Consider the following 57976-nt stretch of genomic DNA (forward strand, 5'->3'; position numbering starts at 1 on the left):
TATTTATCAATATTATTTTATTTTTTAAAGATCCCCATGTTTTTAATATTAAAATACCAAATATTTTAATATAAGTATAATAATTCAATCGTTACAAAAATAAAATAAAATAAAATTAGAATCCCAGGATTGACATTTCTTGGATCGTTATAAATGTTTAAATATTTTAAAATTGTCATAATTTGTTAAATTAAACTTAAATATTTTTTAATATTATTTAATTTTTTTTAAAAAAAAACCGAAAATTCAACCAAAAGAAATTCTAGAATGTAGACTTGCAAATGTTCACATTGACTTTTCCAAGTTATCATCGATAATTTCTTCCTCTTCCTCTGCAAGGAAGAACCTCTTGCCCCCTTCTCTCCCATCTGATAATGTCTGCTCCCAGCCTCAACCTCTGCATCGTATTATCCGATGCAAAGCGCATAATCAGGGCCAACCGCGGCCATTTCTTTGCCCTCGGGCTTCTCTTTGTCCTCCCTCTGTCCTTCTCCGCCATCGTGTACCCTTCTTTTTCGCAGCCCACCTCGATTATCTCCATCTATAATCGACTTTGGTCCTCCTCCTCCACGCCTGAACCTGAAGACGAAATCCCCCCTGTTGACAAATCCGATGTTGTTTTCACAGGTCTTTACTCCCTTTTTGTACTGATGTTCTCCCTTTTCACCACCGCATCGATCACCCACAGCACCTGGAATGGGTTCTTCGGTCGCCCCCTGAAGATTACTTCCTCGCTTAAGTCCATCCTGGTTTCGTTTTTCCCTCTTACTGCGACGTATATTGTGTCCCAGCTGATTCTGGGGTTGATTATATTTGCTGGTGGGGGTCTCGCCGCGTTGACGTATGGTGGTATCTTGTTCTTGGGAGCTCAAACCGATTATGGCAACGTATATTTTCTGGTTCTCGTTGTTTTGACCACGGTTTTGCTTGTGGGGGTGATGATTTACATTCAAGTTGAGTGGTTTTTGGCCTCTGTTGTCGCTGTTCTTGAATCAAAGTGGGGATTTGAGCCGCTTAAAAGGAGTTCTTATTTGGTTAAGGGGGTGAAGTGGATCGCATTCTCGATTCTCATCTATTTTGCATTGTCGATTGGCGTTTTGTCCGCTTTCTATTCAAGTTCAGTGCCTAGTTTGATTAGCAATGGATGGATAAGTTGGCAGTTCGGTCTTCTAACTGTTCTTTTCACAGTATTTGCGACTGCCTTGATGCTTTACAGTGTTGCTGCAACTGCTGTGTTGTTTATATACTGCAAAGCATTACGTGGGGAGTTGGCGTTAGAGCTGGTGGATGAGTTTGCTCCTCTGTATGTCCATTTGCCATTCGATGCTGATGAGAAGGTTCCTAAAGTTGTTTATGTTGTCTAGAGCCGAGTCGAGGTTGACGAGGTTAGCAGCTCTGCCTTGTGATATTACCGTTTGCTGCTTGTTCTGTTTGTTACTTTTATATTACATCCGGTATAGTCAGTAATGTCTGTATATTAAACTAAAGTTGTCTGGACCATGTAACCCATGTAACCTTTTTAATATTTATGTATGGATGCATAAACTTTGCCATGTTAATAAACGGATGATTTTATTGTAATTTGGCTTCGATTGTTTTTCATTTCAAAAGTGATGCTGATGAATTAGTCTAGTATATGGCGAATATTATACAGGTTGCGGTAATTTCACATCTTGTTGCTAACAACCTCGTGCTGTAAAAGAAAATTTGTCCTAGTTTTAGTGAAATATAAACCAACCTAAATTCTACTTTTCACGCATATCTTCTCATGTCATTCACCAAGGGAGATCAAGGAAATGAGCAGTTCTTGAAACAGTTGAGGTTTATTCTCATGGGAAGAACTCGGAAACGTCAACCCTCATATTCAACCTCTCGTTAATTCTGAAAGAGTATTTCAGTAAATTCATGGGATCTAGTTAGGAATCTATCAATCACAAATCAATTCCTTGTCATCGTCTATATTACGATATTAAACAAGGGTATGGTAAATAATGAAAGCAATAAAACATGATAAACAGGACAATTTACAGTCCAATTATACAAACCTCCATGTAGCTATACAAACAATTTACTCATTAAGTTAAGAAAACAAGTATAAATACCTAATGAAACTGGAATGGAGAGGTAAATCTGTTAACTTTTTAATTGTCTCATGGTAAGTAAAAAGCTCACAGACTCACAGTTGTATGACAGAGAAGCAACACACTTGGGATACTTGGGTAACTGAAAATCAGGTGGTCTCTTGAGCACGTAATAAAAATATGCTAAACTAGAACAAATAACAAGTCTTATATGATGGTGAAATGGACATAATTGGTGGATGACAAGTCTTATATGATGGTGAAATTAACATAATTGGTGGATGAAACAGATAAAATTTAACCTACATTAGCAGTTTCTTCTCAAAACATCCCACACTATAGCACGACCTTCATTTTCACCAGTTAGGAAAGCACCATATATGATTATATTTTGAAATGGAAAACAGTTGTTCCTGTGATATTTTGAAGTTTTATGACAAGAAACTGTAAATGCAAGAGAAACATATGATGGATTAGACTAGGGGTGTAACCGAATCGAATCAAGCTGAATATTAATACAAATTTAAGCATCGAATTCGGCTCGATTTAAGTATATTCGAGCTCGATTCGAAACTCGAAAATTTTAAATTTTCCAGCTCGATTTCGACTTGAAATGAAGTTTGAGTTCATATTCAATTCGAAATGTTCGAACCTATTCGCGATCTATTTGAACTATTACTCAGGATAATAAGGTTCGAGAATGATGGTTCGAAAGCTAGAAATGTCCGAAAGACTCGAAATGTGTATATATTTTATATTTAATAATATTATTTTAATAAAAAATTCAAGTTTGCGAGCGGTTTGCGAACAAAATAATCTTCGATCGAGTTCGGATTGAAAAAAGTTTGAATATGTTCGAGTTCGATAACTTCAAATATGAATCAAATAATTATCGAGCTCGCTCGATTCGTTTATAGCCCTATATTAGACGCTTTATCATTTATTGCTTCGGGACAATGTGATCTTTTTTTTGTCATTTGAATGACATCTAAAAGTACATGTACAGATGCGCAAGAAACATGTGAAATGTATCTCAAAACAGACCAAGGAGTGCAAGGCAAAATTTTGATTCTGACTAGCGGCAAAACTGAGGAAGACAAACTTAAGACCAATGAACCACAAAGCTCAGACACAATCTTTACAAACCGTCAATGCCAAATCTTTTGCAAATCTTCTAGTGTTCACATCGACGACGAAACCAATATTATCTGGTGCAAGAAATCAGCTGAAAAATTGAAGAAGAATCCTCACTTTCATGCCCACTCCTCAGAGACTGCAATCTTGTCAACCCACAACGGTGACCTCTGCATAGTATTATCCGATACAAAGCGCATAATCTATTCCAGCTGCCACCACTTCTTAGCCCTCTCACTTCTCTTTGTTCTCCCTTTATCCTTCTCCGTCATCGTGTACATGCCTTCCTCACAGCCCATGTCAATTATTTTCAGCCATCGGTTTTTGTCCTCCTGTATCACGCTTGTGCCCGAAGGCGATAGTCCCCGTTTTGACAAATCTAATATTAGTTTCACATTTATACACTCCCTTGTTGTACTGCTGTTCTCCCTTTTCACCACAGCATCCATCACCCATAGCACCTGGAATGGATTCTTCGGTAGGCCCCTGAAGTTTACTTCCTCGCTTAAATCCATCATGGCTTCGTTTTTCCCTCTTACTGAGACATATATTATGTCACGGCTGATTCTGGGATTGATTTTCTTTGCTGTTGAAACCAATTATCGCAATGTATGTGTTATGGGTCTTTCTTTTCTTGTACATGGTTGAGCTTGTGGGACGAATGACCTACCTTCAACTTGAGTGGTATTTGGCCTATGTGCTCATTGTAGTAGAATCAATGTAATTCTTCTCGGCGGTTAGGGTTAGTTCTGATCTAGTTAAAGGGATGAGATGTGTTGCCTTCCCGATCATCGCTTGGTCTGCATTGTTGCTTGGCAATATATCCACTTTGTTTCCAAGTTCAGCGCCTGGTCCAATTGATAGTGGATCGGTTAGTTGGATGTTCGTTCTTCAAACTGTTGTTCTCACAGGGCTTGCAACTGTCTTGATACTTTACAGTCTTGCTGCAAATGCCGTGTTGTGCATTACATTGCAAGGCGTTACACAGGGAGTTGGAGTCGGAGATGGTGTACAAGCTTGGTTGGTTGGATGTTCGATTGCCATTTGATGGCGATGACAAGGTTCTTAAAGTTGTCGATGTTGCCTAGTGCTGCTGATTAGGCAGTTCAGAGATGTTGCCCAGTGGATAATCCATATGCTTACCAATAAATACATACAGTTCAGCGATTAGGCCGTTCAGATAAATTAACATTGTATTGCATTATACTCGTACTCATTGTTGCATTTAAATGGTGTATGGAATCAATGAATTGTTCCTCCAAATCATCTTCCCTGAAATTATTTCCCCTGTTTCTCCTTGCAACATGCTTTCTTTCTCAAACAAATTCTAGATTTCTGCAAGTCAAACACTAAACACTTCCACCATTTTAATCATCAAGGACGATTGCACCATTACATGCATGCACACGCATCTCAGTTTAAGCAATTATCAGTACAAAAGTACTCACTGGACAACGAAAAATCATTATGCTGGGAAATTAAGAAAAAAAGAGTAGCACTGCCACGCCATCATGATAATCAATGTAATTCCGCAAAATACTATAAGTACAAAGCATTTATTCACTTTGTGATTCATGAGAATCATTACATATAAATAGACTTAAATCACCGTTTCTACACGATGAGATCATGAGAACTCCTAAATTCTACTTTTCACTCAACCATTGTCATGTCATTTCAAAAAGGGAGATCAAGAAAACAACGGGTTAAGGTTGTCGTGAGAAAGAGAGAATGCACTTGGACTTGAAAACTAGAGTTTGAATCAATGATCGAACACAAGGGATGCTACTAATACACATTGTCTTGTCTGCTGTCATCTCTTTGAGTGGGTACCATCCGTTTGATGCACAAATATTTGAGGTGGCTCCTCTCTGTAACGACGAAACAAGGTTTCATGAAAATAAGTTGCAGTTTGATTGTCCGGCAACGTATGAAAAACAAGAATTTTAATCCTCATATGAAGAACTTCAAAACTACCCCTCAAATTATAAAGATAATTCAGTAAGAGATTTTCAGTAAATTCTTGTCAATCACTAATCAATTCTCATTATCGTCTATATTACCATATTAAGCAATGGTATGCTAGATACTGATGCGATAGAGACGATGAGATTTCAAGGGTGCATTTGTAAAAGTCACTCAATGTAACCCTAAATCATGATTAACAATACTGACAGTTGCGAATAATCAGGAATCCAAATGTATAAGGAATATAGTTTTAATAATGTAATCTGATAAAAGATGACAGCATTCTTTAAATGTTCCACGAATATAGCATAGCCGTACAAACAATTTACAAAAATAACTCCTGCTAACCTTTCATTAGCCTCATGGTAAGTAAAACTTGATGCAATGGCTAAAATTTGTCCATCACGGTTGTATGCCAGAGAAGCAACACCGTTGGGATATCTGGGCAACTGAAAATCAGGTACTCATTAAGAGAATATAATTAAAATCTGCTGAATTAAAGAACAATAAAAAACTATTATGATGCTGAAATGAAAATAATTGATGAATGATACGGATGAAATTTACCTCCATTAGCAGTTTCTTGCTCAAAACATCCCATACTATAGCATGACCGTCACTGTCACCAGTTATGAATGCACCATATATGCTGAAACAGGGAAAGGTTGTTCTTGTGAGAATCGAGATTCCGAAGGTTTATGACACAGAAAACTGTAAATGAAAGAGAAACATACGCTGGATTAAATGCGATATCATTTACCGATACATGATGACGTGATCCCTTTTTGTCCTTTGGATGACATCGGAAAGTATATCTGCAGACGGCCAGATGCTCAAATAGAATTGAAAATTTGAAATGAATATTAAAACACACCAAGCAGGACAGTGAATGGTCAAAAAGCGCAAGGCATGACAACTACATGTACTTTCGTTGATTCCAGGAAAAATAGTTAGGAGACAAAAACTTTCTAGTTTTGGAGAAGAAGGTGAGTTCAAAATTTTTTAAAATAAGATATATATTAGGCATACGGAATATAGTTAGCACATTGGCTCAGCCGCTCATGTGGCATCAACTTGCTGGAGACGCTAGACTAATCTTATCATTCCATCTCTTTCTCAAGAAGACGTATTGAGAATATTTAAATACCACCATAAATGGTTTCCTATATTATATTTATAGTCCAAGACTCCAAATGATGCTAGCTTAGGCTAAACTGTTGAGAACTCAAGAATAATTTCACTGTATATCACTATATCCTTGGAACTTACGAAGAAAGAAACAAATGTAGCAGAATAGCAGGTTAGAGATACCAAACATTGAAAGATCTAGCGATAAGAGCATACGTAAAACTTTTGCAATCTAGAATTCTGATGGTAGTGGTTGTGACTTTCACCAGTTTAACTATATGATATCCAATATACACAGTAAATAGATCATTAGTACACCATAAACTTATACTGACCCCTCATTCTTTGAGTTGGATTTACACAGATATTCCAAATCAACCCGTCCATCAATTGACCCAACAGCAAATCCTGCAGGAATAATCATGAAAATATATGTTGATTCAGAGGCTCGGTTACAAGAACATCGAGACGAGAATTGATTTAATAATGAATTTAAATATTAGGAATATGGAAGAGCTTACCTCCTAAAAAGCGAGAGCAAAATTTTAAAATCTTAAGCGTGTTGACTTTTGAGTTCTTGGAGAGCTAAAGGTAATTGCATGCATTTCAAACAAGGAATCAACACAACTAATATTCAATACCTTCCAGATCTGTATTTGAGCGGACACATTTTACATTAATGTCCCAGGATAACTCCTTTGCTTGGAGTGATCGATCAAAGCAGCGCAAGTCGTACTTATGAACTGACGATTTGAGAGCAACGACAAGATGAAAGCCACAGAGTGATATAGACTCGACTTCCGCATGTAGATTTCTCAGGAGGCCAACAGAACATGAAGAGCGTACATCCCAAAACTTAACTTTTTTATCTAAACCACCGGTAATAATCTGACCTACACACACATCCAAATGAGTTCATGACGATACTTTCAGGATTGAATAAAGATAAGTACTTTGGAATTTTGGTTGGCTTCACAGTAAATATAATGTAAGGCATTTGAAAAATAAATTTGCCTTTTATTTATATTCAATTGCCATCCCTAGCTTGCGAGAATAAAAAACATTTCCATAAACCATTACAGAAAATTCATTACCACTCTTTATAGTAAATGACACTTCACATACTTCTCGCTTCAAAAATAAGTTTATCGATCAAAGAACTGCCACAAAGTAATTGCAAAGTGCAGAAGATATACAAAAATTCATGTTACAATCTCTTACATATTTCCTCAGAATATTCAACACAAGTTGCTATATCATCGTGATGTCCTAATCTCCGGCTGGTTCCTGAATGCATGTCATACCTAAGAAATTTTTAATTCAAAAGCTTCACGATACAGAGGATACTCAACTTAAGATGCAGAAAAATTGTCCTGAATAAATAAGCACGAGAGATTGCTGTGCAGGAAAAAGAATGTAATGAAATGATTGAGGATCTAACTGCTGCTTTACCAAGTTACAATCTTTTAAGTATTATCCTTAAATGGCATTGAAGTTGACATGTAAAATCCTTATCAAAAGCATGGAACAGGGAGGAGACAAAGTACCACTTTATATGACAGAATCCAAAAAGGTCAACAAAGGGCAGGCAGCCACCAGTTAGGCAAAAAATAAATTTAACATAGCAGGTATTCAGAAAATATTCTAATAATTCCCACCTTGTTTTAGTGTTACAATCATGCAGTCTTATTTAATTTCGTGTGAAACAATGGTTCAAAAAATAAAACACTACAACCAAACAACTTTATCTAATGGTAGTCAAAAATTAGTATTTTCTCTGACAACAAAAATCACGGCTTTGTGCATAACTAGCATTGGTGCAAATACAATGCCACGAAGGTAACTATAATTTATCGAAATGCACAAACCTGAGAACAGAACCATCAGAATTAGCAGAGACAGCCATCGCCTCACTCTCAAAACAACAATCAAGAAGAGCTTCCCCATCCGTCTGAGCTTCTAATCTGAGCTCACGTTTATCCACATCGTAAAGACGAAGATTCTGTTCAAACACATGATGCATTCCACTCTTAAACAAATACGGAATATTTCAGAACCCACATTAACATAGGAATAACTATTGGTAAAATTACTAACAGAATCCCACGAAGAAACAAGAAGATTGTTCGAGAATGGCGAAAATCGAATCCTGGAAATGGCGTCTTGGATCTGGTTCTTGGGATTCAAACAACACCCATTCATGCCGCGGAAATGCGAGATAAGCTATCGAACAAGACAGACGAACCGTATCAAAAAGTTGAGCTGAAATTTGGGGGAAATTTCGAGTGTCGTGAAGAACTAAACTGGAATTTATTCCCAAAAAAAAAAAAAAAGAACAAAAAATTGCATGCGAAGCAAAGTTCCCGCTTAAATTGAAACCTGGATGGTTCATTGCTAAATCTGAACTTCAATTGAATAGATTTTCTCAATTATCCAACAGATGGCCCAATTTTAACATGGGCCTTATTTGTTTTTAAAATTATTATTTATTATACCATTTTTCACTAATTATCGATTAATTCTTCAGACTAATTATTTTTCTCAACCTCTTTTAAACAAGATGAATATCTTCCTTAGCCAATTTATATTATTATTTATATAATTATTAAAGTTACATATCACAATATACACATATAATAAATATAATGGTAAAATTAACTTGCTTTTATCACAAAATATTAAATACGTTGTTATAAAACCAAGTCGTGCATGTATAATAAGCTTTAATATTTTTAACATAATATATTTTGTTATAGAAGTTTTTATAATATATTAGCAAATCAATTGAGATTATTACAAAAGTAAATGAAATTAGGTTAAATAAATCTTTTATATATATATATACGATTTTGTTACCTGCACACATGGTGCACAGCCTACGTGACAGTGCATGATTGGTCAGCCATTTTTTAAAAAAACAAAAAATTTTGTGTGGTTGTGGACGTGCCACGTAGACAGACGCCCACAGGTGTGCAGGAGAAAGGTGTTCAGGATATCATTGCTATATATATATATATATATATATATATATATATATATATATAGTTTTGATATGTTGCAGAATTAACGTACACACTTGAACACCGAGAATGTGTCACTCATTTATTAGATTGTGACGAGGCATAATAGAAAAATCGATCATCCAAAAATTTAATGCGACAGTGATGTTGAGATCATATTTAAAACAATAAATGGTTCATTAAAACTCAGGCATTAGGGGAATAATTCTCAAAAGTAGCACTTTCATTTGGATCATGAAACATGTATTTTTCAACTACATATACAGAATATACCATATTTCCCAAACAAAAGAGAGAAGATTCAATAGCAAGAAGAAAAAACCTAGAAAACAGATAACTATTCATATTGCTCTTCATTAAAGTGTCACCTACAAGGCTGGCTAAGGTATCACATGTTTTCACCCACTCAATCTTTGAACTTGTCACCAGGCACATAGAAATCGAACGTGACATCAACAGAACCAGAACTTGAACCAGTGTCTCTGTATTCAATGTTTGTTATCGAACCTGTTTCGTCATCGATTTGATATTCTGATCTCACCCTCCGAACAGGCACGGTGACAGAATAAATGGTACCAACATCAGCATCTGTCGAGACGCTAAGTTGAACACTGTCCTGAGATTCAATCTCAACAAAATCAGATAGCACGGTTACGATGCTGCTCACAATCTTCTGTTTAGCCTCATCACTGACTGCACATCTGTCGGAAAAAAGAATCATCTTCAAGCGTTGCTTGGCAATTCTTGCGTTGGAATTATTTCTTGATCGAGGTGATGGAAAAATTATCTTCCAGGCCAAGTTTAATCGCTCGAAAAAGTTCATCTTAATGGCATTGAGGAGGAAGCTCTCCACCTCTGGGTTGATGGGGTTTTGGGAGAGTTTGTAATCTCCAAAAAGTCCAAGTTGTCGTTTAGAGTTGCAACAAATGGTAGTATGGCCATCTAGTGCTGATGAACAAGAAATGCCAGGTGTCCCACTAATGAAAGGTGCCCCACTAATGAAAGCATTGAGATCCACCTGTCATGCAGTATGGTTAAGAAATATGGGATCAATATGAGTATTCGGTACAGTGTTCACTGTGCTAATTTGAATTCATAATGTCATGTCAAAACAGCACAATTCCGAGTCAAAACGGCTAAATGCACCTTTGAAGCAAGGTTTAGAAAACAATTCACAAGATAGAGAGTCGCAGAAGGAAGTTATCATGAGGCTCCAGTTAATTTAGCCAAGAACTCGTGCCTTTCATTGTTGATAAACATGAGGTCCTGACCTCAGAACAATAGAACTGTCTGTTTTAACCAGTATGAATGGACAGAAATCTTTGACGATTATAGATATATTTATATTAAACATAGGGTACAGGCGCAAGAACACAAACAGAAGATGCAACAGAGTATGAAAGTCTTTTTTTCTGGAAAGGTCAGTTGGGTGAGTCAGTCAAGTAGGGGCTTTAGGAAAGGAGTTTCATTCAGCAGGAACCATTCATTGTAACTATTTTAGTTGCCTGAACTGACATTATGTAATGCTCCCATAACTTGTTAAAGTAGATTATTCCCCACACAACATTTCAAAAACAGCAGAATTCAGGACCAACAAAGTAACCACAGAGAATAAATAATAGTCACGCAGACATGCGAAAGCAAGATGAACCAGGATACAGCCAACTAGGCAAGGACACATAAATCTCGAAAGAAAAATGCAATATATCAACAACAGATAAGCTGATTTCATCAGGTCAATCTCAAAGACGCCTCATCAATAACTTTCAAGTATCAACAGATAATCTATTCAAGTAGAGTTGAAATCGCTGTAAAATGTAAGATTCCAGCACTGGCACTCATGAGAATCATGGGAAAAGGAGAATGAAACACAATATACGATAAAATTTCAGGGAATACAAACAACTACAGCTGCAAAAAGCTATCAATCCTCCACGGGTGCACATGTCAAATCACCAATCTTATCACAGCAATAGTATAAGTTTATATAAATAAAACTAAAAATTAACATTACTTTCATGGCGGACTAAGCTATGCGGTCTCCCTCAAATAAAAATTTTCCAATTCTATGCAGATTATTTCTTAAAATACAAGTCTTGCTCCAAAATACATATTAAACTAGCTTCATTCTACATTGTCGATGCGCCCCTGATTACAATGTTTCTAAAAATGGTACCATAAAGCAACAAAATAAAACCCTAAAATTACAGCGAAAATATCCCTCTAATCTCTACCCAAAAAGCCGAAAATTTTATTCGATTAAAGATCACGCATTGCACGAAAAATAGGAAAGTGGTGAAACAAACCTTGTTAGGGGGAAATTGTGTTGAGGTTCGAAGGGGGTTAAATTTGTAGGGATTCAGAGCTGCGGAAACCCTAAAATCTCCTGAAATCGCCATTGGCAAGTCAATTTTTTACTTCAATTTCTCCCCATAGCAAGGAAGTTGCGTCGAAATAGGTCACCGATAAATTATATACAAATGATAAATTATGTGGTTAAATACAAGCCAAAAATTAGTACGAGAGTTTTTTATTGCATTCTATTAGGAAAATGATTGAAAGATGTAGGTGTCTTGTCTAACGAATCTTTATCTATAATCCAAATAAGAGATCTTCTCACAAAATACGACTCGTGAGACCTAAACATCGAAAATTAACTAATTGTTTTTTTGAGATTTTTTTTTTTGAAAAGACTTTCAAAAGTCCAATTTAAAAATGAAAAACAATTTTTTTTTATAAGATGTAAACCAAAGTACACCAACAAAAAACATCATTTGTTGCTTCTCCTAACACACCAGACTTTATCTTTTATGTTGATACCGTGGAATCAGCCTAACGTCTAGCGAATTTTATAACATTGCATTTACGTAAAATCTTTCCTTTCCTGAAGAAATTCTCTTCTTATTGATAGAAGCCTTGAAACAACAACTACGTCATACTACTGAAGTTTCCGATTGATCAGTTGTCACTCAACAACAATGGTGCTTGGAGACAAGAAGCCGATGATAGCCTAACTTTTTCTGTCTCTACTAAATGTTTTCCGATAACAAAGTCTTTGCATTGAGCCAGAGCATTTCATGGAAGAAATACTTTGAGATTTTTTGGATAAAGTCTTAGTCATTTATTTCAGGGATGCGCTTTCGAAGAGAAAAGATAGTGCGTTTCTTCTTCTTCTTCTTCACTCGACGTTTTGGGGTTGTCATGTTTGTATTTTTCGTGATCATTATTATGGTTCTATTGTTATCCCAGATGACTACCTCTGCACCCGCTGCAAGATTTTGTAGTAGACGAACATCATTAACTACTGCACATGAATCTTTAGGCCTATTCACTCTTCTCATAGCTTTCTTGTTCGTCAGATTATGCTATAAAAGAGAGGCCTTTGTTGGTCGATCGAGGATATGCAAGGGGCTCCAGATTACATTGTTTTGAAAAATCTTGACATGGATATAGCATCCGCATAATTGGTAGCGTGCAGCTTGGACAAAGCATCGCTCTTGATTATTTTGTATCACAGGTAAATAATAGTCAAATAATATTTAGTTCCTTCTTTGCACAAGACTAGAGGTAACTCGTATCCCAATTTTTAGCCATTTTGCAAATTTTCTGACAAGATGAACTAGAAATTTGTAACGTCTCTCTTAAGTTGACGGTGTGGTTGAAGAGTTTGCAAAAATAAATCGTGGGATGGAGAATTCTGACTGGCACTTTTACAATGCACCGGAAGAAGCTTTTCCAACTTGTTGGGGAAGGCTAATTCAAATTTAGCTGATGTAATTCTTAAAGTCTGGTCTTTCTGAGAGGTAACTCGGTGGACAACATTTCTATGGTTAAGCATCATTTCTATTGCCATGCAGTAGCTGTATAATTTGTTTTTATAAATACTATTATATATTTTTTTAAACGTATAATTTTATTTATACGTAATTTTTAAGAGTTTCGAATGGAATTCATAAATTCATGTCATATTTTATTACAAACATTTTAAAAAAATATTTGTATTTTTTTTAATTTTCATTTCCAGTCATTTTTTTACATATCTTATTTATTTGTACAAATTTTGTTATTTGTTTTTTTTTTATCAAATTTTCAAGCGTTCATATTATAACAAGATAAATTAATTTTAATACAAAATATTTGAATATATTGATGATGATGTCCGCACTCAAATTTAGATAATTGAAAGAGATAAATATTATATATGTTAAAGATATTATTGTCATTTTACTAAAAAAAATAAAATTAGAATCATTTTTTCTCTAAATTTTAGCTTGCATTAGTTTTGAACTTTTATTTCCTACTATTCTCTACTTTTTACTTTGCTTTTCTCACACATTCTTTTATAATCTTCAAAAGAACTACTTCAAAATAAATTGAAATGGTTCTACACACGTCTTAAGTATAACGTAACATAGACGAGCCGGGATGAACCCCGAACTCACCAACTCATCTTGAATCAACAAAATACTCCTAATACGAGCAAAAATAAGTACTCTTTCCTTTTAAGATTATATTAAAATTGCACTAAAGAGACAACTATAAGTTTTAGAGTAAACTTGAGTTTTTATTGATTGTTTAATGTACCAAACAAAAGTAGTGGAAATAATATAATCAAGGAAGATCATAAAAGTTGGCACCGAAAAGATCAACATAAAAAAAAGATGCAAACACCCAACCTTTTCCAAAAGAATATTTGCACTTTAACAATTCTTTAGTTTTAGCCATCAAAAGAAATTTGTCAAATGTTCGTAGGCAAACCCAACCAAACTTTTTTAAAATTAAAGCCACTTTAGATAACAACCTACAAAAACAGTGTAGTTTCCTCACTTTCTCATTATCAATAAATTTAATCACTTCAACAAAAAACATGATCAAAACCAATGCTTTATATTTTCATGACATATATGAAAAAAAAAACGTTTTATTTGAACCACGCACACCTTTAGACTACAGGTGCAACCGATCCGAGTCGCGCTTCAGCAGCTCCTACTCGCAAAAAATTTCAACTACTCGAACTCGACTCAAGTAAAAACTCGATTGCAATTTGTTTTAAAAATTTAAATATAATTAATAAATATATAAATAAATTTATAAATAAATATAAAAATAATCATATATAATTATATATATAATTAAATGTGTATATATATATAATATATATATATATATATGTATGTATGTATGTGGCTCGATTATGAGCTCGAGCTACTCGAACTCGACTCGAGCTCAACAAATAGCTCAACTCATTTTCACCCCTACTTTAGGCACCACATTTATATCATCTGCGTGTCGTTTGTCACTAGTAAACGTTAGATAAATGTCCATCCATCATTTAAAGCTTGTGGGGAACATTAAGACAATATGACATAAAAAGGCAACATAAATTCTATTAGAAAATTTGGCCTGGCATGTTTATCACATTTCCATCCCCCAACTTGCCACAAAATAAACTACAACGCCAATAACATTTTATTTCCCATGCTTCCTGTACTAAGAGAATATGTCTCTGGTGAGATAGTCTCACGGATCTTTATATGTTAGACGAATCAACTCTATATATATTCACAATAAAAAGTAATACTTTTAGAATAAAAAGTAATATTTTTTCATGGATGACCTAAATAAGAGATTTGTCTCACAAAATACGACCTGTGAGACGGTCTCACACAAGTTTTTGCTATACTAAGATACATCAAATACATTTAACAAAATTATGTTTAAATTTTGAAAAATTAGAACTTTTTGACAAATTAAAATGCTAGAAAGGCTTGTTCAAAAAAGGAAAAAAAAATGCTAGAAAGGCAATTTGAATATTTATGGATATTTTCTAAAATAGACGGTTTGTCATTTTATCAAAAGTTATATTTGATGATAATGATCTAACTCGAATATTTCAAACAATAACTCAAATGCTAGATTGCTGCGAGCAATTATCGAACCCTCAAAAACTCATTTTTAAATAAATTATATGTATATAAGAAGCAATCATGATTGAGTGTCTATATAATTGAAGCAATTCAAATTTTAGAGCCACTCAATCATGATTGCTTCTATGCGTCTCCTTGTTTGGCAAAAGCGCTGAACGAATTCGTAAGATCATTATGGTGTATGGTTTTATAAAGAACATGCAAATTTGGTGGCCCTCACGATTTTGAGAGAAAAGTGACTTATTGCAAATTTCCAATAGAAAATATTCATATGATATTATGAAGAAAAAACAAAACAATAGAAATTAAAAGCTCTTAATATACGAAATATTTCATTCATATCATCGATAGAAATATCTAAGTATACCGTTCTACCAGCAAGCCGATCAATTATTAGTCTCAACAATTTCCTTCAATAACTGCACCGAATTTGTGATTCACCAAACTGAAAAATGTGATGATCATTGTTAGGATCAATTTGGAGGAAAATCGTTGAGCTACAATAGCTCGGTTCTTGAAATATTGAACACCGATGAATTAAACCGAGTTTGATTTTCAAACAAAGCGGAAGATACTCAAAATAATTATTCGTAAAAATTTATTAAACATTTTATAAATCATTTAAAATATATGCAAGTTGAACGAGTAAAAATATTTTATTGAAGTATTTTATCAAACACTTGGTATGCAATATTTTGGTGTATGAAGAGCACATAAAATGCTTCAAAAATGCATCTTTATAACAATAGAAATGATAAGTAAATGCGATAAATAAATAGACACAAATTTTTTTATGGATGTTCGGAGACTTCAAATATCCCATACGTCATCCCTTCTTCCCCTTGAGAATGATTCACTAGAAGACTTTGATTTATACAACTCTTTGTACAAACTTAATCTAGAAAGGCAACACCCAACTAGAACTCCTAGCACTCAAGATTGTAGGCAGCACCTCACAATCAACATATTGTTTTAATGTCTCATATGCAAAGACTACACACATTGTTTTACGTATTTGTGTTAAGACTCACTCATCTAATTTTTGAAGTTCAACTCTCATGTATATATGTGAGCGATTGTGTGTGAAAAATTTATTCTTTACAATATACATCTCAAATGTATTCTCACATAAGGACTGGTGTTCTCAACTAGCTGATAGCTAACTGCCTATATTTTGAATCCCCTTCAAAAGCTCTTGTTTGATCTTCAAGTTGTTGTATTATAGGCCCCAACAATTTTATATACATTAGATGCAAGAATAAGACCGTTTGCAAAGTTTCTGTACGGTTTCTAAAATTGCAACAGTCAAATTCGCATTGCTGAACATTTTCCCGAGCCTAAACTGGTCAACTGGTTTAGTTCAACTGGTCAGCTGCTCCACCGGTTCAGTTTCAACTGGTCAGCTTCTCAACTTGTTCAGTTCAACTGGTCAGCTGCTCAACTGGTTCAGTTTCAGCTGGTGTTTGCTGATTTCAGTTTGTGCATAACCAGTAGCTTCATTGTCATTTATCAGCATCTTAAGCTTCGATTCAGACTTTGACTTCTGAAGATGATTTGTAGATCATTGTCTTATATCTTCAACGTATTCTGAATCGCTTCATTCCAATAATCGAGCTTAGAGAAATGGCTAAAATACTGTAACTGCTCATATCAAACTGATTGTTATTTTCGTGCAATCATTTTGGTCATTCGGCGATCAGTTTGACTTAGATAACATCCGATTTTGTCCAATTGATGTGAAATATGACTTGTTTCGAATCGAGTTTTCTGATCATTCAAGTTGACTGATTGTCATTTGAAACATACAGCCGAGAGATATCATCAAAACACCGAAGCTTGCCAAAAAATCAGTTTGGCTAAATTCAGTTTCAGTTTCCTTATTGTGTTTGCAACTTCACACGTGAGTAAATATGTTAGAAATACAACAAATTTTGTTAATATCAAAATCAAGATTGTGAACGTGAAATGTTCCAATATCATAACTTTGTATAAATTATAATATCGAGCATTTGTCTTCTATATGACTGTAATGATGTAAGTAAGAGCAACTATACTAAAATCGTTTATGAGGATGAGACTGAAAGATCGTAATACATTAATACAAAGTGTTTAATTTATGATCAGATGGTTTTGAGTGAAGAAATTCACTATCTGCGGTTGCTTTCGATTATAATTACATATGGTAGGGCTTTTGACCACTTTGATACGGCACCTCATCTTTGGTCCAAAATAAAGAGAAATTAAAGGCAAAAACTCGTGTGAGACGGTATCACGGGACGTGTTTTGTGAGACAGATATCTTATTTGGATCATCCATGAAAAAGTATTACTTTTTAAGTTAATAATATTACTTTTTATCGTGAATATCGGTAGGTTTGACCCGTCTTAAAATAAAGATTCGCGAGACCGTCTCACAAGAGACCTACTCAAAATTAAAATAGAAAAACAAGAAATAGGGGGAAAAGAGAAGGGGTCAACAATCAAATTATCCTTAAACTGATTTTTTATCATACGGTAGAAACTACAAAATTAAAAACTTGTCAATTTTTTCGATTATGGTAGTTTTGTACTGAAGTTGTAGATAAAAAAAAACACTCAAGTAAATCCAGTTTTTTTTTAAAAAAAGTGTTTTTACTGTAAAAAAGAAAAAGAAACAATATGTTTTTTTTAAGAAAATAATTTTTTAATATAAAAATAATTACTTTTAGTATGTTGACTTATCCAAAACACACTCTTAATTTGCCTAATTAAATACCCCTAATTAAAGTACCATTATTTAAGAAAAATTTGCCAGTCTAGCTAGATGGATTTTGATTCGGCAAGAGATTTTGGATTAAAAGATTTGAACTTTAATGGATTTCCAGTAATATTTTTATCATATATATTTCAAATGAGTTCAAAAATAGCCTAAATCTAGAAACTATTTTTAACATGTTAATGAACTTTTTTTATAATTCCAAAAATTCATTTTAATCACCCAACTTCATAATTCCAAAAATGACTGGAGATTGTGGGGACTAATCAAATAAGAATTAAAAAAAAAAATTCTCTAGAACGATTAGTACACAATTAATTGACTATCAAACCCTTTTCATCTGCCATCCAATTCAGCTCTAAGATTTGTGGTTAATTAGTTGATAATGACATGCAAACGCCATTATTTAGCAAAGAATCAAGCTTTGTCATAAATAGTTAATTAGTATTATGCCATGTTTGTGACTTCCAAGCAAAAGTTTAAGGACTAATTTCTTTTTTGATTTTTCCTTAATGGAAACATACTTAGGTATTCTTTGCGAATTGTTAAAAAAATTAATTATGGACTTTAATTTTCAGTACAAAGTTTTGCAAATTTGTAAAGATAATCATATTTTTAAGGCATATGAAAACATTGCCTTGGTGTTCCGTGAAACACATATTAAATTTTTTTGATACTAAGTTATATTTGAGTAAAAGAAAAGTAGAAATTATATTAAAATTTTATAACTTAGGAATGATTTTTTTAAACGCAATTAGAGTGATAATTTGAATATGATGTGTTTACTGCAATAATTATTTTTATTGGGTAGAACAATCGAAACATGATATTTGAGTTGTTGTACGATTTAAAAGATTTGAGTTCCACCGTTACATCGGCTATAGTTTTTTTTTTTTTTTTTTTTAAAACAGTAAGCGCTATGTCTTACATGATGTTTTATTTTGTAATAATCTTTATGTTAATAGTTAAATTATATTATAAATTTAATGCATATATATAAAGAAAAAAATAAATAAATATTTTAGTGGTTTTAAATTTTGATAGGTTGGACTGTAGTTATATATGAGCTACCATTTTCCTAAAATAGGTTTCAGTGATATTTTTACTAACGAAAATGAAATAATTTTTAAATTTTATAAAGATATTTTTGGTATTTTAAAAATTACATTAACACCAAAAATATTTACTCTAAATCCCTTAGAATTATAGTTCTAAAAATAATCACAAACTATTATGAGATCATACATGAGTTAATTTTACGAGACAAATATTCGATCTGATTCAACTCATGAAAAAATATTACTTTTCACTTTAATCATGGATCGACTCACTACGTTCATGAGAACCGTGTTATATAAGACTTACTCAAAAATAACATAGCTAATTTTTTACTCCAATAACTTTAAAACATGACTAAAACATAAGACAATGCAATGATATATTAGGTAACAACTTGTGTGAGACGGTCGCACGAGTCGTATTTAGTGAGAAATATCTCTTATTTGGGTCATCCATGAAAAAATATTATTTTTTATGGTAAGAGTATTACTTGTTATTGTGAATATCGATATGATTGACTCGTCTAACAGATAAAGATTCCTGAGGCCTACTCAAGATCTTATCAATTACATCAAAAGCGTGTAATTGACTAGAATATCCCTACACCCAATTTTTCCTAGTTTGATCATTAACAAAGTAATGTGTTGAAAAGCCAAATAACTCAACTGTTAAAAGGGGATGGATGATATAGGCCCTTGCTAAAATAAGAAATTATCAAAGAATTTGGTATGTATCAATAAACAAAGACCGCAAATCTTTTTTTTTTCTTTTTCCATATTTTTATTTTAAAGTCAATACGAATTTTAATTTACATGGGACAGATACAAGAAGTCATGTACTAAAATCCATTATACAATTTTATTGTAAAACTACTTCAACAAATATTTGAATAATATATTATTTAAATAAATCAAAATATATTTTACTTGTTTTTAAACTACAATCTCTCTTTAATTTTGTGAAGAATAATTTAATATTGAATAAATAATATATATAGAGAATTAATTATTATATATCTTTATGATTAGCCAATAATCAATTGCCACTGTCTGGTTTAGAGGGCATGGGGATCAGCTGCTGGGCCTATCAAAGGCAGCAGTCCCTTTCCTGTAATTTACTAAAAGTCAGTGGTCAGTTAAAGAAATCTATCGAACCCTAAAATACTAAAAGTAAAAACCTTATCAGAACTACATCATCCTACCCGTTGGGACCCACAAAATGTCTTATGCGTCACATTATTATCATCTATATATATGTATGTATATGTATGTGTATAATTTTGAGACGATATCCATCAATCGTGTCTATCTTTGTCTTCACTTTGATGTACATATCCATTAATCGTGTCTATCTTTGTCTTCACTCTGATGTACATATCCATTAATCACTCTGATGTACAATTGATATGTTTTATTACTTTCGATAGGTGATTGTTATATCAATTATATATATATATATATATATATATATATATATATATATATATATATTTCAAAAATGGCAATGAATTCCTCTGCTTATCATTAAATATCAAACACCTTGAAAATTAAGAACTTGCTATAGAACACAAAAGATGCAATAATCCAAAGTAGGAAATAAAAAGTAAATAATTGATTATTATTTTTTCAATCTAAAATTTTAGATGTGTAAATTGGTCTATTCCATATATGCATATGCTCCCTTTCTTTCTTAGTTGAATCAATTATTGCTCTTTTTGAGATTCTGTAATTTTGTTTTTGAAAAATGTCATTTTCTTATCGGAAATATATTTCCCATAATTTATGATGCCCAACAATGTTAAGCACAAAGTCACTAATGTAAAATTAATTAACTATGGATGTTATCTGAGTGTCTGTATATGAGACGATGTAATCATACTAATTACCAACCGAATTAAAATGGTTCGGGGTCGTGAACCCAAAAAAATTAAATCTTTAAAGGTAAAAACTTGTGTGAGACGGTCTCACGAGTCGTATTTGTGAGACGGATATTTTATTTGGGTCACCCATGAAAAAAGTATTACTTTTTATGCTAAGAGTATTACTTTTTATTGTGAATATGGTTAGGGTTGACCCGTCTCACAAATTACGATCCATAAGACGATCTCACTTAAGACTCACTCATCTTTGAATTATCTCAAGTCTGAACTAAAATTGTACAATTAGTGGTGAAAACAATAAATGGGTCAAGGTAAGTAAGTATTCAATTGAAATTCTAACATCGTGTAATATTTTCTATCAAACAAAATTTTCTTCTGCCATGTATAAAATTTATAAAAAAAATTGAGTAATTAATTCGAACGAAAAAATAAATTTAGTATTCAAACTTATAAGATGAAATCCATATGTTAATTCAAACAAAAACAAAAATAAAAACAAAAAATCGTACTGTTCACAGAAAAATACGTACTGGATAGGTGGGGTGTATATTAACCTTATATAGCTGACAGTTTTATATTGTGAAATTAATTCTCATTTATATTTGCTGTACCAAAAGCTAGAAAGGTGGAGAGAAATTGGAGAATATACAAATCCCTCATTTATTTTTTTTGTTTGATTTTCGTTTATAACTCCAAAAACCCAGAAATGGTTTCAGTGCATCAATGGCCAGAACAAAGTAATCTTTTTTAAAACCTTCACGGTGTGTGTCTGTGCGTGAAAATAGCAGAGAATAAAAAGAGACCGGATGTTGACAAATTTCATGTCATTGTTCTTGGAAGGTCGTTGGTTTGGGTGAAGATTTCTTATATTAAATAATAATTATTGATACTGCTAATAAATATATATATACAGTTGCTAAAAAATCTTTCTTTATATGTATGTATAGTTTTTTTCTATCATTCTCTCTCTCTAGAGTTGCTATCTTGTTTTATTGAGAGAGAGAGAGAAGAGTGGCCCAGCAGATCGAACTCTTCAATCTTTAGCTGAGTTTGATGAGGATCTGAACTTCTTCAATGGAGTTACCAAACCACTCACTTTGTTTTTTATTTGTTTCATTTGACAATTATTAGTATCCTTTTTTTTGGTTTTGTTTTGGTTCCTTCTGGTTCTGTATCTTTTTTTTTACTATTTTTGTTGCCTTTCTTTAAAGTCACAGCGTAAAAGAGCATCTGAATTTCTAATGATTTTTGAGGTCTTGTTTCCTTGGAAATATTTTGGATGATTCAATTCATAAGGGGTTCTTGAACAGAAGTGGTTCCATGATGTGGGTCTGAGGTAATTATACTTTTTTAAACTTTTGTTTAATGTTTTAATCTTTTTTAAGATTTACCCAGTTTTTGACTGTGGTTCATAAGAAGAAAATATTTTATTTTGCCTTTTAAATTGGGATTTCGATAAATAATCCGGTAATTGAGTTATGATTGCTTTGTAAATGTAGGTTTTGAGTTTGATGTATCATTGGTTTCATTAAAATTACTTATTGAAGTAGGTGCTCATCCATTTGGGCAGTTCATTGGAGTTAAATTGATTTTATCTTTTGATTTTGATCTGTGATAATTCATTTGGGTTATTCTTTCTGTATGTTCTTGTTAGCAGGGATGATATGTGCAATTTTGTTTTGTGTTGGCTACCAAATATCTTTGCGTTTATTTATATTTGTTGGTCACTTGATCTCCATATTGTGCATGCCGAATAAAATGTTGCTGAGTGTAATCGTATTGGTTTGAAGGGTGTATATTTTGATTGTTTGTTTAAATTGCTTTGGTTTCTTAAGTACATTATGAAGTTCTTTTATAAAAGCATGCTATGTTGTGACCCGCTCGACGTTCTATTGCTTTAATTTATGCGCGAGGCACATGGGTGTTTTCTAGGTGAAAGAACAACCTTTTACCAAATAGTTTTTTATGCCTCGTTATGCTGCTCTTTTTGGCGCATTACTAGTCGTAAAAATCTTGTTTGTCATGACTTTAGCTGTTACTAAACTAGAGAAAAATCACTAATGTGTTATATCCCTCTTCTGGTATACTTATGGATATCTTTGAAACTCTGATGTGATTTAGAAGTACTTTGGTGGTAATCAAATATCGCAATTGTGGGGCTGTTGGATTTTCATAGCTTAAGTTTTGAGTTCAGGCCACATAGAGCATGTGAGTATGAATTCTTTTTGACAAAACAACTTAGAAGATTCTTTGAAATTCTCCGGAAACGGATGTTTTCGCCTCATATATCCTGATATCCTCTAACACGTGTGATGTGACTGTCCATGACATTTTATAACCGTAATCTGTACATAATCTAATGTCCAGCTACGCATTTTGCGATACTATTTAATGTTTTCTTGACTACACATGAATAGTTTTCTCCATAGTTGTTTTCACAGAGAATACGATGAAAATTTTGTCATCCAATCCTAAGAGACTGAGAAGTTAGTATATGCATAATGGACGCATTGGGTGTACAACTGACTGATTTTGGCATTTACTTACCTATAATTTGCTGGTACTGTATTAATTCATTGGAAAAAAGGTTCTCCCGCATTTACTGTTTCAAGAATCTGCCAGCGGTGATTGGAAAATAAGTCTCCTATAACTTTCACTTTTCTTGGGAGAGAAAAAAATGCCTCTTTCAAAGAAAAACAGTACCCTCTTTCAGGGATAAATCAATTCTTTGTCTTAGTTCCCTGCTATTGTTTGTAGAAGCACTTAAATTTTATTTATATTCATCTCCACATTTTTTTCCTGTACAAATGTGTTATAGATCTCGAATTCTTACTGAAGAACTTGAATTGTCGGGTGCAGTCCCGTGATTCTGTGCTTATTCTTTCTGTAATTGTTATTTTCTATCTGTGTACTGTTTTCCCATGCATTGATTTATTTCTTAATAAATAATGCTAAAGCCCTTTGCTTAATTTCGGTAACAAAAGATGAGATTTGTATCGTCTTAACTTTTTATTGTATGTCGAATGATATATTGGTTCAGCGCACATCAACGTCTGATTTCAAAATGTTGTACTTTTTCATTGGATGGTCATTTTTTATCTTGTTTGCGTTGAGAGAGCCTGTAACGTTTTCAGATCTTATTCAAGATGAATTTTAGTTAAAAAAATCCCATCCCTGTCACCCCACTTGTTTCATTTCATTGCTTTGTCATTTTTGAGAGTCAAGAACATGATAGGCTACTTATATGCCTGGATATCTTTTTTATGTTCAACAATTGCGAACATGAAATTGATGACGAGTTATTAAATTGAACAAATAATGTCACACGGCTTTGTGGAATTCTGATTTACATTGAATACTGATTACAGGAATGGGGACCAAAGTACATTGCAAAAGCTACTTGCCAGGATATTATTCCATGAGAGATCTGAACGAAGATTCAATCAGTAGTAGCTGGCCCCTATTTAACGGAGACAAAACTGTAGCAAATGGGCAGTATTTCAATGGGTTCATGCCAAAAACTGCAATAAATGGTTATCCTGAGAATGACAAGGATGCATTAAAGCAAAAAATGATCGAACATGAGACTGTTTTCAGAAATCAGGTAATCCAGATTCATTTCTTGATTATATCCTTTTCATTAAAAATATCGAATTCAAAAAATTGAGTAATATAGCGTGGTAGCTAGAGTTCACATGTCCTAACTTAATAGCCGTGTAAAAAAAATAAAATAAATAGGCTGATATTTTATTAATCCAGTTCTGGATGACCTTTATCGCCTAAAGTCTGAATATACATCTGTATGCTTGATTTCATTTGGGCTAATATTTTCGGTCTTCCACATAGAGGTGTCCATATTGAAGCAAAAATAACATTATTGGTCTTCCTACAAGTGGCTTCTGACAAATACGCAAGAAAAACTAATTTCTTGATGTTTTTTTGAATCTAGGTATATGAACTCCACCGTCTTTACAGAATTCAAACGGATATGATGGAAGAGGTAAAAAGGAAAGAGTTACATAAACAAGGAGCATCAATAGAACCGTCATCATCATCAAGTCTTCAAGGATTTCAAATGCCATCCAATGATACTCGTAAATGGCATATGGCTGGATTTCCTTTGTCAAATTCTGATCATGGTAGAACATCAATTTTGGGAGTTGAGGTTGTCACTTCTCCCATGAGTTGCACCAAAGGAAAAGAAAATCAGACGAGTCAGTTTCTGTTCCACAACAGATCTACTTCGAAGGACTGCGAAGCATTGAATTCTAGGCCTTTGAAGGTGAGGAGGAAGTTGTTTGATCTTCAACTTCCTGCTGAAGAGTATGTTGATTCTGAAGAAGGGGAAAACTTACAGGAGGACAAAGTAAATGCAAGTTTCCTTAAAAGTCATGATGGTGTGAAGGCTAATTGTCCAATAGATACTTTTACTTCTGATTCTTGTTTCAGAAGTTCGGTTGGGTTAGCCGATTTAAACAAACCCGTTCAGATTGAAGAATCAATGTCTCCGTTACTGGTTGATTTCCACGGCAATACTTCCTCCAACGGGGAGACAAAAGGGATGAATCAGCCAGCTAAGTCAAATGCAAGAGTTTTAGGTGTAACCCATGGTTTTTTGAAGAACTCATCTGTTGAAAGTGAATTCAACAAGAGGGGGCGGTTCTCCTACATGCATGAAGCTGGTAAAATTTTCATATTTTTTCTTTAATTTTGTTATGTTCGTCACTATGATACGCCATCCCACGTCGGATCACGAGGAGTATTTAAATTGGTTAATTAATAGTCATAATGTACTCCTATAACAACTTGAGTTTTGTAAAGCGATGACAAATATGAAATAGTTGTTATAAGAGTTCATTATGCAATCGCGATTGCGGGGGAGGTCTCGGGACGTGACAATCACTTTCCTCATATATGTTTCGTTTGATGCCATACTTGCATGAATTCAGCATTTAATTGAATATCTTTCCTTTTTCATTGTTAAAGTAATTAGCTTAAATTTGCTATGTTTTTGCTCTCAGGGTCTAGTAATAACCTTGGCACCCAGAGTCAATGTCTTCCGCAAGATAAGTTGCCTGTGGCTTACAACCCGGTCCAAGCTACACTGAACCAGCTTCATCATGCTTCTGGATATGCTCCAGGATATCCTACTGTTTATTGCATGGAAAATCTGTGGAGAGATGGATCCCACTGTGGTGAGTTTAATACCCAGTTGGAACCACTTGTAGCTTCTCAGAGTTCACACCCATTCTTTAGTTCTCGTTGTTTTCCCGGCTCACAGGCTCACTCCATCTCACCATTGGCTAAGCCAAAAAGTAGGTTTACTGAACAGATAACCACATCTGGATCGCCTTCAATCCAGGAACACTTTGGAGGAAAGTGGCAAGCAAATGATAGTTATAGATTTAATGCAGGTTTGAGAAACGAACAAACAACGAGAAATGGGTTTTCACATGGGTCTGCCTCGGGAAACAAAGAACTACAGGCTCACTTGCCATCGGCTGGCTTTGGTTATCTGAACTGCAGTCAGGGTGATAAAGTAGTATTTGATCGCTCAATTAATCACGGATTTGGGATTTTTGCGAAGGGATCCTGTCATGTGGATTCAAAGCCTGTACTGGATATTAACTTGAACGAGGTATTTTCGAACTCGTCGAATGAGCCCTGGGCCCGGCAAGATTTCAATACAGTAGATCGAAAAGGTAAGCATGAAGATCATGTCTCAGCACTGCCTTGGCTTAGACCTAAGCCAACTAATGGCAATGAAGGGAACTCAAGTGTCCCTAGTGCTTCTTTGTGTGGTAATCGAGAGCCAATTAGGGATCTTAATCAGCCGTACACCCCATTGGTTATCTTGGCTTCAAATGATTGTGTAATTGTGGAGAAAAAGGAGATTGCTGAGACTCGAAATGTTCAGAAAATTCTTGGGTTTCCAGTAGTTGACACAATTGCCCGAGAACACGAGCCATTCTCACTTCTTTCCTCCTCGACCATTGTTAATTCCTCTCCCGACAAAAATAACAAAAGGAAGAACAGAATTGACATAAATCTAGCGTATGAGCCAGAGGAGCTGGAAGCTAATGAAGAGCAACACATGGAAAAGGCGACGCAAGGCGCCTGCTACATTGATTTAAACTCTTGTGTAAGTGATTGTGAAGATCCTCCAGTACGGTCATATGAAAGTCAGAGCAACAGCCATAAGGTAACAAAGGAGATAGATTTGGAAGCTCCTGTCTTCCTGGAGAGTGACGATCACGATACACCATCCATGGAAAATCTTCCCGATATTGTTTCGTTACACTCGATAGAAAAGAAAGTGGAACAAACACCGGACGAGGTTCTTCGAAATGCAGCAGATGCGCTAATCGCCATCTCATCATCTTGTCCAAATATCGATGTGTCTGAAGTTTCCTTGGCGGATTCACTCCTCTGGTTTGTCAATACCATGTCCGTGTGCGCTATTGAACTGGAGTGTGTATCCCGTAAAGAATCAAGAACCAGAGATGGTTCCCCACTGCAAGGTTTGTACGAGGAGATTGATGAATTTGAGGCCATGACATTGCAACTTGTTGAAACTAAAGAAGATGACAACATGCCTATAACCTTTGTTCCCGAAGCCCAGATAGAGGACACGGGAGCCAATATGTTAGTCACTAGAACTCGTAGGGGTCAGTCAAGGAGAGGAAGACAGCGAAGGGACTTTCAAAGGGACATCCTACCCGGTCTAACATCGTTGTCAAGGCATGAAGTTGCCGAGGATCTTCAGACATTTGGAGGGCTGATGAGAGCTACTGGCCATCACTGGAATTCGGGATTGACCAGAAGAAACGGCGGTAGAAACAGAGGTGCTAGGGGTAGGAGACGATCAGTCATTGAAACAGTCCCTAATATCATTCCAACCACAGTCTGCACTTCATTGGTGCAGCAACTAAACAACATTGAGTCTGGTTTGGAGGACAGAAGTCTAACAGGGTGGGGAAAGACAACTAGGCGCCCCCGTCGACAACGATGCCCTGCAGGTATTCCTCCTACAATCACATTAAGATGAGAGTAATCAAAACAAGGCAATACTTTCTTTAATTCTGAGTTTACAGAGGGAAACATGAGCTTGTTTGAGTGATTACGGGTTTGAAGTAGTCGACTGTCTTTGTAAATGTCGTTTTAGCGATCTTTCTTGATTCTTGACTTTGATTTACCAATTTGCATCTGTTTACAAATAATGTCACCCGATTTCATCTTGATATATAAAATAGCATTTTTTCAAATGCAAGTGTATGTTTGATCTAATGACAAATATTCAGCAATTCTAGCTTCAAATTAATGAATGTAAGAAGAATTTGAAATGTTATTTAACCCATGTAAAATATATATGTTGTAGAGACTCCTTATGAAAACTAGTTAAAAACTTGTGTGAGACGATCTCACGAGTCGTATTTTGTGAGACGGATATCTTATTTGGGCCATCCATGAAAAAATAATATTTTTTATGCTAAAAATATTATTTTTTATTGTGAATATCGGTAAAAATGTGCTAAAAAATATTATTTTGAATATGCTAAAAAATATGCTAAAAATTTTTGATGCTACCTATCGGCTATGGGTGGTTCCACAACTCTCATCCAAGGGCTAGGCTACAATGGAGTCACATGTAATCTTTTCAGATTTGTAACATCACCACCATCTTACTTCGTATTTATTTGAATTTGAAATTCGAGACCCAAATATATTCATACCATAGTTTTTCATTCAACATATATTTTATTTTCAAACTCAACTCTCATAAATGTATTTATTGCGAGCTTATTTATATAAATATAATATAACAAATAAAACTTAAACTTCCAACTAGAGTTTGATAAAAAAAAATCAATTGAAATAAAAAGTTTCGACCACAACTGATATATTAAAACTTATGAAAAAACTCATAATCTATATCATATAAATTTAAATTCAAAATTCATATTAGAACTATTACTAAATAATGTTCCCAAATTGTTGAGCGGGTCTCATGTGAGACCAATACGTGAGATGAGTCAATAATATTCATATTCACAATAAAAAATAATATTTTTTCATGGTTGACCCAAATAAGAGATCCGTCTCACAAATACCACTTATGAGATCGTCCCGTACAAGTTTTTGCCCAAATTGTTTTGCAATATTTTCGAAATCTTGGGCAACTTGATCCATCACAGGTGAATTTTCATTCTCAAAGTCAAGCTTAGAATCGTGTCTTCTTTCCTTCCACTTCTTCCCACGAAAAAATCTCCACCACCAAACTCTCTATTTACCTTTCATCTTCCCTCCATTTTCTCTCATTACTTCGCCAATTTTCCTTGCAATGGATTTCTTGTCCGATATCACGAAACATGATCACGATTCCAAGCCGAAGCCAACTTCCGATCACTCCACGAACCCCGATCACGGGCACCACAAGAGACCATCAAACTCCGACCTTCTCAACAGCGCCAAGGTGGTAGCTGACGCGGCGAAATCCCATCTCCGCCATGAGCCACAGAAGCATGAAAATGGGATGGTCGCTAATGCGGCCGCGGATCTACTATGCGGCGCTTCAGAGTACGGAAATCTAGATGATAGTAAAGGAATGGGAAAGTACGTTGACAAGGCGGAGGATTATCTCCGCCAGTACCACACGACTCACTCCACCACCACCGTTGTTGATTCCCACGGTAACAAAACCACCACCACCACTACCTCCACCACCGTCACCACCGACCCTGAAAAAGATCCCGCCACTGGCGGCGTTGGGGACTATGTCAAAATGGCTGAAGGTTTCTTGCACAAGCCGTCTGGAGGCGGTGGAGGAGCCGGCGCTGGGGATTTCATGAAGATGGCCGGGGATTTCTTGAAGAACTAGGCGACTTTTGTACTTTGGGACTTGATTTTTTTTCCACACTGGTGGAACTCACCTTAGTTTGTTTGTTATAAAAATGCTATATTTTGTAATCTTTCCCTCTGGTTTTTTGCTTTGTCTTTTGAAGTTGTAATAATTGATTATATGATTTGCGATGAGATGTATGTAAAGAACACCATCTGTCCAATTAATTTATAAATTTATTATTGAGTCTCCAAATTTAAGTTTTTCTTGTTTATTCTAATAATTAGCATGTCTAATGGATTCAAGAACTTTTCTTATGATGCATATTGAAGATTTTTTTGTATTCATTTACTGATGATCTGTTTGAGGTATTCTAAACTTCACGAATTTTCGCAGCATGACATTTTATACAGTTTCACTTGAAAACTACACAATATTTACAAGTTCTTACAATTTTCTCTGTCTTTATCGTTGATGGTATTCAAAAGCACAGACATGTTGCTGGAATTTTTCCAGTTAATCTGATTTTATTCACTTTCTCTTTCATTTTGATCTCCTCATTTCTGCGGTTCTTCTCTGCCTTGCCCTGGCTGCTTCTGCAACTTCTTGGATTCTTGTGATGTTGATTCGATAGCTCTCTTATCCATTTCAGCCTGAAAGTTGTTCTGTCTTGATTGTTAGATCTCAATAACCTTAACTTCTAATGTTGATCGAAGGGGGTTGGTGATGAGAATGAGTACCTCTCTTCTTTTGACTTTGCGTGTCGCATTTGTCATCTTCTTAGTCTCCCACTTTTCGATGGTGTCCATCATCTTTTCGTGTCTGAAACTTCTTTCATTATATGCAAGAATTACCTAAAAACGAAGGGTCTTTGGAATCAATTAAGTTTCTAAAAAAGATGTTTTTGTTTTTGAAAGCTGTCTCTAAAACCACTATTACCGCTCCCCAACTCTTGTCATCGCTTCTTTCTCCCAAGCATCCGCCATAGATTCTCTAGGTCCAAGTTTTGCTGCAGGCGTTGGTGCTGGAATCTCAGCCTTTTCGCTTCCAGTGGTGATATTCAAATTCTTAAATGCGAAAGTTGGAGGCGTTTCAGCTACTGGATTTTTGGATTTGTTACTGGTTCTTTCATCTTTCAGGCCTATATCAGCATAACTAGCTTTCTTCTTCATAGATGGAGTGACATTACTTCCGGTATTGGGCTTCGTTTTGCCTGTTGAAGTGCTTTTTGGCACCTTGATATCTTGATCTTTGAAACTCGCCTTTGAAAATTCATCTGATGCATTCGTAACTACTTTTTGTGAACTTTTAGACATGATTTGCTCTTACCTGTAATCTTGGCTGAAGTTTTAGGCCGTTCGGGTGGGATTCCAGGAACTTCTACTTTGCTTTTCATCTTGTTTAAAGATTTATCAGAAGCATATGTTTCCACTTTTCAATCTTCCACCCCCGATTCTTCGAGTGATTTGACAGCGTATGCTGCTGCTGCTGCTGTGAGATAATGAGCGTCACTGAAATCATAATCCCAACTCATCTGTCTGGACAATTGTCTTCTTATCCAGCCTTGGCTTCTTCTCTTCTCTGCATTAATTCGAAACATAGTAAAAATAAATTACCGAAACGATAAAATTCGAAAATTTTAGAAGCGAATCTCATTTGCAACCCGAACCATATACCTCTAAGAGATCGGGGAGGGATTCTTTTGTCTTCTTCCATGCTGCTACCCTCCTGTTTATCTTCTTGCCTTTGTACTACCAAATCTTGCCCAGGAAAAATGGTATGCAATTATGAAACTTGGAGAACCAAATACATATTTGTTCTTTTAAAAAAAATTCAGCAGCTTATACCTCGTTTGCTTAATCAAAATATCCATTATAGAAAAAAGAAATGTTGTTTTTAGAAACTTCTTGGGGTAAAGGAACTAAAGTTTGTGATTCCCACCATTTGTTTGGTATTATAAAGGAGAATCAATACAAGAAGAAAGAGTAAGAAACCTTAGAGGTGCTTTGCATGGAAGGAATGGTTTTGAATCTTAGAACACTCCATGAAAAGGCGCACTTTGCTTCTTCTATTTTGCCACTCTTCAATTTTCTAAGCAGAGACAGATGGTTTTTTCCATTTCTTCTGCATTGCCACTGTTAAAGAATCGAACTCACGTCTTTCTCTTTATTGGGAGAGGTTTTAATATTTTATGTTGGTGTCGGCTACAATATTTAAATTTGGTAACTGATGATTATACACTAAATAAATTATATAAAACATTTAAAACATAATTCTTATATATAAAATAAGCTAATTTGGTAAGTGATGATTAATATAGTAATACTTTAGATTTCTTTATGATGCACTTTATTTAATGTATATGTTTATTTAATACAAGACTGTATCCACAAAAAAATATTACATGAAAAATTGAAAGAAAATAAAAAAAGCCCAAAACGAGAAGCACATTTTTTCTTCCCCTCTGAAATTCTTACATTTTTTAAAAAATAAATTAAAATTCTTACACACACACACATATATTTTTTGAAAAAACAGAGACTTGTTCTCTAAGCACAAGCTGGTGCTCTAAATCCTTTAACAATGACAAAAGCTATCGATTTGGGTGCCAATATAACTGGAAATTTGGCGTCGGCAATCTTTGGATTCAACATAGGAATATCAAATGATTCTGTGAGCTTCAACGGAGTTCCATTCAGCAACAACACATCACTTAGGATATTTCCATCTTTTGGAGCCAAATGGTACTCTTCCCTTTGATTGTATTGTCCAGCATACGAGTTCACGTCATTAGTTATCGAAACATCAAACGTCGTTGAATTCGACATGTTTATCAAAAGCACAGATATTCCTGTCTGAATAAGGCATCATATTTTCAGTCTTTAAGAAAACTTCTTGTAAGTTGTACAAAAAGGAATAATTTGGAATTTTTTTTTCACATTTCTTGTTTGTGATTTAACTCACTGTTTTCTTGGAGCAATGAGAGTAGACACGCAAGAACGGGGAGCCAATGTGAGAAGCAGCGAGGACGTTCTTTCCCATCAAACGACTCCATAAGAGCGCGCTATAAACGAAAATAAACTTATGCAACAAGGACAAAAGTTACTTGAAAATAACAATTTGGAGAATTGTCGGATTGAAACTGACCCATAATAATCTGGATTGGGGATGAATGAAGTCGTGTTCAAGAGGCCATAGTTTCCTCCAATTAAGGTTTGTCTGCAGAAAACCTTGTGGTTGAATCTCGATGCCATTCCCAGTTGATCCAAATACCTGTTTTCAATAAAATCTTGTTCATAGGATCATCAAAACAATAAGAATTCTAGGCCATTAAAATTTCCTTACATCATTATTTTTTAACTGCTTGTACAGATTTCTAGAATACAGAAAGAAAGAGATGTATTATACCAAAATCCATTAACAAATGTATGCGACACATCCTTGCCACCACTGTTGAAAGCCCCACCAGCTTCTCCAACCCATGCACTTGTCCATGGTCCGAATGAACTGATGCTGCTGGAAATATCGCTGTACGTCTGAGAGATACGATCGAGAAAATGCGGATCTTGAATCTTGTTGATTAGACTTGGATCATTACCTGGAGAAGATCGAATAAGTCCAAATGAACAAACACCGAGAAATGAGTGTAATGAGCCTTGATTTTGTACAGACCTGGTCCGAGATTGTAGATATGGTGTGTCAAACCATCAACTACATTCGGTCCCGAAGCCTTCAGGAATGTGTCAAACCATTGCTTCTCGTAAAATCCAGCAGGGCCTAAAACTTTAGGTTCTGTGGTTGGATTAGGGTACAAAATCTTGATTAGTTTTTTGAGTGCAATCATATCTTTGCCATATTGTTCTGCTTCTATTCGTCCAGCAACCCCACTTCCACATAGCTCATTTCCTATAAAATAAAATAAAAAATAAATCTATGAGGTGATACCTCTATTTGCAAGAAAATTATGAACTTCACATAGCTTTCTTTACCAAGTTCATACGAATCAATCTTGTATCCTTTATAGGCAGTGTACTTCATGAAATCGTAGGCGTTTCTCCAGTTCCAGCCGCCGCTGTAAAGAGAACCATCGGTTTTCTTCTTTCCAATGAGGGCATTCAAGCCAAATGTAATCTTAGCCCTGCAAGAATACCATTATTTTCCTCTCAAGTACATCGGTTCGTTCTTACAAATGAGAGGAATAGAACCAAGATTTTGATATTTCGAAGTCTGGTTATATACCCGGTTTCGCTGAATAATTTGTTCATGAGATCCCATCTATCCAATTGAAGACAACCTATTGAAAATCCAAACAATCCATTCTCGCTTTTTCTGAAATGCGGGCATTTTTCGGAGAAAGTTCCGATTTTGTACAGAACCTGATCTTGCAGCGAACCTCCAATTCTGATCCGAAGAGGGTTGAATGCTAATTCCCCAGTCATAGCAAATCGAATTTCAGTCACGTAAAATCATGAAATATATTGGTTCTCTAAACAAAAACAGTGCATAAAAGTGAAAAAAAAAACCCAGTTACTGATGACCAGATTGAATCAGCAGGCTAGAACAAGTTCAAAATTTCTGCATTACTTTTCTCATAATTTACATTTCACACCACATTTCAGGGTGACCGAGACTTATGATAGATACCAAGAAGTAGATAATGTATCTCAACAATTATTTTAACAACAAATTAGCAGTGGGCCACGTCCCAAATACTAACCTTTGATGGCATTTGCCAGAATCTTGCTATTCAAATCCTGGAGAAAAAAAAAAGAAAAGAAAAAGGAAGAGAAAAGAACACAATCACGACAACAATTTCTTCTGTATTTCACAATAAATTGGAATCTAAATTTCAAGAAAGCAGTACCAAATTGAGAATGCCCGCTTTTCCCCATGGGCACTGGTTGTAGTTACATTTACTTTCCGGCCACCAATCCAGTGTTGCACATATGAAGTTATCGTCTGTCTCGGCTATGGAGCTTACTCCCTTCACTGTTAACTCCACTTTTTCCGCACAAGAAACACAAATCAATAATAAAAAAATACAGCAAATAAAACCACCCTTTAATTCCATTTTCAGAAAGTTTTGATCTTTGGGCCAATCTGTGGAGATAAAATTGATTTGTTCCAGTGATCCAAATCTTTTAGTCCATCCCTCTTATATTCGAATGACTGTTCAATACTTGACATTGGTATTGTTTACTAAAACAAGTAGAATAAAGCAGAGAACGCTTTCGAAAAGAATAAAATAAACACAACAGTCAGTATAATTTGACAGTTAGTTGAATTGAAGATCACTTGTTTGGTGGTTGGATGAGTAGCATAAAAGATCAAAAAATTGAAAATGATAGTGGTTGGATATGAAATAAATGGAGTAGTGTATCCACTCTCTGTATGCTCCATGGTCCCAAATCCACCAGACTTTTTCTTCATGTATCGGTTTGGATGTCCCCCTCACCCTTCAAGAAAATGGCATGTATGTGTATATGCTTACACGTCTCTAAAGTCTAAACTAACATACTTCTATAACCAATATTTCATGTATACTACGTAAAAAAAATTATTTTTTGTGATACTGATTAAAATTAGCAAGTATATATATATATATATATATATATATATATATATATATATATATATATATATATATATATATATATATATAAACTTTAAATATTATTATACAAAATTATTATATCAAAATATTTATGTCATTTAAGATAACACTCAAAATAAAGAGAATGATCTTCTGTTATTAAATTGACTTCTTTATCTTCTCGGAGTAAAACTATTACTAATTAAAAAAATAGAAACTATATTTTAAAAAATCATATATTATTTTGTTTATAAAGAATTTTAAAAATAAATAAATATTTTCAAAAAATCAATTTTTTTGTCATTTATTATATTAATATTTTTTGCTTAAAAATTTTAATTATTTTTTAGGGCATCTTAAAAAATATTTATATTAAAATTCTAATATAATAATAATAATCTAGACAATTAATATACCAAAAATTCACCAAATTATTTTAAAAATTGAAAAACATAATAATATATAAAAAAAATTAATACGACAAAGATTAGTCAGAACGAAATATATAAAAATAACACAAAATTGAAAAATACAACCGAAATAAAATCAATACAGATACTTGCATTTTATTTTTTCAAAGAACATCAAATTTAAATTTTTTAAAAAAATGAAAAAAAAATTATATTTTTCATATTTATTTTTTATTTTTTAAAATATTTATTATGTTAGATGAATATATTAATACTGATAAATATTTCATTTTATAACATGTTATTTTTATGAAAACTCTCAAATATGGAAAAAAATTCAGTTAATATATATATATATATATCCGCCCAATGCCATCAGTTATCGGTTAAATGTCTTTAAATCTTATTTAAAGAAAATAATGAAAATTTTTATTTAAAAAACATATAGGTGTTAAATTTTTCCATGATTTAGAGAATATTGCTAAAAACCCATAAGTCTCCAACGATACATCTGTATGTTCATTTTTCATGGCCATTTATGATTTTCTAATCTTTACTTAATTAAGATTAAGATGACTTAAACCTACATATCTTTATAATTTGATTGTTTATTCTTCATGTTCATTAATTAGCATCTATAGTTCATTAATTAGCATCTATGACATATGAAAAATGGGAAAAGTAGTTCTAGGTGATGAGATCGATCTAGAGATAATCATGAGTTACAATAGTTTGGTTCTTGAATTAACATTGATGAATTAAATCGAGTTTGGTTTTTAACCAAGCAGAAGACATTCAACATAATTTTCTGTAAAAACTGATTAAATCTTTTGGTAAATCATTTAAAAGATATGCAAGTTGAGTTTATAAAAAATGTTTTTGGTTGGCGTATTGTATCAAACACTTGGTATGCAATATTTTGATATTTGAAAGCCAGATAAAATACTTCAACAATACATCTTACAAATGGTGGCAATAATTAAATGCGATAAATAAATAACCACAAATTTGTTTATGGATGTTCAGATATTTGCAACTCCTACGCCACCTTTTTTCTCCTTGAGAAATACCCACTAGAAGACTTTGATTTATGAAACTCCTTGTACAAACACATTTCAATTTAGGACTTATCTTTTGCCTAATTGAAAATTCTAACACACTCTCGATTATAGGCCGCAATATCATAAAATGTTAAACGTCTCTTATGCCAAGACTACACACACAATCTTTAAATGTTTTGTGTGAAGACTAATTCAACTAAATTTTGCGGCTCAAATTTCAAGTATACGTGAATAATTGCGTGTGAGGATTCAATCTATTGCAGTATGTGTATCTTGCAAATGTATTCTCATACTTGAGTTTTTTATTCTTATTCTAGCTAATTTCTTCATAAGCTGCTCATGCTTTGAATTCTCTTCCAAAGCTTATATTTGATCTTCAAGATATTGTATTTATATGCTTCAAAATGATATATAAGTTAGACACAAGAATACGACCATTTGGAAAATTTATGTAATGTTTTCGATATTAAAACGTTAATTTCCGCCTTGCTAGGCACTTTTTCCGAGCTTAACTTATTTTGAGGTCTGCCTGTCGGTTGGGCTCGTCAGCTAGACTGATCGTTCAGTTGGGCTCGTCAGCTAAAGCGAACCAAACCGATGATGTCTGCTGATTTAAGCATGTGCAGAACTAGTATTTTCGTTATCATTTATCGGTATCTCACACTCCGATTCAGACTTTGACTTGTGAACATGATTTGTAGATCGTCGTCTTAGCTTCGTAACGCATACTGAATCGTTCTATTTGGATAACTGAACTGATCACACTTACTAAAGTACCACAACTGCTCATACCCAACTAATACTTGCTGATCAGCCAAACTGAGCTTTCCTCCCAATAGTTTGCCTAGATAACATCCGATTTAACCCAACTAACGTGAAATATAAATTGTCCTAAATTGAGTTTTTTGATCATTCGTTTTGGAAGTTGGTCATTTGCAATACCGAGTTAAGAGATATCATAGAAACATTGCAGTTCGCTACATTTTCACTTTGATTAAATTCGAGTTTCAGCTTCCATATTAAGTTAACCATTTCACATTAAAAGTAAATATATTGTAGGATCAAGGATGTAAAGCCGTTACCTCAGCACAATATTTATTGTTTGGCCGTTTTTGAATCTCCTCGTCTGATGTATATATGAACGTGGGGGAACTTTGTAATGAAAGCAAATGACAAGCAGATGTCTTCATCTATTAGGAAAATGTCGAAGCATAAAACAATTAATTCAGGCTTATGGACTTGTTATCACATGTGGGCTCGGGAGCAATACCTTTGCTCTGAGCAGAATCTTGGCATTTTGCTCGGACCCTTTTCATGGCAGCACATTTTATGGCCGAAAAATCTTTGAGCGAATTGAAAACCCCACAATTTGCATATGTAACACAATGATTAAAGCGTTTTTGCTCAAAGATAAGAACGTCGAGGCTTCGGAGGTTTATAGAGTCATTTTGAGATATGGGATGTGCCCTGACGATTACACGTTCCCTAGAAATTGTGCTTCTGCTCATTTGGGCTGTCTAGAAATTGGATTGTGGATCCACAGGTACGTCGAAAGACACAAAATTGTTAATTATCGTGTAAGTAGGTACCGCACTCATGGATATGTATGCAAAATGCAGGTGGTCTTAATTTGTTGAATATCATGTGTAATGTGTACAATATTGAGCCCAAGAGTGAGAACCACGGATGTATAGTTGACATTCTATGTCGTTCGGGGCATGTGGAAAAAGCTTATAAAATGGTTCAAAGGGTGCCCGTTTCAGGTTCTGCAACTGAAGAAGCTATAGCTTGGAGGGCATCCCTCAGTGCTTGCTGTAGTCATAGGCATGTCGATTTGGCAAAGGCTGCCGCTGAGAGAGTTGTGAAATTAGAACGCCATAGTGGAGCCTATGTTTTACTGTCAATGCGTACTCAGGTTGAGATTAACTGTATTGTTCATGAATTTGTTGCGGGAGAGGGGACACATCCCAAAATGGATGGGATATACAATATTCTAGAGGTGATTAAAGGGGAATTTAATTTATTGCAGCGGAATATTTTTGAAGGGCGTTTCTTGCAAATATATAATTGATTGTAATGATGTGTTAGCTTTACATTGAAGTGGGATGTCCAAATCAACTCATTTTAGAGTCATCGATACGAGATAAAACAATTTGAGGATGGATGGGGTTAAATTTCAAAGAGGACAGACGAGGAGAGATTTTGGTAGATGACCTAAATAGTGTGTGATTGAGTCTGGATGATGTATGAAACAAAACCTTGGAAAACTTCAGAAAACTGAAACTAACTGAATAGAATGCTATATGTACACTTCAAACAACATAGCAGAACCCAAAACTTCATTTTTTTTCTCACTATAAGCTACATTTTACATAAATCTACTGTCACCAAATATTATGAAAGGTAATCTGTATAAAACATTAATAATCATGAGAAAAACTATAAGAATACATTAATTTATCCATTTGACTAGAATAGGAACTCCGAATCAGAAAGTTCCAGGACTTTGTGGTCGCCAATAGGTTTCACACCAGGTCGGAATGAATTTCCTTCGATGTACCTGCAACATAAATCAAACGATATATCGAGATATAAATCTGCAAACAAGATGCTTTATAAAGCATATTTTGACGGGCAGGACTCACATCTCCTTTAAAAATGGGTGCTTGTAGAAGGCATCAGGAATCCTGCCGGAAAATTGATTGTGATCCAAGTACCTGAATCCGAGAAATAGCTTCAGATAGGGAAAATTCTCATGATACGTTTCAAGTTAGTCTTGGTTACAGTGCAGGAAAATCACGGATATACATGAGAGAGAAGGTGACTACAAGCAACATAACAAGCACAAAATGCACAAAGTTTGTCTCCGCCTGTCCTGTTATACACACATTACCAAACAAGACCATCCATCCAAGTGGGAGCAATATTTTCTGAAGAACAGCTAATTTTTTTATTAAAAAAGTCAGATTAAAAGCAAACAAGAGACAATCCCCCTTCCAAACCAAATAGAGATCAATAGATGCAAAGATTATGACAAAGCACACTTACAAGTAAGTCAAACGAGGAATATGAGCTGGCCCAAATGGAATAACACCGGACATTTTGTTATGTGATAGGTAACTGAGGTGACAAGAGAGTTAACTTTGCAAATTAAGATGGGTAAATGAAAAATAATTTATAATATCCATAAAAATTCCATCAACAGATGAACAAACTTACAGAATCTCCAAGTTCGTCAAATTTGCAAGCTGTGATGGAATGCCCCCAGTAAGGTAATTGTTATTCAGATAACTATAACATCAAAGCATATCAGTATCATTAAAGACAGCATAGATAATTGACATTAGCAAAATCAATGTAAAGAGTCTAACAAAATAGTGTTAAATTAGCAAATCATACAGATTACGAAGTGACGGGAAGCATCCTTCTATACGAATAAGTTCTCTAATGGTCCCAATCAAATGGTTGTTGCCAACATCCCTAGAAATAATAAAAGGATATTAAAAGGTAAACAGAAAGCAACAAATAACACACTCTAAGTCATTATTAGGTAATATTACAGGTGGCCTAGTTTCGGCAAAGTTCCCAATTCGGGTGGAATTCTTCCAATCAAACGATTCTCATGTAGAAGAAGATAACGGAGCTCGGGAAGATTTGCAAGTTCTTTAGGGATTTCACCTTTGAAATTATTAAAACTCAAATAGCTGCACACAATTCATACATTAGTCTTTTAAACGCGCAAAAGAAAGCTTCATGCGAAAGTAGTTCCCACGTATTTGATCGGTCTAAATATATATATATATATATATATATATATATATATCACTCACAGATGCGTTAGCTGCTTTAGTTCACCAATTTCAGGAGGAATAGCATCTTGAAATTTATTCCACCTCAAATTCCTTTTGAAAATAGGATAAACCACAAAAGAAAAACAAGTTAAGTCAGGAAAGAGACAAAACCATTTTACTCATGAAAAAAGAAAAAGAAGAGAAGAGACTAAATTTAGAGGGCATTTTTTTGAACCCTTTACAAAAGGAAAGAAGTAATGGTGTAAAAAAACAAGTGAGCAAAGCCAAAATCCATATCAGTAGATTCAGTACGCAAGTAAAATAAGCATTATTTATATCACTTAAAGAGAGTTGTCATAATTTTGAAATTTATATCTCAACAAGAGATTCTCTTGCACGTATCTTAAATTTCACACGCCTACGCATTTGCATATTTTAAATCTATGCACCAAACAAAATGTGCTATCCGGCCAAACAACTAAAACATAGAGCTTATTGAAATAGAAAGTAAAAGAATTTACAGGATCTTGAGATGCTTCAACCGCCCAATTTGTGATGGAATAGACCCAGTCAGTTTGTTGTTATGTAGATCCCTGACATAAGCATTGCAGATTCAGAATGCAAGGGGTGAAAAATAGAAAATCCAAAGTAGACGCAATTCTAAATTTCTTGTAATATCGTGATGCCTTTAGAAGTGCATTACTTAGTTCAGTTTATGATAAGTTAGATCGGTTTCCATTAAGTCATTGAAAATGGTTTTCCTACTCAAATACAATCCATTCAAAGCCAAAAATAAGTAAACTCAAAATCTCAGTTTCAATCAAAGAGAGGGAGAAAATGGAGTATCATACAGCCTGGTAAGATCCACGAGATTCGTAACTGCAATTGGAAATGGACCAACCAGGGAAACAGCATAAACTTCCCTGCCAAGCGGAAATTGAGAGAATGCCACATGAGATAGTAAAATTAAACGATAAACGAAATAACTTTATCATTTGAAAGCTACTGTGAAATAACATGTACTTCAGAAAACAGTATAGAGACCATAAACTCACAATTCAGTAACAACTCTGTAGTCACTCCCACTAACAATAGAACATGTGACACCAGACCATGGAGGCAAATCACCATCTCCACAAGGGTCATCACCAACCCAAGCGTAAACTACCCTCCAACCAAGTGATGCTTTTATTTCATTCAATGCCTTCACTGCGATCCATAAACATTAGATTAGAAAACACACACACATTGACCATAACACGCATTCAGTCACACCGCACCACGCGTTCTTCTTCAATTTCATTGAGAAAAACACAGACTCCATCATGCAGATAATTTACATTTTTCATGAAGATGATGAAGGTGAAAAATAATCAACAGGATTAAGACTCAGTCGCTAGGAGGCCTCAAATATGTTCTCCTCAGACGGGAAGAGAAAATATCCAATTGAATTGTCCTAAAATGAATACTGTAATCTATGCTTCAAGATTTGAACTCAAAAACGGTCATCAAGTAACCAACAGTATAGTGAAATAGTCATTTACTCGTAACCTACACTTCTAGAATTCGATCTACTGAAACTGTTCTCAACACAAGTGAATCGAATTTCCACGTATTCGACTCAATCAACAACTCAAATCCAAGGTACTCCCTGAATCAAAATTACATCCTTAACAGCAGAATTATCGACACAAACAGTAAACCGCTAAAAATCACTTCATATAAACCAAATCCCAGAAAAATATCTAAAAACCCAGTCACAATCAACATCCATTTCATCACCGATCAGCTCCATTAATTGCATAACTGACAAAACACCGGATCTGGAGCTAACCATCTCGCTTGAGGGTTTTGCAGTGAGCGACGCTGTTCAGGAACAAAGGTAAAATGATAACTACATGCCACGCGGTACGAATCAAACGAAGATGAATCGCCATTTTTGGCAAGCTTTTGCTGCAACGATCCAAGTTACCGACAATACATCACAGAGCTGGGAGTGAGAGACGATCAGAATGAGATCCCAGATTCCGCTGTCAAAAGACGCTTTCCATTTTTTCATTGGTTAATTTATATCTGTTATATTAAAGGGCAAATTGCATATAAAATCAATCATTTTATATGTTATATTATGAATTCAATCAAAATATTATTTTAAATATAATTATAGTAGCATTAATTGATTCTTTTATTTTATAATAATAATTATTTTGATTATCTCTACATTATTTTTCTTATATAAATATTAGTTTCTTGTTTCTAACACTTACCATAAAATTCTTTTTATATTTTTAAAATTATATCAGAGTAGTTTATCTCATTTAAAATAATAATAACGACAATTAAAAAATTTCATATTAAAGTCTCAAAAGTATACTTAGAAGTTAGAACATGCATTTTCCTTTTTCTAAATATTATTAACTCCGTCCGAATTATACATGTTTTTTTCTTGGAAAAAGCTTGGGTGAGACAGTTTTACGGGTCGTATTTTGTGAGACAGATATCTTATTTAAGTCATCCATGAAAAAATATTACTTTTTATGTTAAGAGTATTATTTTTATTGTGAACATCGGTAGGATTGACATGTCTCACAGATAAAAATTGTGAGACCGTCTCACAAAAGACCTATTCTTTTTTCTTTTCTGGTTTTCCCAAATATATAGCTTGCCTTTTAGGATTAGTAACATTTTTTTTTTGTTTTTGCTTATATATCACATTCATTAAGTACTCAAAAACATGCTACTATTTTGAATAAATTAAATATGGATAAAATGAATATTTGTCATATTTTTAGCCTCCTTTCATCAAGTGTACTCACGTGATATCGAAAATTGATGATCTAAAACCATAAATTGCTAACGTGTCTTCGCAAATTGCTACATGACATGTCTAATGTCACGCCATGTAAAAACAAGACTAAAATTAATAATAAGTATCAACTTACAGAATTAAAACTTTGACTTGAAAACTCACAAGACTACAAATAGAAAATTGTTAAATTACAAGACTAAAAACTTAATTTTCCTATTGATTTATCCATCTAATTCATTTTGTGTTACATGGAGGATAACATAAGTCGATATAAAAAAAAAAACCAACCATTCATTTAATTTTAAGGGTAAAAATTATATCTATAAAAAAAGTATTTTTAATTACTGTATAATTTTTTTAAAATTTAACTCCTATTGGATTCATTTTGTGAGTGCCTCTGTATGTATGATATAACAATACACAAATAAACCAAGAGAATAATTAAAAAGGGATAGTAAATAATAAATGAGGTTTTGACTTTAATACTATGAACGGGCCAAGACTTGTCATACTTCTATTTTAGATTTATTTTTAAGTATTGTTAATTCGTGGTTTCCCAAAAAAAAAAAAAACAAAGCAAAAAAAGAAAAATACTGTCAATTCATTATTGCTAACAATACAACACAATACATTTCATTCAAAAAATTATAAATATTTGAAAATACTAAAGAATATAATAGGTATATAATCTGTAATGTTATTTGCACTCCACTTGATGTCAAATATGTTTTTATTATTTTACGAATGAATTTTGAGGTTTCTTCTATTTTACATCGGGAGAATTTCGTCAAGTAAATAAAAAACATTAGATTAGGATGAACTCATCTAAATAGGTACAATCCAATGGTTGACATAACGCCGGGCGAAGTTTATCTGTTACTTCTCGAGACGTAAAATATAATTTACCTAAAATATTTGTACACATACAGAGCAGTGTGTGTTCCATTTTTAGTTCAAGTACATTGAACACACATAATTTTTTTCCCTTTGAATCAAACAAGATAAAATCATGTCAGATGTATACGCAAGGTTACATCTACGATGACATTTTTATCTTTCAAGGGTAAAAAAGAATAAAAAATAAAATAAAAAAGATGGAAGGTTGATTTTATAATTCACCAAACAAAATGTAAATTGGAGTGTAATTTAAAGTGTATCCCCCTAATTTTCCAACAATCATACCCTAACAAATTAGTTGAACATAAATGTCAATGAATTAGACTCGAGTAGTAATAAATTGACAAGGGTGTATGTGTGTGATCGTATTAATTGATACATCCAAAAAGGCACGTGAAAAGACCTTTATGCCCTCATTGAATTTAGCATCACCACCAAACAGCTCAAAAATCACGAGACTCATGGGATTTTCTTGAACGTGTCCTCTCGTTTCTGGATTTGAACCCTTACACAAGAACTCATGCAGATTTTCTCCGAAGATTAATTGATTACAGTACTAAAAAGGTAAAAAAAAAAAAAAGTTTCACACTACAACATTTTGCTGCTAATTAATTCGACAGTACTGTCGAGCACTCGTAATAATCATTTATTTTTAGAAGTTGCAAACATTTTTGTGTACGTGAATATTCAACCGAGCTTGAAATAGCCAGATATTTCTCATCTTTCTACAAGGTTATAAATAAAGGATCAAACAAGATAGAAACAAAGAGAAATCAACTAAAGGGACTGTTTTAGTTATACGCCTGTTGCATGCCGAAGGCCTGTTGCATGTATTCCATCTTTCAAATCGGTGGATTGTGATTTTCCATTTAAAAAAAAAAAGAGAAGAAGTTCGAGAAATAATAATGACAAAAATAGAAGAGTGGATTGGGATTCTTGAAAAGTCTGAAAAAAATAAAGAGAGAATTATGATCGTCAGAGGATTGTAATTCAGTTATGAAGAGGGTTTGGTCCAGAAGGGACTAATCTTTTCTCCACGCCGTACCTGGGATCGATCTCATGTCCATCACCGGGAAGTGGAGGCGGCGGCGGGAACGGTGGGCAGTGACAGATGAGTAGTTTCTGAAGCTGAAAACAGACGGTAGGAATCAGTTGGCCGGTGGTAACCGGGTGGCATGAATGGTGGCGCCGCCGTGCTTGCAACTGTGTTTTGTGATGATGGGCTTGAGAATCTGAGGATTGAGTGAGGAGGGAAAAAAGTAAGATGGACGATACAAGAATTCTGCCGAGAGCGCTCTTCATCATTGTGAAGGTGGTGAATTTTTTAGGAGACAGAGGATTTTATTTTTGGTGTATATATATATATATATATATATATATATATATATATGTGGAGCTGTTGAATGAGATTTATTCAAAATTTTATGTTCACAAGATTGAATTAGGACACCTGTTTCAATACATGAAAGAGTTTGACTCAGGGATCACGACATATTAAGATTTGTAACACGACTGATACAAAAAAACATCACAAAAATTCTTGTGAGATGGTTACGAGTCAATTTTATGAAACATATCTCTTATTTGAGTGACTCATGAAAAATATTACTTTTTATTATAAATATAGGTATTGTTCACACATCTCAAAGATAAAGATCCGTGAGATTCTATCCGAATAGACTTACTAATCAAACATTAATAAATATAAGAAATCATGTATTGTTATTATATAGTATTTGTTGTATATGCTAACTATTGGCAAGACAATCTACAACTATTTTATTACTTGTATAAAAAAGTAATTGAAAATAAATTTCAAGTTTGTTAGGATAGTGGGTGAGGGGTGGTTGGGAGGGGATGATTATACATTTAGAATTGACTTGTAATTAAGATTGAGAGGCAATAATTTAAGCTAAAGACTATTTCATTTGTCTAGGGATAGAAGGTCTACAAGGATGGCTATATATGTGTGTTTATGAGTTAATGAGATGCTAATTTAACTGTATTATTCCAAAAGAGTAGGTCTTATGTGAGACCGTCTCACGGATCATAATCTGTGAGACGGATCAACCCTACTCATATTCACAATAAAAAGTAATAATTTTAGCATAAAAAGTAATACTTTTGCATGGGTGACCCAAATAAGAGATCCGTCTCACAGATACGACCCGTGAGACCGTCTCACACAAGTTTTTGCCATTCCAAAATTTACACTCCATATTGGTCATTATTCATTTTTATACCCCCAAAAAAAAAAATTCATAGATTACACGTATAAAAAATAAACGTATATTTTGAGACATACACTTAGATAATGTCTGGGTAGGTTGAATTCAACCGTATTTATGTTATATATTATTATATTTAAAAAAATGTTATATATTATTATATAAGTAGCATAAATTAGTTGTTTAGAAATAAATGATCACAAAATGGTTCGTATCATTCTTTAATATTAAAAAATAAAATAAAATAATTAGAAATTTTAAAAATAACAAAATATTATTATAATTAGATGCTTATAATCAAATTATAAAAAAAAAATTAATTGAATCTCTAGATTTGTTTTTTTCTACACAAAAAATATTCAAAAAGAAAAAAAAATTATATACATGGTAGAGAAGATAATCGTCTTTTACGATCAAAGGAACAAGTAAGATCACAATGATCCAAAACAAAAATAGCCAATACTCAAGATAGATACGTTAAATTTACAGATACAGATTTATAGAATCCCACCAAATGGCTTTCCAAGAGTCTTGTTTTGAATTTTAAATTGACAAAACATGCGTGTTTACATATGTAACAAAATCAAGTAATCAACGATCCCATTCCCTATTGTTTTCTTCTTCAAAAAGCTTTACTTTTCTTTCATACTTCCTCATTCTTCAAAGGACTCCAATTTTTGTCCACAAAACCTTGTCTTCCACCATATGACATTTTCCCAATCACAGAACCAATTAGTACCAAAAATAGAATCCTCGAACTTAAATCCGCAAGCCATGAGAATGTGATGAACTCCCACACTGTCACTGCCACCACTCTTATCCACGTCAGCTGGTGGTGCAGCTATCTCCACCATGTCATGAACCTTTCCGTCGTTGATTCCCCACATAATAGAGTACAAGTTTCTCCCTAGTCGCCACAAGCATAGTGTACCCATACTGTCGTCTCCAAATCATGCTTCAAGAACTCATATTGCTTATTCCCTGGTTATAAGAAGTTCGTCTCAGTAGATAGACACACGAAATGAACCACTCCCATGTCGAATGAATGATACAGATTTCGGGTATCTGGGGCCCTTGTTCCCGTTAGTACTCAGAACCATTTCCAGGCATGTCCTGCCGGAGAAATTAAAAAAAAAAAACCATTTCCAGTCATGTTAAACTCAGAACCGTTGGTATTTTGTATACCAAACGAGCCCATTCTGGTTTCCACGGCTGCAAATGCCAGTTCTATTCGTGATTGCCAATGCAAACGTGGTACGGGACTCTAGAGTCAATGGGCTCTATTTGAGTGAAGAAAGTGTCCCATAGCCAGGAATAGCCTCTGGCATAGCTGATATCTCCAATTTGTGAGATCGTCATTGGTTTATTACCAAAGGATTCAATGTCAAGTTTTATCCCTCTGATTTTGTGTTCGATCAAACGTTTTTATGGTGCCTCTGTTCCCATATCACCTAACGTGAAGGCTACTGTTTCATCCGGATCAAGATTTGGCGAAATGAAGCTGAAAATGTCGCCCCGTCCGCCGGGATCACTTCCAACCTGTATTTTAGAACACAATAAACATGCCCATTGCATTCACGAATCATGATCTTTTTTTAAATGAATCAGCAATTACTTTGGGTAGCAAAGAATAGTGGCAAACATTATAATAAAATAATTAACCTGATAATAGTATTTTTTTTCCCAATCTCCGAATTGATCATGACACCATCATGAACAAATCCAGGATCCCTCCATCCAACATTTTCGTTTGCCGGAGAATCACACATCTTCCCTCTCATATCTTGAAACCCATGTACCCACCACCCGACCCAATCCCCTCCGGGTCAACCCATATCTCACAAAACTCTCTTCCCTATCATGGGTCACGGACTCACGAACATCACCCGCATTTCCCCATCCTTACCCGTCAAGGCCAAATGCACCTGCTCAGGGCCCTTACCCGGCTCGAACTGGATCTCCTCGGACACTGCTTGCAGCTTCTTCGTCCCTGGCAATGGGTTGTGATCGTTGTCCAATCGGGCGGGGTCGCCTTCCGACCCGGTCCAGTGGAAGATCCGGAACTGGTACTTGGATCGGAGGTTGACAAAGGGGAAGGTAAGCGAACCCGACCCGGATTCCCATCCCATGGAGGTGGATAAAAATACATAACCAATGAAGTTTCCTTGGGAGCAGCTCCAAGGCGATTCCATACCGGACCAACGGATCGTTATATGGTCACCGGACTTGGATAACAGCTTATCACTGACGGAGATTGAAACCAAACCGTGGCATACGCAAAGGAGAAGGCAGAAGAAATACATGAAGAGGAAGGGAGTTGGAGTGATCATGAACTGAATTGTGTAAATGAAGTAAATCCATGTAGATAAGGAGATTTGAGAATATGACAAGTCTTCCGAATTTTTATTCTTTGACAACTTAATTCTCTTTATATTTATAATATAATACAATATTTTTAATATAAAAAATAATATTTTTTTTTATGAGAGACTAAAATAAAATAATCACATGAGTTTTTAAGTAGATATTTTATAATTCAATAAAGCTATTATTTATTGATGGTATGTCATAGCAGCTCATAGAAAAACATTTTTACAATTAATAAAAGAATCAAGCATATAATTGACTAAGTACCGAAATCTAAAGGGAAACAGACGGTACCTCGTACCTTCAAAAACACAAAAATAAGAAAAAGGAAACAGGTAGCCAAAAAATAAGTGTTGTATGTTTGTGTTTATTTCATCACTTGCCAATCAAACGTCGTGTGCGTTGATTGGCACCTTTCACTCTAGAATTGAGTTCATCAACATCTTGTCCAAGGTGATCCAGAGCCTTGTTTTGTCTGTTCAGTTCGGTTCCCATGTCGACGGCCATGCCTTTTAGTTCACCCAATATATTGCTAAGGTCTGAAAGTGCATCATCCTGTTTTTCTTTCTCCAACTGAAAACAAGACAATACAACAAACTATTTACTTGGCGAAAAGGAAGTCGCTAAAAGCGGGATTCATGAAACTTGGAAATTGCCCATCGGCCAATGATGTATGTGTGTGCATAATTCGTGAAACAACAATGCACCTCGACTTTCTGCAGGGCATTAGTTGGCTCCGGAGGAGGTGTACGCGAACCACGTTTTTTGGGTGCCTGATCTAAGCCCAACTTTTCTCTTTGCTCTGGGGTACTTCTTTTTCCTGTATCATTATCATCTGTCGAAAACACAAACTCATCATCATTTTTTAAAGAAGTGATTGTAACTAGTCTACCCTTGAGTTCAGATTAATGAATGAATCAATGAATAACAATTAAGGCAGCTGGAAGAAACCTCTTGAAGTTAAAGGACCAGTGATCGCCCTTGTCTTCTTCGGCTTCCATGGCTTCGAAAACATGCCACCAAGATTATTCAACAATTTCTCTCCCTGGACAAACACATTTTCATATGCTTAAGAAAACCTTAATACAAGGATTCGATAAGATCAAAGTTACCATACCCGGCTCAAATCTCGGTCCATATCCGCAGCCATCATGTGTGTCCTGTGAATTTGCTCGCCCTGCTGGTTCAGCATGTCTAGTGTCCTAGTAGCATCATGTCTCATATCCTCTGCAATCTTTAAGCAATTGTTCACCGAGTTTGTGGTCTCCTCAGCCTGGTTCACAGCGTAACCCTCCAATTCTTGAACCGACATTTTATCAAAGTCCTTTTGCTTACTTGCAGAAGGCGTCCGCCTCCCGAAAAAATCATCATCATCATCCAGTGTCCCAAGTATGGGCTCGGAAGATGTTCTTCTAGATGGTGTAATAGTGTTTTTCTTATCTGATTCGGTATCCGAATCAAAAGGATTGGTAGGATCTACTGGTGTATGCGTTGGGGGTTTGTTGTTGGCCGGCGATTTTCTGAAGCCAAACATTCTTACGAACTATTTATTAACCCCAAATGTCTGGACAACTTCAAAACTTGGCTCCTGCAGACAAAAGATTTTCAGGACCATAGCCAACGTGTAAATGAACTACAAGAAACAATCTTGCAACAGGCTCATCACATAATTTACTATGCTTTACGACTTCAAAGAAAAAAAAACTGAGAAATCTTTTGAAGTTCACACAGAAAACCGGCACATTATACCAATGTTCGTGGTCACAATTTGCACGAAGAAAGAAGAACAAATTTGTGACCCTTCAAACATAATTAATAGATCATGAAGACGCCAACCCTCCAAATTTGACGCATGGTATTTTTCGATTCAATAATTAATAATTCACGATATGAACAAATTAAGACAAAAATGGAAGGAAGAACACACAAAAATATATTGGGGGCATGATAGCATTAAATTCCCTCTTTGCATAAATCATGTCCTCCACTAACTGCACAGGATCTAAAGATCCTCAAGCAATTAATCCCTGAACAAGAATCGGATTTCAAGAAAATCTTAACAGAATCTGATCGTTACTGTATTGAAAGAAATGCGTGTCGGCTACCCGAAACGATAAGACAAAACATGGAAACAGAATAAAAAATTTAAGTAATAACAGAACCTACCTGATTGATGAATTCACAACAAAAGGGCCTTGATGAATTCAAATAATATTTGGCTGGGAAGAAGAAGCTTTACTTTTTAACATGGAATTTTTTCTAGAAATGCAGGAGAGAGGGAAATAAAGAAAATGAAGGCAGGAATTCCTCTCCCAAACGGAAATGGTTTCCAGAAAATCAAAGAAAAAAGATTGTGAGATTGGTTGGGATTTGTTAGTGGAAAAGGTATAGAAAAATCAGAGGCGCGGCGGATAATGAGGCGGAGTCATTTTTTGACCGTTGAGCTTCATTTCCTTTGATATTGTTTTATATAATAAAAATATGATTTAAAAGGGTAATATATATGCATCAAAAAAAAAAAAAAAAGGGTAATATCTCTCTGATTCAATAAAATAAAAATCTATTCTACTAAATTTTTTACACACTTATTACCACCGTATCTAATATAACAATCTCACACACATACGTGTGCCTAGACGTGCACATGATTCGAGTTCGAGCTCGAATATTAAACTGCTCGAGTTCAATTCAATTTTAATTTTGTAGGCTCAAACTTGATCGAGTATTAAATTTTAAGCTCGACTCGTGAAAATATCGAATTGTTCGAGCTCGAAAATCTTAAAAGTTTTGGTAACATAGTTTTCTGGTTTAAATTTTATATTTGCGTGAACAAAAATACCATTAAAATTATATATTTTTTTAAATAATAATAATAATAATAATATATAGTCACTCGATTAACTCGCGAGTAGAGCTACTTTAGTAAAAACAATTAAACATCCAAGAAAAATCGAATGAATGATCAAGTTATTCGAACTCGACTCAATCTCAATTAAATAAGCTTGAGTTGAGCTTTGACTACGTTATCTAGAGTTACATACATTTAACTTGTGCCTAAATCCAGTGTATTACTTTTAATCCAATTTATTCCATAAATCTCTATGATACCAAATGTCATATTGTCACATCGACCGATTAACAATCGTGTTGTTATGTCATGAGCATTCTGGCTTCTATGACGATCTTTCCGACTTTAGCTCATAAGCTCAAGTTTCAGTTTATAGTATTTTGTGAGAATGTCTCATGAATTTTTATCTGTGAGACGGGTCAACCTCACTGATATTCACAATAAAAAATAATATTTTAGTATAAAATGTAATATAATTTTTATGGATGATCCAAATAAGATACATGTCTCATAAAATACGACCCGTAAGACCGTCTCACACAAGTTTTTGCCTTCATTTTAAGTATTTAGTGTGTTTCAATGCAATTTATTTCATTGTTTTTAACTAATTTAATTTATTTTTTAATTAAATATAAGAAAAAATAAATTAAATATCACATTATAATATTTGAATATATAACAATTTAACAACAATTTCAATAATCAATAGATTAAGTTAATAATAGAAAAAGATTTTAGCCATATATTGCAATAGATGCCATAATATGTTTTAAAAAAGGAAAGAGCATACAAATTGTAAGGAATTGGAAAATTTGTTATAAAAATGATTGGAATTACTCAATTGTTTCTTTTATTTAAAAAAAAAACAATTTGATTTGTTTAAATTTCGATTTTTTTTTGGGGAAAAAATCGAGATGTTAAAACTCAGAGTTGGTGTGACGTATTATGAGCACAAACTAATTAGACAGTCGTTGGGTGTGGGCCCATATATCCAACATACCAGAAAAGTAATACCGGGCCCATTAACGGCCCAACTGATTTCACAGGAGAATATGGATTAAATGACACAAATAGGTCTTCATGTAGGTTCCCTATTGTGGTCAAATTCACTAACCCTATAAAAGAGATGATGGACCCATATTAGGCAAACATATACACCTATTTAATTTTTAGAGTTTCCGATGTAAAATTCTTAATTTAAAGATGACGTTTGTAGCAAATTCATTTATTTTTTTTCCTAATTAGCAATCTCGATTTTATTTTAGAATAATTTAAAATTTAAAAATCGTCTCACGAGTCAATTTTATGATACAGATCTCCAACTCGGTCTGATCAGGACAAAAAACCATTTTCATATCAAAATTAGTTGGCCTATTGACATGGAATGTATTGATGGAAATGCCCAAAAGTCAAATCATAGTGTTGATGAAAAGAAAGTGAACAACTTAGTGCTATTTGTGTTTTTAAACCAACCCTAATGAACCCTTTTCAAGAATGCAAATTCATAGAGCAATATAGCATAGGTTCTAACATCTAATTAATTGGCCAAACCACGAGAATTAGTGGGAGGTTTTTGCCTTTCTACTCACCATCACATGTCCAAGTTTATAAGCCATCAGCCATTTGACTTAGTGGCATGTCACTCTCCGCCATAATTCGTACTACTAATTCTCCGATTCTAACTATCCTAATGAATTCTTTCGAATCTCGAGTTCGAGACCTTCTCCCATCTCCGTCCTAAAACTAAACACTGAAATATCCAACTTCATACACAAAGTCTTGCATCAAAGTTTCTGACATAATAAAAAAATCTTGAAGCAACGAGTAAAGTGGTTGTTCGTTCGAAATATTCCTACCCGAAAAACATCAATCAGCTAAATCAAATTGGATTAAATTATTGTTTTCCAGTAAGAAAATTGTTGGTTATCATCATTATCTTTTCCCTCCAAGAGATTGTCCTCTTGCGCATATGGAGAAGTGCTTGCTGACCAGACGCCAGTGGCTTTAATAGCAAGAAGACAGATTATGATGCAAGAATTGTGTGGGGGTGACAAATAAGTGTGTGTTTTTTAATATCGAGATAAAAATTATATGCACTTCAAATGTAAAAATAGCTAACTTGTAGTGGACCATTTCTAATGAATACATTTTCTTGAAATTTCATCATATTCTCGAATGTATAGTGTAGAAAAGATTTAACTTTTTCCCATGTTGGTGACTTCTATTCCAATGCAAGCAAGCAAACCAAAGACAAAACTAAACTTCCTTACCAAACACTTTGAGGTTCACCTTTTTGTTGTCTCCTCCAATTGAATGTTTACTTAAGGTTTCACTGTTCTACTGTGAAGAAAATGATAAAAGGACAATCATAATAGTTCCTTGGCTAAATACAAACAAGCCAAGATAACAAACAAAATGTGGCTGAGGGAACCAAAGAAGGTTTGGTTAAGCTCAAGAATTTGAAATTATAATAAAGATTGAGACTTGTTCCGAATCTTCAAATAGAATAAAGGAGAGAATAAATTTAGAAATACCATGAAATACCTCCATATAAGGTAGAGTCTGAGCTGCTAATCTGAAACTGTGAACTGGCTAACTAGCATATAATATTTTCAGGTGTCGATTCAATACTTGAAATGAAAGAAAGTAAACTTAAAGGAGTCTAAAATGCTGGTGTATGCTCTTGAAGCATTATGCCAAAAATGACATGAAATGATTAAACATGAAGTGAAACAGGTCAAGTGCATTCTGAATAGCATTCTTGATCATTGCAAAAGCTTCTTTATACACTAAAATCAACTGAATTTTGACTTGTTGCCTTGTTTATCTTCAAACTACCACTTAAAAGAACTGGCCTCGTCCATCATCTTCATCTTCCTCGGGAGCAGGAAGATTAAGATCGAGCATATTGTGAAGCTCGGTCTTCGTTCTTCGACTCTGATTCTGAGTTTCATCGTTGGAGACAATAAAATGTGACCTCTTGTGGCCGCCTAGAGCTTGACCATTTTTAAAAACTCTGTCGCAGAAAGGGCAAACATGCCCTTTGTTCTTTTTAGGCTTAATCTTTAGCTGAGATGAACTCTTAGCACTTAGGTTTTTGTTACCAGTTGTCTGGATGTCGGTAAAATCATGAAGAATATTTTCACCACTTTCATATCTTGATTCGTAGTACGCGTTGCTCCTCTTGTGGCATGGTCTGTGCCCTCCAAGGGCCTGATATGACTTGAAGGTCTTTCTGCAGTTGAAACATTCATATTTACTTCTCTTCTGAGAATTACTGAACTCTTCACCCTCTATATGGCTGTTTTTCATCGACCTGATGGTTTCATTCCATGATTCCGGATCTTCATCACTATACTTTCTCTTTCTTGATTCAATCCTAGCAAATTTTGATGCTATTGCATAAGTACCATGCTTATTTTCCTTGCTGAATCCATTTCTCAGTTCTGTTCTGAATTTCTTGATTCTATTCACGCTCCTCCCGAACCCAACACCATACTCCTCAACCCCTCTTCCAACTGATGCATCGGACTCAGCCTTAGCAAGTTCATCCAAGAAATACCCAGAATCCGAATTCTCCATTTTAGCAATTTCAACGTTCAAAGAAGCATCCTTCAACTTCCTATCCCCAATATTCTTCAATTGAGGAGTCTCCTCACCAACGTAAACGTCATTTATGCTTTCCTTTTTACCGAATCTCATGTCAATTGAAGAAGACTTTGTCTCAAGAACAACAGAATTGTTATCAGAAGATTCGACAACCGAATTGACACCACCCTTATTGCCAGAATCCTTCGACAACAACATTAAACACATAGCTACTTCCTCTTGATCTTTTCCATCAATCTCAGAGACAGATGAAGAACCATTGTTAGCTAATGAAAATGAAGGAGACTTAACATCAACCTTGTTGCACTTCTTACTCTTTGATGATCTAGTTCTTAGCCTAAAATCATGGCCTTCTTCGGTATCCGAGTAACTATCAAACACTATCTTCTGATTCTCACTAGTCCAAGAATGATCATCCTTCAAACCTCTATCCTTCTCAGAGTGGCAAGCCATGTGACCACACAATGCTTTCATTGATTGAAACCCTTTACCACATTGCTTGCAAACTCTCTCTTGTGACAGAGGAAAAGTTGAATCCACGGCCCTCCAAGTTTTCCGAGGATTTTCTCTTAACCCGTAACTAGACTGCCCATTTCCAAATTCAGCAACCTTAGATTCTGACATGATATGCTGCAGCTCCGTAATGTTAACCTCAGATTTTTCATCGAAATGAGACGAATTTGCTATTACATGAGACCTCATATGACCGCCCAGTGACTTCCCACATGGATACCTCTTGTTGCACGACTTACAAACAAACCTCAAATCTTGATCCTCCTCCATCATATAATTTGATTCGCACACAAAAACAAGAAAAACCCAACACCAAAATCAAATCAGAAAACAGATACCTGAATCAACATACTAAACCAAGCAACGAACCTGCATTTCTTGATCTACCACAGCCCTAACACTTCAACAAACAGAGGAACCAGAAAAGAACACACCCCGGATCCGAAAAACAGCACAAAAAGCACAAAAGCGAAGTCGGAAAGGCTCAAATCTGAACTACGAAGTGGGGCACAGATCACAAAGAGTATACTGAAGAATCAAACTTTTTCAGATGTGACAGTTTTTAAGGAAGTAAAAATCACTACCCAACACGCAAAGAAAACAATCTTGAATACCACATCCACGTAATCTCCCACACAATACAGAAGAAAATAAAAAGAAAGAAAGTCATGCGTATTAATGTTCCAAGATTTCCAAGATTTTAATGTGGAAAAAATCAAACTTTAGAACAGACGGGTCGCTAATGATGGCCTCGAACCAGCCTTAACCTATCAAGATAAAAGAACTAAAACAGAAAACAAGGACTCTTTCTTCCCAATTTTTCTCTCCCGCATATACATACACGCACTCTCTCTCCATACACCTATTTCTTGTTTGTGGGTGTCAGCAGGAGGAGAATTCCATGCATGGAGGCAAAATGTGTGTGAGAAAAATAGATTGGAATTAAAAGAGGGCCGGCACGTGTTCTTCTTGGAGGAGAGCTCGTTGATGCAATATCCGACGGCCCAGATCTGCTGGATGGATAGCTCATCCGCAAACGCCAAATCGAAAAGGATTTTGCAAAAATATGCAACTTCCAAAGTCTTATGAACTAATTAATGGCTTGGTTTGTATTTGTTCAAACGTCCACACCAAACCATAAGGGACCTAATTCTCAGCTGTTACATGTGTTGTCCACTCCAGTGCCAATTTTTTGTTTGGGCACTCTAAACCGAACCAAATCCCATGGTTTTTATTCGGTTTTTAGTCCGAACTGGTTTTTAAAATCAATCAAACCCGAAGTTCGGTTCTGTTCAAGGTTCGCATTAATATCTCTTACCTAAATCGAAATGTATAAGTATAACATGTTGAAAATTTATATCTCTCACAAATCTTTATCTGTGAGACGAGTCAACCTTACCGATATTCATAATAAAAAGTAATAATTTTTCATAGATGACTCAAATAAGATATCTGTCTCACAAAATATGATTCGTGAAACCATCTCACACAAGTTTTTGTCTCTTGGTTTTTAAATTCTATAATCTTTGATCGTATATGTTAATTATTATTTTTAAAACCAACCAACCATGCATTTTATGAGTTATTTTTAGTTATAGATCGTATGTCCTCTTCTGTAATTTACCATAAATATACAGATCATAACTCATAGTTACATTTTCCAAGAAAATCTCATTGTTGCTAATTACCATGGGTATTTGAAGAAATATATTTTAAATAGATGTTTGCTTTTAAAATTGATTTATGTAGTCAAAATGGATAGGAATACGCAGAGAACTCATAGTTTATCTGCCATCAATGTCACAAATTTGAATTAGAGATTTTGGGTCGACTTTTAATTACATCAAATCCCCTTATATAACCTCATTGTGCATGTATTGAATACTTGTACAATTGTTTTTTTTTTTTTTTGTATATAATTTATTTTAAAAGTTTAGTTAATTTTTATATCAAACTGAAAATAATTACATTGAAAATAGAGTGAGTCTTATGTGAGACCGTCTCACGGATCGTAATCTGTGAGACGGGTCAACAATACTCATATTGACAATAAAAAATAGT

The 57976-nt window shown here is 34.4% G+C and overlaps 11 protein-coding genes and 1 pseudogene across 13 annotated transcripts; 4 read left to right on the plus strand and 8 right to left on the minus strand.

Moving 5' to 3' along the window:
* The first annotated feature begins 374 nt into the window (after positions 1-374).
* Positions 375-1364, plus strand: LOC140817382 (uncharacterized). Its single transcript, XM_073177038.1, has one exon. It carries the CDS (start codon positions 375-377, stop codon positions 1362-1364), a length of 990 nt encoding a protein of 329 aa, XP_073033139.1.
* A 3363-nt stretch (positions 1365-4727) lies between these two features.
* On the minus strand, positions 4728-8728 carry LOC140817520 (mitotic checkpoint protein BUB3.3). Its single transcript, XM_073177246.1, has 9 exons — positions 8409-8728; positions 8180-8313; positions 7533-7615; positions 6953-7204; positions 6647-6719; positions 5918-5998; positions 5751-5832; positions 5532-5632; positions 4728-5086 (listed from the first exon to the last, which is right to left on the minus strand). The coding sequence occupies exons 1-9, from the start codon at positions 8511-8513 to the stop codon at positions 5029-5031; spliced, it is 969 nt and encodes a 322-aa protein (XP_073033347.1). The 5' UTR covers positions 8514-8728; the 3' UTR covers positions 4728-5028.
* Positions 8729-9524: 796 nt separating this feature from the next.
* LOC140817187 (cell division topological specificity factor homolog, chloroplastic-like) lies at positions 9525-11816 on the minus strand. Its single transcript, XM_073176822.1, has 2 exons — positions 11638-11816; positions 9525-10349 (listed from the first exon to the last, which is right to left on the minus strand). Exons 1-2 carry the CDS (start codon positions 11728-11730, stop codon positions 9738-9740), a joined length of 705 nt encoding a protein of 234 aa, XP_073032923.1. The 5' UTR covers positions 11731-11816; the 3' UTR covers positions 9525-9737.
* A 9754-nt stretch (positions 11817-21570) lies between these two features.
* On the plus strand, positions 21571-28054 carry LOC140815921 (uncharacterized). Of its 2 annotated transcripts, none has more exons than XM_073174962.1 (4): positions 21571-22286; positions 24319-24554; positions 24900-25632; positions 25972-28054. In XM_073174962.1, the coding sequence occupies exons 2-4, from the start codon at positions 24321-24323 to the stop codon at positions 27996-27998; spliced, it is 2994 nt and encodes a 997-aa protein (XP_073031063.1). In that variant the 5' UTR covers positions 21571-22286; positions 24319-24320; the 3' UTR covers positions 27999-28054. The 2 variants fall into 2 exon arrangements, with proteins under 2 accessions (XP_073031063.1, XP_073031064.1); XM_073174963.1 differs by lacking the exon at positions 21571-22286 and adding an exon at positions 23069-23158.
* Positions 28055-29169: 1115 nt separating this feature from the next.
* On the plus strand, positions 29170-30049 carry LOC140816310 (nodulin-related protein 2-like). Its single transcript, XM_073175497.1, has one exon. It carries the CDS (start codon positions 29292-29294, stop codon positions 29826-29828), a length of 537 nt encoding a protein of 178 aa, XP_073031598.1. The 5' UTR covers positions 29170-29291; the 3' UTR covers positions 29829-30049.
* Positions 29497-31768, minus strand: LOC140816309 (uncharacterized). The gene is made up of 5 exons (XM_073175496.1): positions 31466-31768; positions 31119-31370; positions 30729-31065; positions 30530-30611; positions 29497-30454 (listed from the first exon to the last, which is right to left on the minus strand). Exons 2-5 carry the CDS (start codon positions 31183-31185, stop codon positions 30347-30349), a joined length of 594 nt encoding a protein of 197 aa, XP_073031597.1. The 5' UTR covers positions 31186-31370; positions 31466-31768; the 3' UTR covers positions 29497-30346.
* A 386-nt stretch (positions 31769-32154) lies between these two features.
* Positions 32155-35176, minus strand: LOC140816308 (heparanase-like protein 2). The gene is made up of 9 exons (XM_073175495.1): positions 34654-35176; positions 34507-34543; positions 34029-34212; positions 33779-33927; positions 33462-33695; positions 33198-33387; positions 32937-33062; positions 32754-32853; positions 32155-32644 (listed from the first exon to the last, which is right to left on the minus strand). Exons 1-9 carry the CDS (start codon positions 34858-34860, stop codon positions 32339-32341), a joined length of 1533 nt encoding a protein of 510 aa, XP_073031596.1. The 5' UTR covers positions 34861-35176; the 3' UTR covers positions 32155-32338.
* Positions 35177-38238: 3062 nt separating this feature from the next.
* On the plus strand, positions 38239-38924 carry LOC140817383 (putative pentatricopeptide repeat-containing protein At5g59200, chloroplastic). The gene is made up of 2 exons (XM_073177039.1): positions 38239-38368; positions 38473-38924. Exons 1-2 carry the CDS (start codon positions 38239-38241, stop codon positions 38922-38924), a joined length of 582 nt encoding a protein of 193 aa, XP_073033140.1.
* A 251-nt stretch (positions 38925-39175) lies between these two features.
* On the minus strand, positions 39176-42712 carry LOC140817093 (uncharacterized). Its single transcript, XM_073176682.1, has 11 exons — positions 42479-42712; positions 41700-41853; positions 41496-41567; positions 41166-41237; positions 40684-40755; positions 40414-40557; positions 40253-40333; positions 40073-40144; positions 39902-39973; positions 39499-39570; positions 39176-39413 (listed from the first exon to the last, which is right to left on the minus strand). Exons 1-11 carry the CDS (start codon positions 42579-42581, stop codon positions 39323-39325), a joined length of 1005 nt encoding a protein of 334 aa, XP_073032783.1. The 5' UTR covers positions 42582-42712; the 3' UTR covers positions 39176-39322.
* A 4378-nt stretch (positions 42713-47090) lies between these two features.
* LOC140816723 (probable inactive purple acid phosphatase 2) lies at positions 47091-48931 on the minus strand (annotated as a pseudogene).
* Positions 48932-49134: 203 nt separating this feature from the next.
* Positions 49135-51371, minus strand: LOC140816539 (putative SNAP25 homologous protein SNAP30). 2 transcript variants are annotated; one of them, XM_073175869.1, is made up of 5 exons: positions 51112-51371; positions 50063-50533; positions 49897-49990; positions 49653-49780; positions 49135-49518 (listed from the first exon to the last, which is right to left on the minus strand). In XM_073175869.1, exons 2-5 carry the CDS (start codon positions 50477-50479, stop codon positions 49321-49323), a joined length of 837 nt encoding a protein of 278 aa, XP_073031970.1. In that variant the 5' UTR covers positions 50480-50533; positions 51112-51371; the 3' UTR covers positions 49135-49320. The 2 variants fall into 2 exon arrangements, with proteins under 2 accessions (XP_073031970.1, XP_073031971.1); XM_073175870.1 differs by having other exon boundaries at positions 50063-50530; positions 51108-51371.
* A 2765-nt stretch (positions 51372-54136) lies between these two features.
* On the minus strand, positions 54137-57044 carry LOC140817529 (uncharacterized). The gene has a single exon (XM_073177258.1). The coding sequence runs from the start codon at positions 56186-56188 to the stop codon at positions 54635-54637; it is 1554 nt and encodes a 517-aa protein (XP_073033359.1). The 5' UTR covers positions 56189-57044; the 3' UTR covers positions 54137-54634.
* Positions 57045-57976: the final 932 nt, after the last annotated feature.

The sequence above is a fragment of the Primulina eburnea genome, chromosome 16, assembly GCF_022965805.1.
Source record: "Primulina eburnea isolate SZY01 chromosome 16, ASM2296580v1, whole genome shotgun sequence".
Lineage (NCBI taxonomy): Eukaryota > Viridiplantae > Streptophyta > Magnoliopsida > Lamiales > Gesneriaceae > Primulina > Primulina eburnea.

What these genes read in the sequence shown, in the direction of transcription:
- LOC140817382 (XM_073177038.1), top strand. Translation starts at nt 375, where the DNA reads ATGTCTGCTCCCAGCCTCAACCTCTGCATCGTATTATCCGATGCAAAG.
- LOC140817520 (XM_073177246.1), bottom strand. Translation starts at nt 8,513, where the DNA reads ATGAATGGGTGTTGTTTGAATCCCAAGAACCAGATCCAAGACGCCATT. An exon ending in TTGTTTCTTCGTGGGATTCT is followed by an intron (nt 8,314 to 8,408) that starts GTTAGTAATTTT and finishes GTGTTTGAACAG; the next exon opens with AATCTTCGTCTTTACGATGT. An exon ending in TCCAACTCAAAGAATGAGGG is followed by an intron (nt 5,999 to 6,646) that starts GTCAGTATAAGT and finishes GGCCGTCTGCAG; the next exon opens with ATATACTTTCCGATGTCATC.
- LOC140817187 (XM_073176822.1), bottom strand. Translation starts at nt 11,730, where the DNA reads ATGGCGATTTCAGGAGATTTTAGGGTTTCCGCAGCTCTGAATCCCTAC. An exon ending in CACAATTTCCCCCTAACAAG is followed by an intron (nt 10,350 to 11,637) that starts GTTTGTTTCACC and finishes ACTGCATGACAG; the next exon opens with GTGGATCTCAATGCTTTCAT.
- LOC140815921 (XM_073174962.1), top strand. Translation starts at nt 24,321, where the DNA reads ATGGGGACCAAAGTACATTGCAAAAGCTACTTGCCAGGATATTATTCC. An exon ending in AGACTGTTTTCAGAAATCAG is followed by an intron (nt 24,555 to 24,899) that starts GTAATCCAGATT and finishes TTTTGAATCTAG; the next exon opens with GTATATGAACTCCACCGTCT. An exon ending in CTCCTACATGCATGAAGCTG is followed by an intron (nt 25,633 to 25,971) that starts GTAAAATTTTCA and finishes TTTTGCTCTCAG; the next exon opens with GGTCTAGTAATAACCTTGGC.
- LOC140816310 (XM_073175497.1), top strand. Translation starts at nt 29,292, where the DNA reads ATGGATTTCTTGTCCGATATCACGAAACATGATCACGATTCCAAGCCG.
- LOC140816309 (XM_073175496.1), bottom strand. Translation starts at nt 31,185, where the DNA reads ATGAAAAGCAAAGTAGAAGTTCCTGGAATCCCACCCGAACGGCCTAAA. An exon ending in ATGACAAGAGTTGGGGAGCG is followed by an intron (nt 30,612 to 30,728) that starts GTAATAGTGGTT and finishes AAGAAGTTTCAG; the next exon opens with ACACGAAAAGATGATGGACA. An exon ending in GCAAAGTCAAAAGAAGAGAG is followed by an intron (nt 30,455 to 30,529) that starts GTACTCATTCTC and finishes CAATCAAGACAG; the next exon opens with AACAACTTTCAGGCTGAAAT.
- LOC140816308 (XM_073175495.1), bottom strand. Translation starts at nt 34,860, where the DNA reads ATGGAATTAAAGGGTGGTTTTATTTGCTGTATTTTTTTATTATTGATT. An exon ending in TCTGGCAAATGCCATCAAAG is followed by an intron (nt 34,213 to 34,506) that starts GTTAGTATTTGG and finishes CTGGGGAATTAG; the next exon opens with CATTCAACCCTCTTCGGATC. An exon ending in ACATTTGTTAATGGATTTTG is followed by an intron (nt 33,063 to 33,197) that starts GTATAATACATC and finishes TATTGAAAACAG; the next exon opens with GTATTTGGATCAACTGGGAA.
- LOC140817383 (XM_073177039.1), top strand. Translation starts at nt 38,239, where the DNA reads ATGATTAAAGCGTTTTTGCTCAAAGATAAGAACGTCGAGGCTTCGGAG. An exon ending in TGCTTCTGCTCATTTGGGCT is followed by an intron (nt 38,369 to 38,472) that starts GTCTAGAAATTG and finishes TGCAAAATGCAG; the next exon opens with GTGGTCTTAATTTGTTGAAT.
- LOC140817093 (XM_073176682.1), bottom strand. Translation starts at nt 42,581, where the DNA reads ATGGCGATTCATCTTCGTTTGATTCGTACCGCGTGGCATGTAGTTATC. An exon ending in TTGACGAACTTGGAGATTCT is followed by an intron (nt 39,974 to 40,072) that starts GTAAGTTTGTTC and finishes TTGTCACCTCAG; the next exon opens with TTACCTATCACATAACAAAA. An exon ending in CACCCATTTTTAAAGGAGAT is followed by an intron (nt 39,414 to 39,498) that starts GTGAGTCCTGCC and finishes TTTATGTTGCAG; the next exon opens with GTACATCGAAGGAAATTCAT.
- LOC140816539 (XM_073175869.1), bottom strand. Translation starts at nt 50,479, where the DNA reads ATGTTTGGCTTCAGAAAATCGCCGGCCAACAACAAACCCCCAACGCAT. An exon ending in TGGACCGAGATTTGAGCCGG is followed by an intron (nt 49,991 to 50,062) that starts GTATGGTAACTT and finishes GTGTTTGTCCAG; the next exon opens with GGAGAGAAATTGTTGAATAA. An exon ending in TGGTCCTTTAACTTCAAGAG is followed by an intron (nt 49,781 to 49,896) that starts GTTTCTTCCAGC and finishes TGTTTTCGACAG; the next exon opens with ATGATAATGATACAGGAAAA.
- LOC140817529 (XM_073177258.1), bottom strand. Translation starts at nt 56,188, where the DNA reads ATGATGGAGGAGGATCAAGATTTGAGGTTTGTTTGTAAGTCGTGCAAC.